The sequence below is a fragment of the Balaenoptera acutorostrata genome, chromosome 1, assembly GCF_949987535.1.
Source record: "Balaenoptera acutorostrata chromosome 1, mBalAcu1.1, whole genome shotgun sequence".
Taxonomy (NCBI): domain Eukaryota; kingdom Metazoa; phylum Chordata; class Mammalia; order Artiodactyla; family Balaenopteridae; genus Balaenoptera; species Balaenoptera acutorostrata.
This window is the reverse complement of record NC_080064.1, coordinates 97,334,188-97,406,276: the sequence shown is the minus strand read 5'-3', so window position 1 is coordinate 97,406,276 and position 72,089 is coordinate 97,334,188. Positions and strand designations below refer to the sequence as shown.

Below are 72,089 nucleotides of genomic sequence, written 5' to 3'. Positions count from 1 at the left end.
TCCCCTACTGTGATTGTGTTACTGTCGATTTCCCCTTTTATGGCTGCTAGCATTTGCCTTATGTATTGAGGTGCTCCTATGTTGGGTGCATAAATATTTACAATTGTTCTATCTTCTTCTTGGATTGATCCTTTGATCATTATGTAGTGTCCTTCTTTGTCTCTTGTATTAGTCTTTATTTTAAAGTCTATTTTTTCTGATATGAGAATTGCTACTCCAGCTTTCTTTTGATTGCCATTTGCATGGAATATCTTTTTCCATCCCCTTATTTTCAGTCTGTATGTGTCCCTAGGTCTGAAGTGGGTCTCTTGTAGACAGCATATATACAGGTCTTATTTTTGTATCCATTCAGCCAGTCTATGTCTTTTGGTGGGAGCATTTAATCCATTTACATTTAAGGTAGTTATCAATATGTATGTTCCTATTACCATTTTCTTAATTGTTTTGGGTTTGTTATTGTAGGTCTTTTCCTTCCCTTGTGTTTCCTGCCTAGAGAAGTTCCTTTAGCATTTGTTGTAAAGCTGGTTTGGTGGTGCTGAATTCTCTTAGCTTTTGCTTGTCTGTAAAGGTTTTAATTTCTCTGTCAAATCTGAATGAGATCTTTGCTGGGTAGAGTAATCTTGGTTGTAGATTTTTCCCTTTCATCACTAAATATGTCCTGCCACTCCCTTCTGGCTTGCAGAGTTTCTGCTGAAAGATCAGCTGTTAACCTTATGGGGATTCCCTTGTATGTTATTTGTTGTTTTTCCCTTGCTGCTTTTAATATTTTTTCTTTGTATTTAATTTTTGATTGTTTGATTAATGTGTGTCTTGGCGTGTTTCTCCTTGGATTTATCCTGTAGGGGACTCTCTGCACTTCCTGGAGTTGATTGACTATTTCCTTTCCCATATTAGGGAAGTTTTCAACTATAATCTCTTCAAATATTTTCTCAGTCCCTTTCTTTTTCTCTTCTTCTTCTGGGACCCCTATAATTCGAATGTTTGTGCATTTAATGTTGTCCCAGAGGTCTCTGAGACTGTCCTCAATTCTTTTCATTCTTTTTTCTTTATTCTACTCTGTGGTAGTTTTTTCCACTATTTTATCTTCCAGGTCACTTTGCATCCTTCTGCCTCAGTTATTCTGCTATTGATTCCTCTTAGAGAGTTTTAAATTTCATTTATTGTGTTGTTCATCATTGTTTGTTTGCTCTTTAGTTCTTCTAGGTCCTTGTTAAACGTTTCTTGTATTTTCTTCATTCTATTTCCAAGATTTTGGATCATCTTTACTATCATTACCCTGAATTCTTTTTTGGGTAGACTGCCTATTTCCTCTTCATTTGTTTCATCTGGCGGGTTTTTACCTTGCTCCTTCATCTGCTGTGTTTCTCTCTCTTTTCATTTTGCTAAATTTCTGTGTTTGGGGTCTCCTTTTCGCAGGCTGCACGTTCGTAGTTTCCATTGTTTTTGGTGTCTACCCCCAGTGGCTAAGGTTGGTTCAGTGGGTTGTGTAGGATTCCTGGTGGAGGGGACTGGTGCCTATGTTCTGGTAGATGAGCCTGGATCTTGTCTTTCTGGTGGGCAGAACCACGTCTGGTCGTGTGTTTTGGGGTGTCTGTGACCTTATTATGATTTTAGGCAGCCTCTCTGCTAATGGGTGGGGTTGTGTTCCTGTCTTGTTAGTTGTTTGGCATAGGGTGTCCAGTACTGTAGCTTTCTGGTTGTTGAGTGGAGCTGGGTTTTAGTGTTGAGATGGAGATCTCTGGGAGAGCTTTTGCCATTTGATATTACGTGGAGCCGGGAGGTCTCTGGTGGACCAATGTCCTGAACTTGGCTCTCCCACCTCAGAGGCACAGGCCTGACACCCAGTCAGAGCACCAAGACCCTGTCAGCCACACAGCTGTGAGAGCTGCCGTGGATTGGGGCAGCCGAAAAGCATAGAGCTGGAGCTGAAAGAGAAAAACAAATACCGTATGCTAAAGGTAAAAAAAAAAAAAAGGTTCTGAAGAACATAGGGGCAGGACAGGAATAAAGATGCAGACGTAGAGAATGGACTTGAGGACACGGGGAGGGGGAAGGGTAAGCTGGGACGAAGTGAGAGAGTGGCATGGACATATATACACTACCAAATGTAAAATAGATAGCTAGCGGGAAGCAGCCGCATAGCACAGGGAGATCAGCTCGGTGCTTTGTGACCACCTAGAGGGGTGGGATAGGGAGGGTGGGAGGGAGACGCAAGAGGGGTGAGATATGGGGATATATGTATATGTATAGCTGATTCACTCTGTTATAAAGCAGAAACTGACACTTCACAGAAACTGTGAAGCAATTATGCTCCAATAAAGATGTTAAAAAAAAAGTAACTTACATTCTCAGGTGGAATATCATTTAAGTAGAAATAAAATTATGAAGAAACTTAGGTCTAGTTAACTAATAATTTATTATACGTTGGTCAGAAAGAGTTATTCACTGACACGTAGTAGGTATTCAAAGTGGTTTATTAAAATGGAATTATAGTGGAGGAATGCACTGCATTTTTAATGGAAAAATGAAGTGAGTTTGGAGGCAGATGGTTTACAAAAAATATTTTGCCTATTTCAGAACTGAGAAGATAAGCTTTCTGCTATAATATTTATGACCTGGAATCATAGAACATCAATGTTAGAAGAGTCTGTGGAAGTCAGCCCCCTCAACATCCAGATAAGTAAACTGAAACCAAGGAGGTTAAAGGACACACTGGGCAATCCAGAAGTCTCTTCTGTTGAACATCCTGATTTTGGCTACTCAGTTTTTGCTTGACCATTTTTGGAATGAGAAGATTTCCACTTTAGAAGGCAATCCATTTTGGTGTTGAAAGCTGTAATGGGTTGAATAGTGTCCACCAAAAATTCATGTCTACTTGGAACCTCAGAATGTGACCTTATTTGGAATGAGGATCTTTGCAAATACAATCAAGATGAGGTCATATGGATTAGGGCAAGCCCTAAGTCCAATGACTGAAGTCTGTCTAAGAAGAGGAGAGGACACACAGAGCCTCTGACACACACAAGAAAGAAGGCCATTTGAAGAGGGAGCAGAGATTGGAGTGATGCAGGTACAAGCCAGGAACCCCAAAGATTACTGAGATATACCAGAAACTACCGAGATGCAAGGAAGGATTCTTCCCTAAAGCCTTCATTCAGAAGGAGCGCAGCCCTGCCAATACCTTGATTTTGGACTTCTAGGCTCCAGAACTGAGAAAGAATAAATATCTGTTGTTTTAAGCCACCCAGCTGGTGGTACTTTGTTACAGCAGCCCTAGGAGACTAATACAAATGGCTTCGAATGTTTTAAATGTATTTGTTCACTACTGCAATCAGCAGATGTTTAAGGAGCACTCTTTATGTGCCAGGCACTTGGCTAGGTATATCAAAGATAAATAAGACATGCTTCCTGCCTCCATTCCTAGAATGTGTCCATCAGGAAAGACAGCTATGTAAATACATGATTGCAATACTTGATTAGGATTGTGTATGAAGTTCAGTGGTGGCACAGTGGAGCTGGGAGAACCAGGGACGGTTTTACAAGAGACCTTTATGCTTTGTTTGAAAGAAAGAGCTGAAATCAACCTCTGTGGGAATTCTGCTTGATTCTGCCGCCACTAGTGCTATCACCCCTAACTAGTTCAAGGTATGTAGCAACCTGTTACTAGAATTCTTTCACCACAGATCAGTCAAAGTAATTTGTATTTTTATTTTCTTATTTTGGCTGTGCCGCACAGCTTGCGGGACCTCAGTTCCCTGACCAGGGATTCCACCTGGGCCTCTGCAGTGAAAGCACCGAATCCTAACCACTAGACGATCAGGGAACTCCCCGAAGTAATTTTTAAAACGCAACCAGATCATGCTACTCTGCTGAAAACATCAATGGGTTCTTATCACAATGAAAATAAAATCCAGACTCCTTTTCATCATACAGCCCCATAAAATCTGATCCCTCCTAACTTCAGTCTCATCTCCTTATACAGTGGTCTTGCTGTCTGTGAACACGGTCAGGTTTGTTCCCATCTTTGACTTTGCACTTGCTCTGCCCTCAGACCCAAGATCTTCCGTGGCTCCTCTTCCTTCAAGTCTCAGCTCACCTTTTGTAGGGAGCCTTCCCTGACCACCCTATTTAAAAAGCACCCTTCCCCCATCTATCTTATTACCTTTTATTATTTACGGCACATACCACTAATCGGATTTGTCTATTTCTGCCTGGCTTCCACCCCCACCTTACCCTCCATCCCTGACACCATAGAATGTGTGGTCAGGAATCAGGGATCTTGTTTATACTGTTTGCTGCTTATACTGTTCACTGCTGTGTCCCTAGTGTACAACACATAGGAAGTGTTCAGTACAGAAGAATGAAGAAAAACTTACTCTTTTAGTCTCATGCTTATCATGTCAGATCATATGTCACCATGACTCTCTTTGGGATGAATCCCAAACTGTATTCTTATAATTTCATTTTATAGTCCCAGCCTATTCTCTCCCTGCAAAATTGCACCTTCATTTTTATACCCTTTCTGAGCTGCTCTCTGTGGTATTGGAGCTATCTTAATCTCTAAAATTGTGTCATCTTATTTAAGAATGCACTGAGATTTAGAAAAGTTGCCCAAAGTAACACAGCCGTAAATGGTGTTTCTAGGATTTGAACTTAGATCTCTCTCTGACTAGAGTGCCTTTCTGGTTGTGCTCCTATGGGGGTTTTTGGTGAGTGGGAGGTAAAAATCCAGAATTAAAATAGGAGCCCTGTCCATTTGGACTAGAAATAGCAAACACTTATTTGTTTCTATAAAAAGAGCTGGGTGATATTTGTTTAAAGGAATTCTGAAAAGTAACTTTAATTTTTTTGGGACTAAAGTTAATTTGCTTGTTATAAAGAAGAAAGTAAACATCATCCGTAGTCTACCACCCAGAGACAACTGCTGTTAACATAAAGAACATTTTTATCCAGTATTTTTCTGTGCAGAAAGAAAATTATGTCATGTCATTTTCCTACACAAATCTTTCTCTGAATTTTGAAATAATTTCCTAATGTAATTATTAGATCAAAGAATATTGCCAAATTCTTTTCCAGAAAGGTGACCCCAATCTTCATTTCCATGAGCAGCACGTGAGAGCTTTTTCATACCATGCCAATATTTTTGGTTTCCACTTCTTGGATTTTTCTTAATATTAAACTTGGAATATATGTTTATTAGTTACCTACTAACTATCTTCTATGACTTGTCTATATCCATTGCCTATTTTTCTATTGGCAACTTAGTATATTTTAAATCAGTTTTTGAATTTTTATATTGATAATGAAAATTTTGTCATATTTGTGGCAAACTTCCTCTTTTTTGACTTATTTTTATTTTTAATTTATTTATTTTATTTATTTATTTTTGGCTGTGTTGGGTCTTCCTTGCTGTGCGCAGGCTTTTTCTAGTTGTGGTGAGCAGGGGCTACTCTTCGTTGTGGTGCGCGGGCTTCTCACTGCAGTGGCTTCTCTTGTTGCGGAGCACGGGCTCTAGGCGCGCGGGCTTCACTAGTTATGGCACGTAGGCTCAGTAGTTGTGGCTCACAGACTCGAGAGCACAGGCTCAGTAGTTGTGGTGCAGGGGCTTAGCTGCTTCGCGGCTGTGGGATTTTCCTGGACCAGGGCTCAAATCTGTGTCCCCTGCATTGGCAGGCGGATTCCTAACCACTGTGGCAACAGGGAAGTCTCTTGACTTATTTTTAATAAAATGATGTTCTACCTGTACTGCTAAGCCTTTATCCTAGTAAGTCTTATCTCTTTAATGATGCAGTCATCAGAGTGAATTTTTGTTAATAAAAGTTTTCAGCATTTTAAACTCTTCCACACAAACTTTTTGTCTTCAGCATACTAATTTGATAAAGATCTTTCTCATTTTAATAAGTTGTATGGACTAATTGTCAATAACAAGTTATAGCTAATTATCTCTTTGTATTTTAAATATATTGTAAAAGGAAGGTGACATAAGTACTTTTCCAGAATAGAACCAAGAATGTGAAATTGGAGGAAAAATTTTATGCTTGGAAAATATATTGAAAATGAATGACTTGAGAACTTCTGAGTGTACTTTCTAAGCACTCTCACCATTAAAGCATTTGGCATGCAACCTATCCCCCTCCTGCAAACATCTTTAATTTTGTGATAATAACTCAAATTTTGTAGTAAGAAAAATGGAAAATAGGACCCATTTTACATGGCTTTTCCAAAATCTCTAAAATTTTAGAGAGAATTTATGTCTTACAAACACTTAAGAGGATTTTTAATGGCTTATAATATTAACATAAAAGAGGACAATTTGAAGATAAAAGCAAAAACATACATTACCTGAAATGTGTAGAACCAACATTTTCATTTTTCTTTCATCACAGTGAAAAATATTCCAAATTTATTTTCAGAGAAAAACTTTCCAGAAGTGACTTCAAGAATTTTTTGTGGTTGGCCTCAGTTCATTTCCATTTGAGGTGTAGTTTTAATAACTTTTTCAAGGCTTTCCACTTTTATTTCCCCATCAGTGGTGTTTTTTAATTTCCTTTTCGTCGTTTTTTTGTTTGTTTTTTTAGGCTCCCTTAGAGCAGGATTCAAGTGGGCTGTGTAAGAAAAGCCATTGAAGATGCAAAAATAAAATTTTAGAATGTTTATTTATGTTTATTTTTAACCTTATTGTTTCAGATCCTAATTTTATTTATGTTACATGGAGTACATAAAATTATAAGTATCTAATTCATAAATAAATGCATTCCAAGTTTGGAGTAAAAAAACAAAAAACAACAACAACACGGTAGTTTTTCCAGCTGGGCTCTGTAGAAGGAAACTGGCATATACTGTGTGTCTATAGGGTGTCAGGTACTGGGCAAGATGCTTCACATCCATCCACCCCTAAATGCATGATGGGAGGCAAAGTGAGCCTATTTCTGGCAATTTCCATCTTAGCTCTGGCCAAGATATTGCTAGTCACTGAAGTGCTCAATGTTAAAGACATGACCCCTGGAGCAGCTACGGGCCAGGTCTTAACCTCTAGTTGCAGTGCCACATGGAGTTCTCTTCATTAATGGCTATGAGAAGAGGAAAAGATTAATAATGTTTCAGTTAGTTAGTAAATTAATAAATAAGGCAAATAATATTAATCCTGTCTTCCAAAGGAAACAGCCTAACTCTGTCTCAGGTCAGATTAATTTATAATCTCCTAGCCTCTTACATACAGTATGGCTTGGTCAGAAGAGGATCCAAACATACATCAAAGGGCTGATTTGACATCTCACTTGGATGTCCATTAGCATTTCAAACTTAACATGTTACAAACAGAACTCTGGATTCTCCCTTTCTTGCCCCAAGCCTGCTGTTCTCCTGCTTTTCCTTATCTAAATCAATGGTATTACCAACCACCCATTTTTTCCTCAAGCCAAAACCAAGGAGGCATCTTTTTTTTTTTTAATTAATTAATTTATTTTTGGCTACGTTGCGTCTTCGTTGCTGCACGCAGGCTTTCTCTAGCTGCGGCCAGCAGGGGCTACTCTTCGTTGCAGTGCGTGCACTTCTCACAACGTTGCAGTTGTGGTCAGTGACTTCTTTTGTTGCCAAGCACGGGCTCTAGGCAAGTGGGCTTCAGTAGTTGTGGCACACAGGCTCAGTAGTTGTGGCATGCAGGCTCAGTAGTTGTGGCACACGGGCTCAGTAGTTGTGGTGCACAGGGTTAGTTGCTCCGCAGCATGTGGGATCTTCCCAGACCAGGGATTGAACCCGTGTCCCCTGCATTGGCAGGCAAATTCTTATCCACTGCACCACCAGGGAAGTCCCCAAGGAGACATCCTTAATTCCTCTCTTCTTCACCCCTCATATCTAGTCCACCCATGACTCTCCTACCAAAACATATCCTGGAGCTCCCTATTCATGATCGTTGTCATGCTAGCCTTCCTCACTTACCCTCCTGCTGCCCTATAACTGGTTATCCCTGAAGCCAGAGCTTATAGGGCCATGGACCAACTCGTGTCACTCACTTGCTCTCAATCTGCCATGGTTTCCCACCTCACTTAGATTTAAGTCCTAACTCTTTACCCTAACATGCAAAGCCCACATGGGGCCAACAGGGATCTGCCTTCTTCTCTGACCTCATCTCCTACCACTCTTCTCCTTTAGCCTCATGCCCTCCATCCTATCTCCCTAGCATGCCAAGCTTGCTACTACCTCACAACCTTTGCACCTGCTGGTTTTCTGAGGGTGACAGCAGGGGTGGGGGAAGGAGAAGCCTGGAATGTCTTTGTCCAGATAGTAATAATAACAGCATGCACACATATTTATGTGTGCTTACTGTATGGCAGGAACCATGCCAAGGACTTAAACTCATTGAATCCTCACAACAACCCTATAGGATGGACACTGGTATTTCTCCCATTTGGAGATGAAGAAACCAAGACACATAGAGTTAAAGTATTTGCTCCAGGTTACATAGTGTCTTGGGTCAGGGTCCCCAGAAAGCAGGCCCTCAGGCAGAGATCTGCAGTTCGGAGATGTTTTGGAGACCGTCCCTGTGCTCCTGGTAATAACACCTACCAGGAGGTAAAAGAAACAGGATTGGGTGGAGGGAGAAGTTGAACTGTGACACAGCTGTAACAGAGGTCTCAGTGTGACCTTCAGGGCACTCTAGAACTGAGATGATCCCTCAGAGTTGTCCCGCACTGGAGGCTAAGGGGCCAGGCTTTTATATACCTGCACGGACAGATCCATGGATGGCAGACTGTCCCTAGGGAAGGGGCATGCATATCTTTATACATGGTAGCTTTCTTTACCAAGGGCAATAACTGGAGAAGGACTTAGCTGCAAACTACCAGCATCCAGCTTTCCTGGCAGTAGAAGAATGAGAGCCCCAGCCCTGGATGGGGAATTTGAGCAGTGCATCACAGTATCCAGGATACATCATGCATTTGTTTCTAGTTTGTGGAGCAAATTACCCTAATACCTAGAGGATTAAAAAAACAAACATTTATCAGGACTTCCCTGGTGGTGCAGTGGTTAAGAACCCGCCTGCCAATGCAGGGGACACGGGTTTGAGCCCTGGTCCCGGAGGATCCCACATGCTGCGTAGCAACAGAGCCCATGCACCACAACTACTGAGACTGCGCTCTGAGAAGCCCACGCACCACACAAAGAGTAGCCGCTGCTCTCTACAACTAGAGAAAGCCCGCATGCAGCAATGAAAACCCAACACAGCCAATAAATAAATCAATAAATAATAAAAAAATAAAAACACTTGGAGCTTTCTTTTTTAATAAAAACCAAACATTTATTATGTCATAGTTTCTATGGGTCAAAAATCTGGGGATGGCTTAGCTGGGTGCCTCTAGCTCAAGGCTGTTAAAGAAAAAATTATTCTGACACTTGTTAAAATGGTAAGGAAGACTTTATTCAGGACAATTGTGATAGATGTCAATGCTATCGCAATAGGTGAAAGAGATTGGGTTCAACTCCAAATACGACAAAGACAGCTGGAAATTTGTAGCCAAAAAGTGGAATGAAGGGGTCAGTGGAGGAAAAATTACTTAAGAGGAGACATCAAGGGTAGGGGGATTCTTGCTAAGCTGACTTAATAGGATTCTTGCTGAAGGCAGGCCAGGATGATCAGATATCATGGGTAGGGGATGAGGAATATGATCAGATATCAAGGGTAAGGGGATTCTTGCTAAAGTGACTTAGCAGGATTCTTGCTACAACTAGGCTATGCAGGCCCAGCAAGGATGGGGGCCAAGGTCAAGGCCTAGACAAGAAGAAGGGTCAGAGAGCCTGACTAGAGTTTGGTTAAGTGGAGAGTCTTTGTCAAGGCCTCTCCTGAAGTTACAGTCAAGCTATTGGCCAAGGCTGTGGTCTTCTCTGGAGGCTTGACTTGGGAAGGGGAGAGATGGTGGAACATATTCAAATGATATTTAAGTGGTAAAATGGTAGGAATTGTGGGAGGGGATTCTGGGAAGATACAGTGGAGTAGGAAGACCCAGGAATCTGGCTCCCCACCTAGACAACATTTGCACTGGCAGAATGGTCTGATGTAATTATTTTGGAACTCTGGAGTCTGTTGAACGCTTACAACTTCCAAGGGAAAACTTGGAAGGTAAATTGTGGTGTATGCATGAGCGAAATATGGTACATACATACAATGGGATAGTATTCAGTCTTAAAAAGGAAGGAAATTCTGGGCTTCCCTGGTGGTGCAGTGGTTAAGAATCCACCTGCCAATGCAGGGGACATGGGTTCGAGCCCTGGTCTGGGAAGATCCCACATGCTGCGGAGCAACTAAGCCCGTGCGCTACAACTACTGAGCCTGTGCTCTAGAGTCCGCAAGCCACAACTACTGAGCCTGTGTGCCACAACTACTGAAGCCCGAGCGCCAGAGCCTGTGTTCTGCAACAAGAGAAGCCACTGCAATGAGAAGCCTGCGCACCGCAAAGAAGAGTAGCCCCCGCTCGCCGCAACTAGAGAAAGCCCGCGCGCAACAGCGAAGACCCAACGCAGCCCAAAATAAATAAATAAGATAAATAAATTTTTTTAAAAAAGGAAGGAAATTCTGATACATGTTACTACATGGATGAACCTTGAAGACATTATGATAAGTGAAATGAGCCAATCACAAAAAGGCAAATACGTATTATTACACTTATATGAGGTACTTAGAGCAGTCTAATTCTTAGAGACAGAAGTATAATGCTGGTTTCCAGGGACTGGGGAGAGGTGGGAATGGGGAGTTATTGTTTAATAGGTATAGAGTTTCAGTTTCACAAGATGAAGAGTTATGGGTATGAATGGTGGTGATGGTTCCACAACAGTGTGAATATATATATACCACTGAACTGTGCACTTAAAAATGGTTAAGGTGGTAAACTTTGTTATGTGTATTTTTCCACAGTGAAAAAGGAAGACTTCAATTAAAATATCAGTTGAGGGAAAAATGGTAGGGGTTGCAGCATCTTCATTTTCATCTGATTTTTTTAAGGTGCTTCTTTTATTTTTAATTTTTAAAATTTATTTATTTATTTGGCTGTGCCAGGTCTTAGTTGCAGCATGTGGGATCTTTTAGTTGTGGCATGTGGAATCTTTAGTTGCAGCATGTGAACTCTTACTTGCGGCATGTGGGATCTAGTTCCCTGACCAGGGATCAAACCCAGGTGTCCTGCATTGGGAACGTGGAGTCTTAGCTACTGGACCAGCAGGGAAGTCCCTGTTTCATTTGATTTTCTTTAAATTAATTATTTATTTTTGGCTGTGCTGGGTTTTCGTTTCTGTGTGAGGGCTTTCTCTAGTTGCGGCGAGCGGGGGCCTCTCTTCATCACGGTGCACGGGCCTCTCACTGTCGTGGCCTCTCTTGTTGCGGAGCACAGGCTCCAGACGCGCAGGCTCAGTAGTTGTGGCTCACGGGCCCAGTTGCTCCGTGGCATGTGGGATCTTCCCAGACCAGGGCTCGAACTCATGTCCCCTGCATTAGCAGGCAGATTCTCAACCACTGCGCCACCAGGGAAGCCCCTTTCATTTGATTTTGAGAGGAAAATTTGAAAAGAGCAAAGAGCTTGTTTGCTGGACGTTAGGAAACCCACAGCACAGATAGGAAAAAGCCGCAAGTGCTGGTTTGCTCCCCATTGTATGTGTGAGAGTTTTCTCCTTCTTATATCTTACCATTAGACTTGAGATAAATTAGTCTTTCCTTGAAAACAAGTTTACACAAACCAATCACCTCTGCTGACAAATTTGTGTAAAAGCAAGCAGTGAGAGCTAGTGCACCTCAGAGAAGGCTTTGCTCAGTTGACCTTCAGCTCCGTATTAGACTTCCACTGACTAAAAAACACTTCTAAATGGCCCTTGGGAAGTAATTTGCCCAGATAGAAATACAAAGGCAAGAGAATCATTGAAGAGAAGGGCATTTTGTTTGGTGTTTAAGAGCTGAAATAGAGGAATCAGTAATGAAATGTGTGGTAACTTTCGTGATTTAAAAACAACCAGAGCACAAGGGCCCAACTGCTCATCAGTGAATCTTTGGGGCCCCAAGAGTAGGTAACTCTGCCCCAATTTGGCTCTAGCTTCGAGAAGCAGAGGCTGGTGCACTAGGATGCAGCAGGTTCCTTAGGTGGTCGGGGCTTGCATTCAGGAAGTATTAGGAAAGTCATGGCACCTGCAGTTTGGGTCTTCATGCCCATGCTAAGTTTCTTCTGCTGAGATGTGAGTACCAGGGGATTACTGCCTGAAAGTACCCTTGGGGAGTCCTACGGTGACTCCAGAGAAGGGCCACAGGAAGCCAGAAAGACCAGGGTCAAATCCTAGCTCTACCTATCAACTGCACTGTGACTCTGGAGAGGTATTTGACTTCCTTATAGCCCTGAGAGTTTGTTTCAGTAGGTCTGAGACAGGATCTAGGAATCTCCATTTTCAACCAGCCCAGCATAGACTGATATTAGAATCCTGGTTTGGGGCTGTTTCCTGGAATTGGTAGTACCTAGAGTCAAGCATGAACCCTGGAGCCAGACTGCCTGGGTTAATTCCAGCTCCACCAATTTAGGAGTTGTATACTCTTGGGCAGGTTACTTCACCTCACCGTCTCAATTTCCCTATCCGTAAAATGGTGATAAAGGTCGTACCTATCCCATGGGGTTATTGTGAGGTGATCTCAAGTATGCTAATTGTGTAAAGCATTTAAAATGAAGCCACTTACACAGCAAACACTGTGTTATTCTTATTCTAGAGCTACAAACCTTTATCTACAACTCCAAAATTAAAAGAATACTAAAAATCAAAAAGTCTTCCCCTAAAGTTTGGCACAAATTAATTTGGCAGCAAAACCTGATCTGAACTGACGGGAAGCTATTGTTAGTCTGTATTTATCCCTTATTCTGTATTAATAAACTTAAGAAATATCAACATGTTTGATTATGGAATGCTGCTCCACAGCCCCAGAATAGGTGTAACATAATAAATTGTATATTTGTGTATTTCCTAAAAATCTGAAATATTTTCAATTTCAAAACACAGGAGTTTCAGAGGAGGGAGTGTGAACCTATATTTCATTATCCTTTGTTGGCCAGAGACCCTGTGTAACAATCATTGTGAGAAAACTCGACATCTGGTGGTTGCAGTGGAGAACAAACAAAAACAGAATAAAACAAATAAACAAAATGCCATTATTAAAAGTTCCAGTAGTGTAGAGCTTCCAATACTGTATATATACAAAAAATTGATTGTAACTTAAAATTGACTACTAAGTCTAAATTGATTACAGACTCTAAATTGGAATCATAAATTTTAAAATATTTTAAAATTGCTTTATCAGTTTGCTGAGGTTTCCTAACCCCAGAGTGACTCCTAGCCAGGATGCAGGTGGATTTAGCATGTGCTACTTAGACTAGAATACTCTTTGTTTGATAGTCTTTACTTTCCAATGCTTTCATTCTCAGTTTCTGCTCTGAGACTTTCTCTTCTTACCTAATAGAATGCAAATCAAATGCCTTTGGACACCTTTCCCTTTATACCTAACACAAACTTTATGCCTGGGGTCAGCAAACTTTTTCTGTTAAGGGCCAGTTTGGACTTTGTGGGCCATTTGGTTGCACCTACTCAACTCTGCCATTGTGGAATGAAAGCAGTCATAGACATTACATAAATAAATCAGGGTGGCTTGTGTACAAAACTTCATTTATGGACACTGAAATTTAAATTTCATATAATTTTCACAAGTCACAAATATTAGTCATGATTTTTAAAAACCATTTTAAAATGTAAAAAATATTTTTAGCTTGTGAGATGTGCAAACACAGGCAGTGGGCCAGATTTGGCTCATGGTGTAACAGGGAAGAGCCAATTCTGACTCCATGTTGGATCTGTTTCTTTTACTTTAAGCTTTGCTTTTCGTTGCTTTTGATATTGTAATCAAATTACAGTCTATAGCTGTAAGCATACATAATGGCCTGCCACAGGGAACCCTGCCCCTCTGCCTGTTAAACTAAAAGGCTTTTGTTCAGCTCACAGACATTCTGACCCTGCCCACCTGTGAATGGCTGCGGAAAAGAAGAAATTAACACATCCCCTCCTATTTTTTGTTTTTTTTAAAAAGATTTATTATTTATTTATTTATTTATTTATTTTTGGCTGTGTCAGGTCTTAGTTGCCGCACGTGGGCTCTTTGTTGCGGCACGCGGGCTTCTCTCTAGTTGTGGCACACAGGCTCCAGAGCGCGTGGGCTCTATAGTTTGTGGCACACAGGCTCTCTAGTTGAGGCGCGTGAGCTCAGTAGTTGTGGCGCACAGGCTTAGTTGCCCTGCAGCATGTGGGATCTTAGTTCCCTGAGCAGGGATCGAACTGGAGTCCCTTGCATTGTAAGGCGGATTCTTTACCACTGGACCACCAGGGAAGTCCCCATCCTCTCCTATTTTGCAAGATAAATGGTCTTTTTACTTTACTTCCTCACCTCCTCCCCCTGTTCTACAAAAGAAACTGGCATCGAGACGCCGATAAGATGGTTTTTTGGGGAACCCTAGTCCGCCATCTTCTTGGTCTGCTGGATTTCCAAATAAAGTCGCTATTCCTTGCCTCAACACCTTGTCTCTCGATTTACTGGTCTGTCGTGTGGCGAGTAGAGTGAGCTTGGACTTGGTAACAATGGGAGGGCTATAGTTTGCTGACGCCTGCTCTAACTCAGGGTTTCACAACCAGTTAAGCAGGGATGTCAATTCTTATTGTACATTCTTTTAAAATTCAGACTTCCCTGGAATTTCCCACATTCAGAAGTTATTTGGCAGGTAAGATTCTGTTCAGGGAGCACTTTGGAGTGGAGCCGCACCCCTTATCCCCACCTTCCTGTTGAACCATCCAGGTCTACGTATTACTTTCATTGAGCTTGTCAAGTGAAATACTTTGTTTTGTGCAGGCGTGTAAAATATTGTTTTTCTGTTGCTTTCTTTTCCTTTGCTAACCCAGAAGGCTTAATACCTTTATTATTACTATCTGGTCTAAGACGTTCCTAAATGGAGCAAACAGATTTTTAAAATTTTCTAAATCGATAAAGCCAGTCTGATTTTTTTTTTTTTTTTGGTTTTGGAACTATCATTAAAAAATTTTTAAAAAAAACTTTACAATAATCAAACTTACAAAAACGTAAGTAGTACATCACAGATAATCTTCTCCTGACCCATCTCAGAGTCGTTGACCTGATGACCCATCACCCCCTAATACTTCATCAGGAAATTAACACTGATGTTACTACCACATAGTCCTCAGACTCGTTTCAACAACTGTTCTAATAACGTTCTTGATAGCAAAATGATCCAGTTCAGTTCATTCAGTTAATGTATGTCTTCAGTTCTTTGGTTATTCTTTGACCTTGGTAGCCTTGGCACTTTTGAAGATTATAGGCCTGTTATTTTGTAAAATAACAATTTTCAATTTGCATTTATCTTATACTTCCTCATGATTACATTCAGGTTTTGCATCTTTGGCAGAAATATCACAGAAGGGATGCTGTGTTCTTCTCAATGCATCCTATCAAGTGGTGGAAGACTTAGATTTCTCCCATTTTGTTCACTTAAGGTGAACTCTGCCAGGCTTCTCAATTTTAAAACTCCTCTTTATCCCATTGTACTTAAAAAATATTTTATGGAGAGGTACTTTGAAATTACTTACATATCCCATTCTTCATTAAACTATTCATTCATTCATATCAGTATAGACTCATAGTTTTCTCTTTTACTCAGTGATTTATAAGCCATTATTTGGATGCTCAGATTGTTCCCGATTTGCCCAGTAAGTCCCTTAAGGCTGGTTTCTGTGCCCTTTTGACATGCAATTATTTTTTTTGAGTACTTCCTTGCTTTCTTGCTCATCTTGTACTTTTCCTGCCCAGCCATGGAATCAGCCATTTCTCCAAAGACTCCTGGCTCCTTTAAGTGGAGAATGTAGTGCCTGAATCTGGGTGCTAGGTGTATGCACTGCACTGGAGGAAGAGGGAAACTGCTGCCCCACGGCTCACTTAGTAGACAGTGCTCCCCTATATATATATATATTTTTTAAAACAACAGCTCCTGTTTATTTATTTATTTATTTTTTTAATTTTTATTTATTTTATTTATGGCTGTGTTGGGTCTTCGTTTCTGTGTGAGGGCTTTCTCTAGTTGTGGCAAGCGGGGGCCACTCTTCATCGTCATGCACGGGCCTCTCACTATCACGGCCTCTCTTGTTGCGGAGCACAGGCTCCAGATGCGCAGGCTCAGCAATTGCGGCTCACGGGCCTAGTTGCTCCGCGGCATGTGGGATCTTCCCAGACCAGGGCTCGAACCCGTGTCCCCTGCATTGGCAGGCAGATTCTCAACCACTGCGCCACCAGGGAAGCCCTCCCGTATATTTCTTTATGTTGAAATTCATGAGTTCACACCAAAACCCAATACCCCCTATATTCAAACCCAATACCAGAGTTTATTCTAGTCTTTTCCCTTTCTGATGTGTAACATCTCCTCTAAAAATGAGAAAGCTGGCTTCCATTATCCTTAATATTTCTGCTTATTTAATCAAGTTCCCTGTTCCTACCCAATCCACCATTGCCATCCCTCCCCTGCGTGGATGCCCTCCCCATCCCAAGTGTAGGATGACTTCCAGCACTAGGCCACACCCCCAGCTCCTACCCACACACACCAGGCTGGGAACCCATGGGGATGCCTGCCCCACCTAATGGTGGAATTGTGGGTAAAGGAAAAAGGGGGAGGGGAAGGCTGAGTCTTGTTGAGGTTTTATGTAAATTCCACAAAGGAAGAGATCTTGGTTTTCACTGATGTATCCCAAATACCTAAAACAGATCCTAGCACATGGTAGGCAATAAAAAACACCTTGAAAAATTTATAAAACTATAGGGTCAACAGTTCATTTAAATTCTTTATATTCAAATATTTAACTTCAAGATATTTCCCCATCATAATAGATTAACTTTTTATAACTATAAAGTTATTACATTCAGGAAACAGTTTAAAAAAAAAGGTTAAATCTCTGATTAGGCAATGTGAAGTTTATCTTAAATTTGGATTTATGTGCATGGATAAAATCTCACAGAATTGCACTGAAAACATCAACATTGTTTGGGACCAATTTAACAAAATAGAAAAGGTATTACTTCTGAACAATACTAACAGATACATTGTTAAATCAGAACACATGGAGACAACTTCAGAGATGGATGCAGGTATGGCGGGGCTGAAGCTCACATAACTTTGGAGGCATTTTTTAAGGAAAAGAATTAGGTACAGGGTCTTATAAGGGGACTGTGTAAGTGAGGAGTCCTGAATTTTAGGCAGCAAGTCTGCTCCTTGAAGGAAGTCAGAGTGAAAGTGTCCAGGCCCAATGCTCAGCACAGAGCAAGCATACAAAATTTTAAGATATTACTGAAGAACTCTGCATCCAGCCTGTTCTTCTACATATTAGGTCCTAAACAAATCTCTCTTAGATACTGCTAACTGACCCCTGACTTGTCCCTTCTTAGAAAACAGGTTCTAATGAAAGTTTTGCTGTTCAACCAGGAATGACACAGGATTCCAATAAGATCTTATCATTTTAATTGACTTTAATGATTATTGCTCATCTGCAAGGATTAATATTGCATTCATTAAAAATCATTCAATACAAAATAAACTTGTTCCTCCCAAGTTGCTCTCTACACGCTCCCTCTGATGCCAGACATTTTCCCACAGTGTCCTTTGTTACATGGCTTGACAGAGACGGAGCCCTTACCTAGTATTTCTATGGACACAGTAATAGATATGGGAGCAGGGGGCAGGCCAGAGGGCAGCAGGACCTGGGCCCCTTCCCTCCAGCAGAACTCACACGATGGATACCACTGTTGGCCAGGTTGGTATCCTTACCCTAAAGGATGTGCTGTTCTGATTGGCTGGTTAAACGCCTTGGGAAAAAGGGCTTGAACCATTAGCATCTACAGAGAAGAAAGCATGGTCACACTGGCAAGGAAGTGGGAAGGGGCTGGTTACGGAGAAACAGGAGAGGGAAAAAAGTTTTGGCAAGATCACTGACCCCTGCTAGGAAGTCACAGAGTGAAAGCTTTCCTTCTTATATTTCTATTTTAAATTAATGTCTGTCTTCTCTGATCAATGGCAATAGGGAAATGAAAATTTCTAGTATCTGGCACTAATGCCTGACCCAACTTTGAAGGATCACCAGCTAGAACAAGTTGAGAATTTAGAATCCTGGATAATTATACACTTAAAGCTCATGAGCATAAAGCTCACCTGACCATGCAGAAATGCTGGTAAGCAGGGTGCATGGCATGGGAATACATCTCTCTTATCTCTGAGGATTCTTTCAGAGTGTGAGCCAGGACATACTGATTATTTTCTCTATGCACAAACTGCCCTTTAAGGTCTCAGTTCATAAACTTTCTGTGACATGTGTCAATCAAAAGTGGTACTGCTTCTGTAAAACTAAAGTTACATGGGTCCTAAAGTCCCAGACAAGTTATACAGAGCTAATTCCCCTCACCCTGACCCAATTTATCCTTCCTCCTCCCATCCACATCTACCTCCCTTTAAGTATTTTAAATTGCAGAAGCACAGCTGATTAGAAATTTGCTCTTAAAGGATAAATCCTAAAGACAGAGCTCAGTGCTGTATACTGAGTAATGGCTCAAGAAATTTGCTTTCAGCACAAGCTGATGGGGCAGAGCTGATAAAATTTACTGTTACGGCCCCAGTTCATTGATGCTATAAACTATGGGCTAGAAACTGAGGGATCATCAGAGTTTGAGATCAGCATTTCTCTAGACTCAACTCTGCACTTTTAGCTCCAAAGGTTCAAAAGATAAACTGATAACAACTAACCACTCAAGCAGCTCCTCAGTATTAAGACTAAACATTTTTCTTACTTAAAAAAACAAAACAAAAAAACAAAAACCAAAAAACAAACAGAACAAAAACAAACAAAAAAAACCCAGAAATAAATGCTAGGGGACAAAATTCAACTTAATAGAGTACAGTCTGGATAAAAACCTGGAAAATGAGAGGGTCTGGTGGGAGTGGAGGAAGGGCTGTACTAAATCCAAGTGGGCCTACCAGATCTTAACAAGCGACACTCACTAGTACACATCTCTGAACCAAACATACCACCTTTACACAGGAAACAGGGCTTGGAACATCTAGGGGAAATTAACATGCACCACCTATATATAACCTACCTGCCTGGTAGGTACCATCCCTGCTCCTCTGAAGAAGTGAAAGAGCACTGATTTCAGCAGCTAAGAAATGGGCTCTTTTAAGGCAATTTAGACATTGCAGATTGTTCCACATAGAAGGTACCTTAGCATTTCCTGTTAATAAGGTACCCAATTAAGACTATAAAGTCCCCAGAAATGGTAAAGAAAGAATCACCTTTCTGGGCTGGGAGAGTAAAATCCTTCTTTAGTGACTAGGGTGAGAAACCTTGAATCTCAGTTTCATCTAAAGAGCCATGAAGCAAGTTCCTGTGTGGTCTGCAGAACTTGGATAATGAGATGAAAAAACAAGAAAGAAATTATAGGAAAAAAAATCAAGAGGAAAGGATTAAGAAGAAAATAAAAGTTTTCTTAAAAAATATTTCTTTTAGAGTTGTGTGGTTCATGTGGACTGGTCCTTGGTAATACGGTCCATTAGTATCTGTAAAGAAAGAGATTGACTGTTTAGTACGTGTGTCTTCCACATGAGAGTTCCAAGAAAAGAATCCAAAACAGAGAACACTCTCCAGGGTCCTTCCCCTGCCCAGGCCAGGGATTCCTGCAGTAATTCCCCAAGGATTATTCCTCCCTGTGCTTCCAAAGGACTTCCAACAATGCCATCTCTAGCTGTATCTCCTGCTCCCTAATACTATAAATCAGTGGTTTTCAACCCTGACAATACATTAGAATAATCTGAAGAAGTTTTACAAAATAAGCTGGGGTCCCATTCTAGACTAACTCTATTAGAATCTCTGGGGGTGAGGCTAAAGCTCCAAAATTCTAGAAAATGCTGACTTCTTTACATCTACTACTAGATATACAATTTCTCTGTTTACCTTGTTAGTGTGAGGCAGAGTTCTTGTACTCTTCAAAATTAGCTATAACACTATTTAAGAAAGCTGGCTAGCCTGCATGGCTTAATATTGGGGAGAAGAGCTTTTCATTTACTTTCTCCCAAGTTACCTGTAATAATTGGGTTTGAATGGCCCATTTTTGTTGAGTCCCAGATATTTTGCTTGGTCATCTGTCAGCTCTGTCAGGTGGGCATCAAATGATGGCAGGTGCAAGCTGGCAACGTACTCATCTAGGAAGAACAAAGCGGCAGGGGGGCAGACTCCATTTCAAATATGCCTCTCAGGGCATAACTTCCCCCTATTTTCATCTGAAGCCTCTTTGAGAGAGAGGACAAGGCTTGGAATAACTCTGAAAGAATCTAACTCGGAATATTTGCTTAATTTAAAAAAAACCCTCAAAGTTGCCTTTAAGGTATTTCTCTCAGTACATCCAGAGTGCATTTAGAAAGCCATTTGCCAGCGGGACAAAATGGGCCGACTTGTTCCTCCCCATTCTTCTCTGGCAAAGCTTTTGGGTTCACCTCAATGGCCAACATACCATGTACTATTCTCACTTTCCTGCAGCAACTTCCTTAGCTGGATTATAGTCAAATTATGAATCAAAGCGGACACCAGTAAGGTGAAAAGAGTTAAGTCATCAACATTTACTTACGATAAGATCCATAAAGGCCTCAAATCTTAGGATCATGGATTTCTAAGGCAGCTGGCACAAATGTATTAGTTCTCCATAGATAAGCTTCCTGGGCTTTTACCTTTATGAATATGAATTGAAAACCAAAAACCAAAACCCAAAGGTAAGCTGAGGTAAGCTGTTGAAGGGGACAACAGCCAGAAGTTTTTTAGCTTTAAGAGGACAGGGGTTTGGGCTGACCAATGAGAGGAGAGGTTAGCACCATATTCAGAAAGGTAAAGAACTAAAGATGATGCATTATGTCACGTGAACACAACACAGTTGACCCCTGGAATGACAGAAGACTGTTCGTATATCTCATAGAAGATGGACAATAAAAACTATATTTGTTTCTGTTGCTCTCATTTTGGTCCCAGGCTATAATCAGTGGTAGTAAGTTTACTAAACTTCATAAAGCTACTCAGGATAAGAGCATCTACCCTAAACCACTGTGCTAAAGCACCTTTACTCATTAGCTGTAATTCTTACTACAATTTTGCAATATATTTAGTATTATTCTCACTTTACTGATAAAGAAACTGAGGCTCATGGAGATTAGAACTTGTCCCGAGGTCCAAAAACCACTAAGTGCTAGAACAGGGATTAGAATCCTGACTCTAAATCCAATGCTTTTCATGATATTCATTTTACCAAACCATGCAACAGTCTGGGGATCAATATAGGTTTCTACTGCTTTCACTCACCCATTTTCTTAGGAAGCAAGTATACATCTTGTTTGTATCGTCCCTCAGGTGCATTATAGAGTTCTATCAGTGCCAAAGCCTAAGGCGGGAAAAGAGGGTCAAAAAACACAAAAACACTTCTTAGGGACATTAAAAAAACAAAAACAGAAGAAATAGATTTAACAGGGTCTTGGGGTAAATACTGAAGTGATCTACCACAGTGGCAGCACGCAGGACTTGGACTGTGGTAAACACCAGCACACATCACAGGAGGATTTACTGGTGTTTTTGTTTAGTTCCTAGTAAAAGAAGAGACTAAATACAACTGAGCTGAAACACTATATTCTAAATTAAAACAGCCAACCAAAGGGACACAAACACTGACTCTGCCTGACTATCTTCTACACTTGAGAAAGCCTAAATCTTGACAATTTGTAACCTGAAGAAAACAGGTTGATAAGAACACAGGAGGGCACACTCTCACTGGAACTCTGATCTAGGTCCAGATCCACTCATCTTAGCGCAGGCTAAGCCGGCCTTTTGTCACATACCTGTGTTGTAGCTGTGATGGACAGAACAAAGGTGGGAACTGTGGAGCAGCTCAGATTGAGCAGACGACCCTGAAACGTTGAAACGGAGCCCTGGTATGAGTTGTGTTATCCCTCTGTCATGTCATGCAAGTCACGCAAATGCAGGAAAGGACTTTATACTCCTCTAGACTCAGTTAGTAGAGGAAGAATTACAGTTCCAAATCAGGACTCTAGGTTTTATCTTATTTTCTGCAAGTCCATCTGAGTCTGACAAACTGAAGAATCAGCTGTGGTCAGGAAGTAGTATGTTACTTAGTAAAAAGTAGATATTTTTTGAGTGATTCTATTTTGGAGACCAGACTATTTGAGAAATATACCTCTATCCAAAGATAGAATTCAGGGAAACATAGGCCGAATATGTTTACCCTGCCGCCCCTCCCCGATGGCTCTAACCATATTGCTTGTGCTGTACTGCCCGAACCCTTGTGTGTGTGCACCTCTGCCAGAAGGACGACGCGTTTGCCATCTGGCCAGATGACATGATCCACCTGAGAACGTACTCGCTCCCATGTCAGCTCCGGAGTGCGGAGGCTGGTCTGAAAGGAAGAGAGTGCAGTTGACTGGCTATAATGGAAGGAAGCAAAAAAAGGCCTATCAACAAATCAATGAGAGAAGGCTTACCACATCAATTTCCGTGTTTGAGTGGCCCATATTGCATACGATACAACTGTTTTTCATGCGATCCAAATGCTCCCGTGTCACTACATTCTTATTTCCTAAAAGTAAAGGAGAGTGGCTGAGGAAACAGATCCTGGCGGGGAACGGTACTGACTGGCTTTCAGTTAAAACATGGGAGAGAGGTTTGCTGGCACTAAAGAGCGTGTATACACTGTGAGGAAAGAAGTGTGCGTTGCATAACAGCTCTTTAGGCTCAGTTATTTGGTTTTAAGATCAAGCAGGATAAAAAGCCATGAAGGAAAAAGGCTCTTTGTTCTGGAAAATATGTTAAGGTTCTGATAGCTTACTCTAGTTCTCAGACTTTTACACAGAACACAGGTCTTACTTACTTTATATAAAAGTCAATTAGATCATTTTCAAGATTTAACCTCAGAGTTAATACTCCTCCATGTACACCAAAGCACTGACACTTACCTGTGCAAGTTATTACGACATCAACTTGCCGGATGACTTCATTTAGCTTTACCACCCTGAACCCATCCATGCTGGAAGAAAAGGAAGGAACACTATGAGCAAAAGCAAGGAGGCAGTGGGACAGAAGCTGGTCACAAAATGAGACAATTAAATGTCTTTCTAAAGTTAAATCCAGGGCTACCTCACTGGAATGGTAGTAATAAGCTGTGCTAAACTATACACACTGGGCTCTTCAGACTCCCCAAGATTCCATCCAGGAAGGGAAAATACCAAGAAGCTCTACGAGTGCCCTATGATTACAATGCAGGGAACAGAGCAATCTTAGTCTTCTCCTTCTTCGAGAAATTTCTCCAAGGAATGGTTAATACAATAATCAAACTCTTAGAAACATAAAGTCCCTGGAGTGAACCTAATGGTATTACCGCTGTTCTTACCAGGCCTGCAGAGCACAGATGGGGTCAATTTCTGTGATATAGACAATTGCTCCGAGGGCCTTGAGAGCAGCACAGCAGCCCTTTCCCACCTGCAGAACATAAGAAAGAAGTCAGGTCCATTCAGGCACGGATATTTAGTAGGCAGGTAGGCTCTCTGGGAGATGGGAATTAGCCTCCCTGAAACCATCAATCATCTAGCAAGTCTTTGCAAAGATGCTCCAATCCAAGCAGAGGAGAAACAGATCCGGATTATGTTGTGACCCTTAGAGGAGTGATTTAGCAGACATTTCAAGGGCTTTAGCAAGGGCTGGAGCTTGGGATAGTAAAAGAGATAAAGGAAATAAAAGTATCACCATCAAGGAAACAAGACCAAGGAAGAGCAACTGTAACCTCTAGTTTCTTGTTCCAGGAAAACCTGATAACTATCACTTGAGAAGCATCTCACTCAAGGACAGCCTAGCAGCTCAGAAACTTCTGTGGGTCATTGTTTATGACAATAAATAAAATCTCTTGTCATCTATTCTAGTTCAGAGATAATCAACTATATGTCACTTCAGATTTTACCCTTCACTCCAGTATAAGTCACCTGTGGGACCAAAATGCTACATATTTACTTGAATTAAGTCTCATAATGAAAAGGTTACTGTTATAACTGGGGGGAAATGATGCCAACATTCCATAGCATAAGACAAAGTGGTGAAATCTAAAAACTCTATTCGTTCTATATGTCTCTATTCATAAATCTGAATAAAGGACTTTTGCTACTATTTTGAGACACTTTATCTAAAAGCATATTTTAAACCCTGCATCAGTGACTCTACACTGACAGCACAAGTCTCCTTCACTCAAAATTTCTAACAAGTCTGTGAAAAGGCAGACAATGAGGCCCAGCTACTTACCTCACCATAGCCACACACCACCACTTGTTTCCCACCGAACATTACATCTGTGGTCCTCTTCAGGCTGTGGAAACAGACAAGCCTCAACTCAAACATTATTAGCTCAAATACAGACCCTCTGAAAATTAGAAGTGTGGGCAATGCCCCATAAGAACTTCAACTGGAAGTTGGTTGGGCTCAGTATGAGATAGAATGCCTCTAACAAACTTTTAAAGCCATAGGAAGACCAGGGGGCAAAACTGGAGGGATATCAGACTAACATTATAACCCAAGCCAAATTTACCCCCTATAAATTTGAATAATTATACATTTCAACCTACCCATCTAAAATGGATTCTCGGCAGCAGTATAAGTTATCAAATTTCTGTTTGGTAACAGAATCGTTGACGTTCATGGCTGGAACACAGAGTTTCCCAGCTTTGGAGAGCTGATACAGCCTAAAGGGAGAAGAAAGCCACAAAAACAAAAACAAAGTTAGCTGGTAAAACACAGTAGCTGGCAAAATCTGCCTAATTCTCTTCAAGCTCTATGCTGCCCTCCCCAGTCTTATTTATTGCCCAAGAATATTAGTAAACAAGGTAATTCCTTGTTATCCCTCCTAACTTCTTTTCATTTTCTCTTCCCCAACTCCCCCCCCCCCTTTTTTTGGAAGGAAAAAAACCTTTCAATTGAAGAAATTTACTTCTCTTTCATAAAAGGGGATACATTTCCTTAGACCAGCATTTTCTTAATCTTTAAAAAAAACCCATGCCTACTTCTGATAAAGATTATCAATGATTCTGATATGGTTCCGTGTGTGTGTGTGTGTGTGTTTAAGCATGTGTAACGTGCCCCCAAATGAGAAACACTTTCTCAGATATTTTTTAGGTATTCCATCAAGCAAATAATATTTTGCCCAGTATTATTTTTTGTAATGTGTATAACATATAGTTTTACAATAGATTTTTTTCGTATTTCAGATATAAAACTATAATCCAAAATTGAATACAGTTTTTCAAGATATATTCACTCCCTACCTCCCAGCAATGACTGAGAATCACAGTGGAATAAATGGGAGAGAAAATGTCTGAACTATAATCTGAAATAACTTCCTTTTAGGGTCTCCTTGATTTTTTTCAAAGGTAAATACTCAAAAGTTTTATCTAAGGAAGATACTCCCATTTAGTTACAAGCCTGAAACATAGCCCTAAAGCCTAAAAGAGACCAGAAGAATCTGCTGAGGCAAGGACACAAGGGGCAGCTACTCCAGAATCTGTTACCTGTGAACACCAGTCACGCTCTCTTCCACAATGCCTCGGATCTTCTTAAACACGTTTGGATACTTCTTATAAACCCAGTGGGTTAAGTCTCCCCCATCATCCAGGATCTATAGAACAGCCAGAAGACTTCTATGGGCATTCAGGCTGCTAGAGCTGGGGGGAACTTTGAACCCACTTTCTGCACTAGTAAGAGAGCCCTGTATGTTTTGGAGAGCACTCCTCAGAGCTCCTTAGAGCAGGTTTAGACAGTGGAAACACAGTCAAATTTGTTGGTGTAAGATGGTTAAAAGGATTCCTAAGTTTGTTCTAGGCTATGGTGAAGAGTAGTAGGCTAATCACAGACTCATTTTTTAGTCTAGAGCCCTGATATAAAGCCCCTTGGAACGTAAAAGGAGAGCAGGGGCAGGAAGGAAAGAAACCAGAATTTTACTCCAAAGAGGTACCATATCATTTTCTTCTATTTCATTCTGCTGTGTTTGAGCCACATGTGTTCAGTTGGTCTTACCCTTCCCCCGCCTTTCCATTCAGTACTCAGACCCATCCTGAATAGGTATCAAGCTAACCATTTTGGCAACAAAGTAAGTGCATAAGACCAAACATCCGAAACATATTTAGGGAACCATGCTTTGAGGGAAAAAAGGAAAGAAATCCATTGTCAAAAGTGTAGGATGAATATGCATTATTACCATGTTGGCTTGCCACCCATCCATGTTCACACAGCGGTCAATACACCACCAGAAGTCATCTTCTGACTCGCCCTTCCAAGCAAACACTGCAACTCCTGTAGAGATGGAAACAACTCAGCTCATTCCTCTTTGGGGGAGTGTCCTATACCAACATCACTCTCTGAGATCCAGGTGAAGAGAAAAAGGCTAAAGAAATTACGCTGGAAAGGAAACAACTTATGGAGGGCAAAAAGTCAAAAGAGCATCTTTAGTTCAGAAATTAGTTAAGAATTTAAGGGATTTTTGTTTTTGAAAGTATTTTAGAACCTTAAAATGTTATTCTCTTTGGTCAATTTTATACGAGGAACTTTATTCTAAGGAGATAAAATGAAGTGGGAATCAAAACAAAGCTGTTCACTACAACATTATTTATATTAGCAAATATCTTGAAACAACCTAATGTTCCACATTAGGAAAACACTGAAGTAAAATCACATGGCCATAAGACTTTTATAAATGATGCTGTCGAAGTTTTCAGTGACATGGAAACTACTTCTGAAAATGTTATATTTACGTTATAAAATTGTATATATACTGAGACTTTTTCATCTCTGTAAAAAGTGAATAGAAAAATGGAAAAATATGTCAAATATTATCTCTGTGTAGCAGGATTTTAGGGGAACCTCTTAAATTTTCTGCAATAAACATCAGAAAAGAGTAAACAAGAAAAACAAAAGTACTATACAGTTGCTTTCTGAGGATCATAGGAAGATGGGAGAACCTTAAAGAAACTTCAGAGTGATTTTCCTTTGAACATTTTAACAATAAAAATTGCTTTATGTTTAATTGAACTCATAAGTAGTTCATATATTTTCAATGCAATATTGAATACCAAATTATCTAATGAACTATCAAATAGATGGTACTTCTTACTTGTGTTCTCTCAAAAGTGAGGAGACTTTTGTGAAAGGAGACCAGCTGAGCTCATACTCACACAGCTCACATAGTTTAAAGTTCTTTCTCATTCATTTAACATTAGAATTGGGCATTTCCCCATATATTAGATTCTTTACAAAGATCATTTTAAATGACTATACAATATTCCACTATGCATACGGACCTTTATTATCCATTTCCTTCCTGTCGACACTTTTATTACCCTCCACATTTTATAGCCCCTAGACATACATGACACTGTAAAGATAATTCTGATATGTAAAAATTATGTTTAGATAATTATTTTGCAGCAAAGTCGGTGAAAAAAGCTGAGCTTACCAGCCTCAGCCAGTGCTGCAGCCACTTCATTCTGAGTGGAGTAGATGTTGCAGGCAGACCAGCGGCAATGAGCCCCCAGGGCACAGAGTGTCTCAATCAACACCTATATAGATGTATAGGAAGACAGAGTGAGAAGGAGGAGGGCCAGACTTGAGTGGTAATTAAGAGAACAATGCCCAGCAACTCAGCAGCAACAGGTGCTACACTGGGAAGTTACAAAAGGGTGTGTAATCCAATAGTTAGTACACTGGAATCTAACTTTACCCCCCACAAATGGTCCCACAAGTCTTAATAACATATTTATAACAATCATATTTTTGCAAATCGAGATCTCCCTAAGTCAGGTTGGTTAAAAGTAGGTTATATCTACACAATCAAAGTAGAAAACCCCATTATTGTGTAACTGGGAGGTTCCACTTATAGTTAGCCCTTGGAAGTTAGATAGGGAAGGAAAAGCAAGTAAAAAAAAAAAAAGAAAAAAGTGTCCCTCCCCACCCCCACTCCCACCAGAAGACCATCACTTTTCTCCCAACAAACTCACCGCTGTCTGGGCTGTGATATGTGTACAGCCCACTATTTTAGCACCAGCCAAGGGCTTCTCCCCCTGAGCACGTTTCCTGAGTGAAATCAGAGCAGACATGTCTGTGAAAGAACAGAGTATTTGAGCTAGGTCTGCACTAGCAATATCATTAATTCCTGCCCCAGCGACATCTAGGGCTGGTCTGGATCTGTTGAGATATGGTGAGGTAAGGAAGAACAACTCTAAGCACATTTTTTTTTTTTTTGGCCATGCCACGCGGCTTGTGGGATTTTAGTTCCCTGACCAGGGACTGAACCCGGGCCCTTGGCAGTGAGAGCATGGAGTCCTAACCACTGGACCGCCAGGGAATTCCCTCTAAGCATACATATTTGATGCCTGGCAGCTTCAACTGCAGAACAACAGCAGTGAGTTGTCATCTAATCACTTGGAATTTCTCTCTTCCTCTACTGTTTCAGCCTTATATGTAGAGGGCTTATATGTAGTCAAATTCTCAAAAGTGATCGAAATGGAAGGTGAGTGTCATCATTCATCTGGGAGAAGAGGGAAGTAGTTATGGCATTGGCTAATGGATTCCTATATACTACAATCATCAGACCAGGAAGAAAGACTTTACATCAGCAGAAGCCACTTGCTTCTGTTTTTCTACGCTGTCTAATCCTATTCTGTCAGTTTGTTTGAGTTCTGTACTCCTGCCCAGTATAGAACATGCCTCCAATGTGAAAGCAACAAGAGTAAAGAGACATTATTGGGAGTGGGGCTGGGTAGAGAAACCAAGATTTAACTGATTGTCAGTCATTTTTACTCTTGCTCCAGCAGAGGGTGCTCAGGATCAAAGACCAAAAGAGACCCTAGGTCACCACATCCTTAGCTGAAAATCCTCCCACATTTGCTGCTTCTGGGAAATCTGGGTCTCTGAGATTGGCAGCTATGGCAGGATCCCGCAGAACTAACCACCATGTACTGATCCAGGACTTGTTGACTCTGCAAGCAGATCTTTGAATATGGTATCATGCGGGAGGAAAAGAGAAACTACTCTGTGTAATTACCACACGCTGAGAACAGGAAGCAGTAGGGAGAACAAGAACAAGAATCCTGAAGCTCAAGCTCCATACAGATAGATTTGTTTATATAAAAGTCCAAGATACTGGAGTTTCCCAGGAGACTTTCAAGTTAGCTTTCAAGCCTTAAGTTGTTTGTGCATCCTGATGACTAGCAAGTGGGTTGCTTCTGGTCCCCTACCCACTCCCTTTCTTTACCTTGCTCTGCAATCTCAATCTCCCGGCGTCCAAATTCTGCCTGCTTGATGTTCTTCACACAGAAATTGCTGCTGCCCTTGGAGTTGGTTTGCTGCTTTTCTCGGGGGGAAACCTCATCATCAGAGCTATCTGTATAGGACGCAGCTAGAGCCAGGAAAGAAAGAAATGAGGAAAGAAAAACCTCAATGGCCCCAACTCCACAGAGTGCAGTCACCAAGGGACTCTCATTTAAGTTAAGCGAACACTCTTAATTGGAGCCACCTTTTACGTCTCTCTCCGTTCTACTCCTCCAGGGTCTAAGAAACGGTATGAATGAAACTGTTGTAGATCTTTCGGTATTGTGGCCCTTTTACCCCCCCGCCCCCGATGACTTTGCCATTAGTGCCTGTGATAAGGAGCTATTGATCCCCAACCTGCACCAGCTCAAGAGAACCCCTCAAAATAGGGGCACTTGGTCCCAACTGGGACTGGAACCAGACATGGCAAAAATGGAAGAATAATTTAGGGCATATAAGGAATGTTATTTCTATAGATCACTAGTTCTCAAACTTATCTAAAGCATCTGTCAGAATCACATGGAAGGTTTGTTGAAACACAGATGGCTAGGGCCCCACTGCCACAAACTCCCATTCAGTAGGTCTCAGATGGGACCCAAGAATTAGCATTTCTAACAAATTCCCAAGTGCTGCTGATATTGCTGTTGAGAGGATCATACTTTGAGAACCATTAATGTAAAAGAATAAAAACAGTAAGATAACCTTATCTTATAAAATCTTATAAAGAGATTTTACACTAGGTTGCACTAAGGAACACAGAAATGACACAAAAGATGAGCAGCACTGGTTCTACTGCCAGCCCTGAGATCACTCAAGATGTTCAACTTTAAAAAGCAGCTTCACAAAAAGCTAAAAATGTCCTTTCAGATAGATATGCAGGAGAATATAAAACAATCACTCCTTACCTCTCAAATCACTTCTTTTCTCTCATTGAATATTTTCCTGATCACCGTCTCTGCCAGTGTACCAGGTCTCTCGCTGACTTCTACATACACATCCTCCTCTGTCCAGCTAACACAAATACTACTAAAGGTTATCTATCCACTAGGACAATTTAACTCTATCACTAAACTTTTAAAAATGCTCTATTAGGTCCCCATAAAACATGGCCATCAAGATCTTTAAAGACTTCTTAAAGCTTCCATCACTCATCCCAACTTTTTCTCTTATAACTCAATCTTCCAAATTTTTTTCTCTTAGCTATAATTAGCCTGCTTGTCACCTATCACTTTTTGTATCTATCTCACTCCAAGACACCTTTTCACTTATGATAGCCATTATATTTTGGAACCTTTTCTTGCACACATGCTCATAGTGAGACTGCATATTCATTTATTTCCGTACTTAAACCCTGTATACCACCATTTGTACTTGTCTGCCTATCTTGTCCATAATGGGTTATCAGTGTCACAGGGCAGAGAATAAGTTTTTAAAAATTGTCTACCCGTTTCTTTTTTTTTAAAACAGTCCTTATACCTCAAGCCCAGTCCTGATGTTAGTAATACAATGCAAACAAGATTATGGCAAAAGAAAATAAATGGCTTTTGGTACAAATTCCTTTGCTGACATTCATAGCAATCTATGACCTTGAGCAAGCCTTTTAATCTTTTAACAATGTTTCCTCAGTTGAACAATGAGGGGGTTGGATTAGATGCCCCATTTCCTCCAGTACTCAAACTAAGATTCTATATACTCTTCCATGTTAGTTTTCTAATACCCGCCTCTAAAGCTGAGAAGGGCACAGTTCAAAGCAGAAAGAAAGACTGCTTCTATAGGGTGAGATAGGAGAGGAGAGCTGAAAAGAAACAGCTGGAGCCACATTAGCTGGACTCTTTCCCACTCCAGAGGTTAACAGGGGAAGATATTTCAACATAAAGGGTAACCTAGTAAATAAAAAGAGCTAAATACCAATTTTTATTGTTGACAATTCAAGCAGTCTTAAAGGCAAGAAAGAAAAATAGGTGGCAGGGTATATCTTTCACAAAGAAATCAGAAATTATGCTTCCAAAGTACACCTCTTCTTCTTCAAGGCCAGTTCCGGCAGCCAAAATACCATTGATTTTCTCCCTTCTCAATGTGGGTGAATAAACGTGGGAATGGGAACCGGCCCAGTACTACCAACCAGGCACTGGCCACAGACCACACACAGAGACCATCCGGGAGGAAAGTCTCAAGATGACAAAAGCTTCTCCAGCTACAACCCTGGCTGGGAACATTCCCATTGCCCAACCACTAGTTATCAGCTTTCAGCACAAAGACAGGCAGTCCTGACATGAGGCATTTTCAGATCCTAGATAAGTGAAGAGAACTGGGTAGAGCACTAGCTCAAGACTCTGGAAGAGGGAGGAGAGATCAGAGAGAACAGGAAGTTCACACCTACCTGAACTGTAGCTGTCAGTGGAGGACTGAGAAATAGAGCGAGACAAAGATCGTCGACCAGTCTTGGTGGGGAATTTGGTGAACTCCTGCATGTCATCAGCAAACTGGATTTGCTATAAGAGGAAGACAAGAAGTTGAAACTTACAACAAGTGTTCTATGAAATGTTTCATTTTTAAAGGCCATACATTGTCTCCCCTAAAAGCTAATATTATCATGTGGCTCCTACTAAGCCAGCAATTCTTCCACCAGAAATGAGGGCGGAGGAGGCTATTCTCTGACTCCTCCCAAAATGCCAATTACTATCTCTTCCCGATGGTTTCAGCAGAATTTTGTGGGGAGAGGGGGAGGAGAGAGAGCTTAAGATCCAACTTCGTTTAGCATTTGTCTAATTTTACAGGTCTTCCTTCCCACGTTCCATAAAGTTTTCTTTTCTCTTATAATCCTGAGACATTAAAGTAAACTCTTTACCCTTGCTCTCAACTCTATCAAAAAGCAGGCATAATCTCTTAGGGCTTCTGCTTGTTTTTTATTTCAGAATATTCTCTTGTAGCACATTCTTATCCTGAAGTTAGCAATGGTCTTGTTTTTTGAAAGAATTATGAAGACATGCCTTAAATGGTGATGGACATTGGGGTGCTAATAGTCAGAGTCCGATCATGTACCTATCCTTCACAAAGCCAATGGAATATTGCCAGAACCTTCTATACACAGTATAGAAGAAAATACCAGAATATTCTAATAAAAATTTAAAAACACACATACCATAGTAAATTCCAACTAATTAGGACTAATTTGAAGGAAGGAGAAAATAATGACTTGGTAAACTCTGTATTAAAAACTTTCTTAACCATAATTCAAAAAGAGTCATGTACCACAATGTTCACTGCAGCACTATTTACAATAGCCAGGACATGGAAGCAACCTAAGTGTCCACTGACAGATGAATGGATAAAGAAGATGTGGCACATATATACAATGGAATATTACTCAGCACTAAAAAGAAACGAAATTGAGTTATTTGTAGTGAGGTGGATGGACCTAGAGTCTGTCATACAGTGAAGGAAGTCAGAAAGAGAAAAACAAATACCATATTCTAACACATATACATGGAATCTAAAAAAAAAAATGGTTCTCATGAACCTAGGGGCAGTACAGGAATAAAGACACAGACGTAGAGAATGGACTTGAGGACACGGGGAGGGGGAAGGGTAAGCTGGGACGAAGTAAGAGTAGCATTGACATATATACACTACCAAATGTAAAATAGCTAGTGGGAAGCAGCTGCATAGCACAGGGAGATCAGCTCGGTGCTTTGCGACCACCTAGAGGGGTGGGATAAGGAGGGTGGGAGGGAGACGCAAGAGGGAGGGGATATGGAGATATACGTATGCATATAGCGGATTCACTTTGTTATATAGCAGAAACTAACACAACACTGTAAAGCAATTATACTCCAATAAAAATGTTAAAAAAAAACAGCTTTCTTAAATGAAATAAGGCAGAAACAGATAACTTTTGAAGGATACTTGGAAGACTGGCTTTAATAAATAGCAAATAGCTTACAATTAACATTATTTATAGTTAAATTAATTAGTGTTTCTGAAGTGTAGGAAAACACTTCTATTAACTGGTTTAAACCTTCCTCCTAAACTCCTGTTTAAACTCTGATAAACCCTTTCTTTGAAATATAAAATAAACCTCGACCTCCTCTGAAAAACAGAATGGTTTGAGAATCTGAATCAAGCTTCTCCTCACAAGCTGATTAAATCTGAAAAGGTTCCCATGGAGAATTCATTAAGCTAAGTTTTCAGCAAATAATATCTGGAAATGTAACCTATTACAGATTAAAATCTTCTCTCCATAATGCTAGCAACCTGGTTATAGGCATATTGAAGCCAGGAATAGTAAAACGCCCATTAGTTACAGCTGCTAAACATTCCCCTCCTCTGTCATATGTACCCTCCAGCTAGGGTAACATCTGGTGGCAGTGTAAGAATCAGGCATAACTGTGCAGCCTAGGCACAGGCAGCTAATATGAGCAAGGCGATTACTGAATTAGTAGGATTCTACAGGTAATGAAGCAGTAATCAAGAGAACACAGACTTGTGTTTTTACACCAAGAATCAAAACAGAGAATACTGATGTCATAGATAATACTACTGGGCAGCAGTCCTGAAAGAAAAACTTCAGTGTACTTTCATTTTAAACCTACCTTGGCTTAACATCCAACTGGGCAGTTTTTCTTTAGGTTACTTTGTGAAATACAGAGGAGGCAGAGTCCACAGACTGTATTTTTAAGTCTAAGGATAGATCCTAAAGGAATGGAAGGGAAAGAGAGCTACATATCCTGGCATCTAGACCAGGGTCTTGCACATAGGAAGCATTCAATAATTATTTGTAGAATGAGTGAACCTTTCAAATTTCTTTCTTCTGTAAGATCAAATCAATCGAATTTCAAAAATAAATAAGTAAATAATAAAGATTCAAGCTAAACCACAAACACTACACCTGAACTTGATTAACAAGTATCTTCGTACACCTGAAGAAGCAGCTTTTTTAGTTTAGGTGCTAAAACTTTAATTAGCTTAAATGTCAAAAAGACAACTGCCTTTCAAACCCAAACCAAACCAAAACCATTTATTGAAGTGGCCACAAGTCAGCATCTGCCCTTCTAGATAGGATTTCCCACTGTATGTTCACATGACTTCTGCAGTCAGCAAAGCTAGATTTACTGAAGAGATTAATCCAGGACCAAGGTAATGACTTTCAATGCAATATGCAGTTATTTTGGTGGCAGAAAAAAAGTCAAGAGACCATCAACACCGTTTAACACTCTCCAGAGGCAGCTCTTCCTCCATCAGCTTCCTTGCTCCTGGCCTAGGCAGCCTATTTGGAAGTTGCTCTCCTCTAATAACTGTTACGATTCCCTCCCTGTTCATCTTTTTTTTTTCCCCAAACGTTCTGGGTATATTCCCAGACACCACCTACCTGGGGGTAGGAAGGGTGGGGGAGGGAAATGCAATAACATTTGCAGTTTTTTTAAATAAAAAATATAGACAGCCTGCTGTGTCAAGACAGAAATGTATTTCTTTAGCAACCTAAGAACTAATAGTCATAATCCCACCCTGTAGAATGGGATTAGGCTTCAGTAGTCTAAAGCTTAGCAAAATCTTTCCCATCTAAAAATATGAGACTGTTGCAAGACTGCAGCAGCTTACTAATCACTGCAGCGCCTCATCTCTCAGATAATGAATATGGTCCATATTTGAAGTGGGCAGAGAGTTAACTCAGGCCATGACATAAATGGGCCGCTGTCTATTCTTGCAGCATTTTGATAATCTCAATGCTTATAAATAAAATGATTCAGCTACACAAAGATACATGATAACCTTGTCTTCTCTCCCACCCCAAACTACTTGCAGAAGAGAACCTATGTCAATAACTGCTGCTGTGAAATGCAGCTTCTCCGCTAGTTTCCATCAGGCCTGCTAGCTCCACTGGCTGTCTTCATAGCTAGTAGCTCTGTCTTCTCCTTGGTGAAGTACCTCCTGGAGTGTTGTTCACCTTCACATTGTAAATAGACAGTGTTGCCAAAAGCAATTTACAGATATCACAAGTTTTCTCTCTAGTGAAGCCAGATCTCAATAATAGCCTTCTAACTGGGTTGGACTCGCTGTACTTAAGCAAAACACGGTCAGTTAGTTGAAAACAAAATACAAAAAACGACTACAAAGTCGTTCTGTTTACATTACTTCCTATTTATCATGATTTCTTCCAATCATTATTAAGTCTTAATTGGTATGCTTTCATGTTTCTTCAAATCTAGACCTGTAAGGAATGCCAGGTCTAATATGATGTAGGATGGGGATGAGGAGGAGGGAAAAGAAGATAGTTGAAGTCCAAAAAGGATCTGAAAATCAAAAAGTCCTATGTTAAAGAACTATTCTGTGTTTCAATACTCACCACCCCATATAAACAGCCTTACCCACAACAAACACACCAGTGTTCTATTTTTTTGGCCGAGCCGCATGGCTTGCAGGATCTTAGTTCCTCCACCAGGGATTGAACCCGGGCCCACGGCAGTGAAAGCACTGAGTCCTAACCACTGGACCGCCAGGGAATTTCCACCAGTGTTCTATTCTTGAACTAATATCAATCATATATGAGAAAGGTTAGAATATCAGATTGACCCATTCTGCAAATAGCACATCCAAATACAGAAGTGTACTTGCTGTGCCTCAGCGACTCAATTAAATGTCAGGCCAATTTTATGTGCTATTTTAGAGCACCTTTTAAAATAGCTTGGTGGGTACAATGGTTGACTCTTCTATGTGATACTGAGAATGGTACGAAAAGCTCTACTGAAGAAACAATTTGGCCTATGGTACATCTACCACCTAGTTCTAAGTCTAGTGACAGAGTGAGCTAAAAGAATTGCTCTACAGAACTTAGCAAGAAGAAGGAATCATAGGCAATCGATAACAGCTATAAGACTCTAGAGAAGAAAAACAGTCGTATACTACTTGTTTAGTTGATCTTAATTGATATTTTTTACCATCAGAAGCTGAGAAGTTTACTTCCACAAACACATGGTCTATCTACTCAGATTAAGTAGCTTAATTACACTTCCTTCCGAGGTCCCACCCAATTTTGGCTTCTAGGTCCTAAATCAGAGAATTAACAGCCACCAGAATTCCGCTATGACACTATGGCCAGTGGAGGGTGATCAGGATAATATTCAGAGTATTATTTCCTTTAGTCAATACATCTAGTAGGCACCAACTAAGTACTCAGTGCTATTTCAGGAAAGATCTATGGAAGATCTATGGAAAGATCTATGGACTCCTTCCAGGACTCCTACCACATCTTTTCTAATCCCCTTTTCACACATCTTCTGGCTAATTTATTCTTTCTTCCACAGATTCTACTCTCACCTGCTCTTTTTTCAGAGGAAATGAAGAGAGTATGGCTGTCAGCATAAAAAAAGTCCAAGACCTTTTTTTGATACTTACCACTGATCAGTCTGATTCCCATTTCAGATGAATCCAAAGAAGCAGTTATCAATAAACACCAACTTCTTGGTACAAGAACTATTTCAGACTTTCAATCAGGCAAAAGAAATTTCCCAAAGATGAAAGGCATCCCTTTCTCAACTCGTGGCCCGCAGGTACACCAACAGAAAACAGCTTATCTCAAGGGAATCAATCTCAGGCCACAGAGTCGAATCCAGAGCCACCTCCAGTCACTTCTTCCATTCCCTGGTGCAGAAACCAGTCTTCTGAGACTCGGCAGGTTTTGGCTGCTCACTGTCCTCCTTCCCTGTCTCAAATTTCTTAAGTTCTCAGTTTCCCCAGATGGGGCCTGAGTTTCTAGAGGGAGGGGGTAGGCAATCTAATCACAGCACACATCTCCCTCCCTCACTCCACCGGGCTGTGTCTCAACAGTAACAGGATATAACACACAAACACACACACACTGCTAGAATCCAATTCCACTGTCAGAAGAAACACTCCTTTCAAAATGGGACTCAACTTGATCTTTCTTCAATGTTGGTGGAAGCAAGGGGTGTGGCAAAACCAGGGCCCACACTGCTGAGTCACTTAAGTGGTGAGGAAGGAACATAAAGCTTGAAAAACTCTGCCAAAGAGTGGTTTTACCCTTATCAGCTGCCCCCCCTCTCTTCGTATCAGAGAGCACACTTCATTGGTTTTCTATTATCTCCTAAAGTGCTCTAGTGAAAATGAGTGATCTAGGCCTCCAACTGCCAACTAGAGGTAAAATTAAGAGGTTTAAAAAAATGGCAACAAGTAGGAGGAAAGCCTTCCTAATCTTTTGAAAACCACAAATTACAACAGAACATAACACGCAACCGGACTATGTTTCAATGCCTATTTAGCTATCTACCTGTCCAATTGCCTGGCCAGTCCCAACGTTCCTCGTCCTCAATCCGTCTACCAATATTATATGAAAACATTCCAGTCATTCTTCTTTTTCTCCTGACACTGAATTATCATTAACTCTAGGGTTGTTTTTTTTTTTTTTCGTTGCTGTTTTTTGTACAGGTGACTGAAGAAATCTAGGTTCTTAGAACATACCCATGACTTTACTGATACACCAAACTTCCCCCCGCCGCACCCCGCAGCACCAGTTGCACTTTCTATTTATTTTTCCAACTTTATTATGATGATTTTCAACATAAAAAAAATTAAAATAATATAATGAACATTTGTATACCCTCCACCTAGATTGAAGCTTTCCATTTTCCATATTAGGTTTCTTTCTCTCTATATATACATATATACACATGCATACTTTCAAACAGTCCTGCAAAAAAAAATTTCCAAATATAAAAATTCATAGTAAATTCTTCAGAGTGCATCTTCTAACAAAGATATTCTTCTACAGAACCACTATAACATTATAATACTTAAGAACATTAACAACAGTTCTGTATCATCAAATATCCAGTCTGTATTCAAATTTACTTAATTTTTCTCAAGTATATCCTTCATAGTTGTAAACCCGACTCTTCCAACCCAGGATGGAATCAAGGTTCACTAAATGCATTTGGTTGTTATGTTCTTCTAGTCTCTGCTAATCTAGAAGAGTTCTCCTGCTTCCCACCTGCCCCCGTCCCTGCCCCACCCCGCTCTGTGATACTGACTTTTCCTCCCAGAGTCCAAGCCAGTTGCCTTATAGAATCTCCCATATTTTGAATTTTTCAGACTGTTTCCTTCCTGTGAACTGGATGTTCAGTTTTGGGGGTTGGTTAGAAAGAGGTTAAAATTTGGCAAGAATATTTCATAGTTGGTGTTGTATACTTTACTTCGCAGCATATCAGGAGGCACATAAAGTCAGGTTGTTCCACTACTGGGGACACTAACCTGAAACCCTTGGTTAAAGTGACGAACATCAGTCTTTGAAAGGAATATTTTCTCCTTTGCAAGTAAAGGTTAATTTGTGGGGTGATCCTTGTCAGCCTGTGAATGTCCTGTTCCCTAGTGACTTTACCATCTGTTCATAATCCTTGCCTGAGCCAATTATACTGGGGAGGAGGGGGGTTTATAGAATCATGATTCCTATCATTCTTTCCACATATATTAGGCTGGCATGTAAAGAAAAGCTTTTCTTCTCTTTCACTTTTTTTTTTTTTACATGTCATTCATATTTTATTTATCCAATATGTTACACTCAATTATACGAGTGCACTGAATGCTCCAATTGTCCCAAACTGGGCCACTGGGAGCCTCCTTTAAGCTGACTCTTCTGTTCTTTTGACATGATCCCATTTAAATGATTCCTTTCTTTCCGACATAAGAAGATATACCAGGCTCATCTTGTTCTTCCTCTGCTTCAGACCTAGAATCAGTCATTTCTCCAGGGAGCCCTGATTTCTTTCAGCGGGGAAAGGTATTTAGAAACTAAAATCTGGATATAATGTCTGCCTATTGCTATGAGAGGTGTCAGTGCTTCTAAGTTCTTTCAGTAGAGAGAGAAATTAATCTTTTTTGTTTTACTCATGAGTTCATATTGATACTTCTATTTCAAATTTAACTACCATTTCTTAAACTTTTAATTTTCCTATTTGTATCTTTTTTTTTATGGTGACAATCTTGGTCTCTAATAGCAATACAATATTTACTTATTTGCTTTAGTCTATACTACACATAAAATAATTTCAAAATTACAAGACTAATATTATTATTAACAATAATCTATGCAGTGAAGTGTCAATATTTCATTGAAGTTCTTTTTCTCCTTAGAATATATTTCACAAAGAGTATGCAGAGTCAAAGTACTTTTTTCTGGGTGATTGTGTAATCTTCCTGATACGTAGTTAGGTTCATTTGTTTCTGTTTATATGCAATTTTAAGATTTCCTTTTTCTTCTCTTAATTTTATTTTTTGACATATAAAACACATCTCAAAAATTTTAAAGGTATACTCAGAGAAGTCTCATTTCCATTCCTATCCCCCCAACTCTGTTCCACTCTCCCTAGTTTTCATTAGTTTCTGGTTTAGCCCTCTTATGTTCATTTTTTGAGGTAGGAAAAGCAAATATGTATTTATATTCTTATTTTCCCTCTCTTACTCAAAAGGTAGCATGCTAAAATATTCTGCACCTTGTTTTTTTTTTTTTTCACTTGGAAATCACTTTGTATTGGTTCAGAGAGTACAAGAATCAACAATTCTTGAATGTCGGGAAAGACCAAGCCTGGTTACACATATATACAAACCTTACATGTTTGTAATAAAAAGTCATTAGCCTTAATTCGCAGTCCTCTTTAAAGCCAATACTGATTTTAAGTGAAGCTCACAAGATGTTAAACTTGCAAACCTTACTGCAAAGTATGCTGGGATATTCTTTAAGATGAAAACTTGTCAACTGCTTACAAATTAGGCAAATCTGTATTCTTCAAACAAATTGCTATGAGAAGAAAAGTTAACACTGAAAGCAAGTAATCAGTGGATAGCTCTAGAAGGAAGATGGAGTCTGGCATTTTGGAAGGTGGCCACATAGACTGAGTAAATGCCATCTGTGTAATTTCTTAGCCTATCAAGTTCGAACAAGGTTGGAGATGTTATAAGAACAATTCTTCCTTCCTTGATCTGGAAGTCTAGCTTAAATAAACTTGAAAGCCAATTACATCTTTGAAATTTAAACCCTCTTTACATATTCACTTGAGTGCGTGAATCCCACCTGTGACATGGCAGAAGAAATACAAGTAGCTCCCAATAAGTAGCAGCTGAGTCCACGAGGGTCAGCATTCAGAACCTAGACTAATACTCAACAAAGGTTAATGAGACATTTTTTTTAGTCACCATCCACTGCTTCCCATCAAGTACAGGCTCAAGGGAGGAAAAAGCCATCAAAACTCAATATTAAATAACATTATCTGACTTTAAAGACCTAATGTTAAATACTATGTAGTAACAGGTATTGCTTCCAAAGATGAGTGGGCCAATGGGACTCTTCAGAATCCATTCTGTAGTTAGACTGGATATTTTCAAGTTCAAAGGACAAGGTGAAACCACTTTAAAGACCAGCTGCAGCAAGCTTTAGTTTCCACAGCTCTTAAAAACAAAACACAAAATATTAAGCTTCTAATACATGGACAAGACTCTATCAAAGATAATCAGTCACATCAAAAACATGATTGTAGGGACTTCCCTGGTGGTGCAGTGGTTAAGAATCCACCTGCCAGTGCAGGGGACATGGGTTCGAGCCCTGGTCCGGGAAGATCCCACATGCCATGGAGCAACTAAGCCTGTGCGCCACAACTACTGAAGCCCGCGTGCCTAGAGCCCGTGCTCAGCAACAAAAGAAGCTACCACAATGAGAAGCACGCGCACCACAACAAAGAGTAGCTCCCATTTGCCACAACTAGCGAAAGCCCGCGCGCAGCAACTAAGACCCAACACAGCCAAAAATAAATAAATAAATAAATAAATAAATAAATAAAACGTAATTGTATTTTTCATTCTAGAGAGGCAGTATTTGCCATCCTTCTTGACGTTCTAACTTGAGGTGTTTACGTTCAATTTTAGATAAGTCTCAGTATAAAATAATGACCTTAGATAGCCTATAAGAAACAAGCTGGTTGAAAGAAATTGTAGGCTGAAACTTCTTCGGAGCTATTGAAAAATAAGAGCTACCTGCTGTTCCAGAATGAATACAGTACAATCCCCCTATTCTCTCTGCCTCCCAGACCTGAAGACAAAAGTTTGGGTTTTCCTGATCTATGACTTTCTGATTAGCCATATTCTAATGAGTAAAGTGGACAGATGAGCAAGGATAAAGGTCTCTTGCTTTTGGCTGTATGGTAAACCAAAAGCCAAAATCAACTCTTGTATAGGAAAAGTTATTCAGCAATTTTACCAGTAACACTGCTAGAATATCACTGATCTAAATGTTTTTCAAACCATTTTTGTTTAAATCTTGGCATACAAAGAACAAGTAAAACCACCGGAGAGCACTCAATTAGGACTTTTTTTTTTTTAACTAATAATTGTCAGTGTTATCTTTGTCATTCTTTTTTTTTTTTTTAGAAATTCACGTTCTTTTATTTATTTATTTATGACTGTGTTGAGTCTTCGTTTCTGTGCGAGGGCTTTCTCCAGTTGCGGCGAGTGGGGACCACCCTTCATCGCGGTGCGCGGGCCTCTCACTGTCGCGGCCTCTCTTGTTGCGGAGCACAGGCTCCAGACGCGCAGGCTCAGCAATTGTGGCTCACGGGCCCAGTTGCTCCGTGGCATGTGGGATCTTCCCAGACCGGGGCTCGAACTCGTGTCCCCTGCATTGGCAGGCAGATTCTCAACCACTGCACCACCAGGGAAGCCCCAGGACTTTTTACTTAAAGCTGATTAGCAGTTTGAAATGCACACTTGCTAGCACGGTGAAAACCAAGGTCCTGAATGCCTAGATTTCTATGACTTTCTAGTTTAAGCACCTGCTTCAACATTAGTGGCCGTGGCTAAGATTTTCTTATAGAGGATTTGTATTTTCAAAACATTCTGGAATCCTTTGACTGCTGGATCTACCCTTCACAGATGACAAAACAGAACAGGGGTGGGAGTTAAGTAACTTGCTCAAGGCAATTTGCTACCAACATTAAGATTAACAACAACAACAACAAACCCAGTAAGCAAAAAACAAAACAAAAACAAAAAACCCCCCTACAAAAACAGTACTATTATCCTTCTTTTGTAACAGGCTGGGGGAAACAGCAGCATTCCCCTTTATTTTCAAGGGGTTAGTTTACAGAACAGTCTACTATTGCACTAAAGCTTTCTGACTTACAGTATCAGTTGAACATGGTGAGCTTTGGGGAGGGAAAAGAACTCTCAGTTCCAAAATCCAGACTGGTTTTGGGAGAAGTGAAATGATGCAAAGAAAAGTAATATTAAGTTGCCAATGAATTGCCATTGAGAGATACTGCTCCTTAGACTTGGAAAGGGTGAAGAGAGAATAGGAGAGCCCAAACACTGTGGAAGCAAAAAGCTCCACTCTGGCATATGCTGCAACTGTCTTTTGGGGATGGACTAGGGAGGAGGAGAATGTACAAGGAATCTAATCCTGACACTTTACTACAATGAAAGAAATAACCCCAGAGCTTCCCATTGGAATCAAAAGCAATTTAAAAACTCCACCTGGTATGTAAACCAATTCAAATGATTGTGCTAATTTATTTCCCCTAGTTGAACTACCTATAAAGTAGAATTACATATTTGTAACTATATAAGCCTAAAATTTTAGACATGAAATTTATTTTTATTTTTTTAGCTGTATCAAAGCAAGAAAATACCTTATGACATAGATTTCTCCCAACAGTGAGTATTTACTTCCTTTTAGGAAAATGCCCCTTCTGTTGATATTTTATATTTGGGTTTTAATGTAATTTGGATTGGATATAGAGTTTATCCTTTACCCCTCTACCCTTTTTTTTTTGGCCGCACCTCACGGCATACAGGATCTTAGTTCCCCAACCAGGAACCGAACCCGCACCCCCTGCAGTGGAAGCTCGGAGTCTTAAACGCTGGACCGCCAGAGAAATCCCTACTGCTCATATTTTAAATAATTTCTGCTTTCTTTTAAATGAGAAATATCTGATCTTTTAAAAAATATGTAAGTAGGACAGTTAAATGTAATTTATTTAGTACCTTTCATGTAAGGAGGAAAAGTTCATGTGAAAGATTTAATATTTAAATTTTAGATACTCTTAAACCTTCCAATCCTTAGTGTCCCTAGTCTTTCAGAGCCTCTTAAAAAAATATAGTAAGTCCCCTACATACAAACCTTCAAGTTGCCAACTTTCAAAGATGTGAACGTGTTTGCTTGTCCAATCACGCAAGTTAGTTCACGTGTCTGGCAAACGTTGTGCATCCCCTACCAGTGGTTGTGCTTTTGTGTACTTTACTGTATAGTACTGTATAAAGTACAGTAGTACAGTATCTTTATTTCAAGCCCTGGATGTCCAGAAGCAAGTGTAAAAGTAGCAGTGATGTAGCTGGTACTGCTAAGAAGAGCCAAGCAATAACGATGGAAACAAAAGTGAAAATAATTGAGAGAGTGGAGCGACAAGAGGAAGAAGTAACTGAAGAACCAAAGAGATTCACAACCCAGGAAATGGCAAGGGAACTTCCTTTATTTGACGAGGCACTGTTAGTTTTTGAGGCACAGGACCCGAACATAGAATGGTACACAAAGGTTGCAGCAGCCTTCAGAATGTTCAGAATGCAATCCAGTGCTACCGTGTTACCTATGATGAGAAAAAAAAGAGCTACTACCCAGACATCACTGGATTGTTTTTTCAAGAGGGTAGATAGAATTGTATCTAGCAAGGAACCAGAACCTGTGCCATCAACGTCAGGCATTTGAGTGAAATTGCAGTTTGCCCTCTGTCTCCTGTTGCTGACGATCCTTCAGCTCTCCCATCTCCCACCTCCTCTCCCTCCTCCAGTCGGTAACTGTTCTTGCCTGTTCACTCAATGCCAGCCCCTGTATGCCAGCTGCTGTACTGTACTACTGTACTTTTCAAGGTACTGTACTGTAAGATTAAAAATGTTTTCTTAAAAAAAAAAACTCCACCTGTATTTACTTATACACAGAGGTTTTCAATTTGGTATGGTTAAAACTGACCAATGATTTTTTTTTTCTGGTTATCTTGGAAACCTGCTGGCTATTTTCATAAGATTTGACAATGCTTTAAAACATGCAGCAAAGAATATATTTTAAGTGTGCTTTTTATCAGCGTTTATTTATCCTGTGCAGAATAGTGATGGGGGAACTTTTCTTTCACACACTAACACTTAGTATAATTAGAGAACATGCCCTTAAATTGAGAACATTCTACTAGGTTCCTTTCTCAACTGTGGTGTACCACTCCAACACTACCCACTTCAAGTCATTTACTTGCACTTTATAACATGTCTGAAAGATCTAGTGAGGTTGGATTTTTCCAATTCAAAATGAGCTATAAGTAAATTTGGGAACCTCCCAGTAAAATTTTTAGATAAAGACACATTTTGTCATTGATGCTTTCCCACTTTCTGGTACCACTTCTCTAACTGACTCTGCTACAACTAAAAAAAAAGTTCTTGTAAGGTTATTAATTTTATTGAAGTATTCTGGACTTAACTGACATAATATGTGATTATTATGAATCACATTATTATGTGATTATAAACTGAATCTTGGTTTCATATCCATGGTAGACGTTATATAAAGTACTCATTTAATGAACAAAGAAAAAAATCCTGGCTATATGGTTTTTAAGAACAGTAGAATTTTCCCAAAAACTCAATAGTAGGTTTTAACTATATAGCTTCATAAGCCGAACAGAACCTCAAAATAAATCTAAACAGACCCAGGAAGTGAGGTCTGAAATTCCTTTGATCATTTTAAAGGGCTTCTTTAAAAATAGAAAATAAAGATAATTGGTCGTATGATTATGTTCTACTAGATTAGGTAGCTTTGACTTTAATGCATCATTGAGCAAACAATGAGATGTCTTTTATATTAAATAGCAGGTTGTAAGGTTTCACAGCAAAATAGTTTTTCCATATGCTGGAGAGCAGTTACAACTGGAACCATCTAGAGCCTCCTGACCCCTCTGGGGAGGACTGGGAGCACTGTTCTCTAATGGGCTCTGAATTCATAGAAGTTTGGCCTGGAAGGCCTTGAGTACAGCACTTATTCAGCAACCCCTCAATGTGGGTCTAGAAAGTTCTCCTTAGACTTAGGCAGAGAAACAAGAATATCCCTGTAAAGACCACCTCAAGAGGTCCTGGCCTGTGGTTATACTAAAGGCCAGATTTCAGGGAGGTAAAGGTAGAACTGGCATAGAACTCTGCAAGCTCGTTGTGCTCCAATCTCTAAATCTGGCTGTGTCTTTTCTACATAATTCTTTCTCCTGTTGCCCCAAATGAAATTTCATTCATATTTCTGTAGTACATGTTACACACTGTACTAACTCTGAGGAATGGTTCTGCCATTCATTCAAGTCAAACACCAACTTTTCTAGGGACAGAGACATACTAATATTGGTATACATAAAGCAAAGCCTTATCTGCCCTCCCCTTTTTACCCTAACGTCTATTTGATAATAAAGCAATAGTGACAGACCCCTTCAGGACTAAAAAGGAATCTTTTGTCTGGGTCTCAAATCTATTCACGTTGGCTTAAGGAGGAAACTGCTCTCCTGGCTACCTGGCTTACCAGCTTAGTTAACTGTCTCTCTGAGCTCTGCCCGATTTTTCCTATCATCTCTCTCTGATCTTTACTCTTTGGCTATTTCCTCAGTCCCTCAATCAACTCCTTCTGTGATTTTCTATGTTTTGAAGCCAGAATTTCACTAAAAAGTCCTCTCATGATCTTTATAATTTTACTATCTTAACCCAGGAATTCACAATATAAATTATCATGTTAAGGAAATTCTCATATTCTGACCTGATTTTTAATCTATTGAGTCCAAGAAGCTCAGCCAACCAGAAACTAGAGATGGGGACAGAGAGTCAAAATCATTCTTGACATTTCAAAGAGAACACAGACTAAAGAAATGCTATTGGTTTAGTGGAGGTCTAGCCATTCCTTATACTTTTTCTAGAGACACCCTTGAGTTCTTGGCAAATTGCCTTGGCTACACAGATGAAGAAACCACAACCCAGTCCTGCTAGGAGATAAAATGCCCATACACCCGAACTCATGACCTTGCTTTATCCCAATCACGACATTAATCAATTCTAGGCAAGCAAACTGTCTAGGTTTTTAGCCTGGGATCCATGGATGGGCTTCAGGCTGCCAACTCCCCCTTATATGCAAATTGTTACATATATGTAATTTTTCTGGAAGATAAGCACAGCTCTGATGGGGCTCTAAACTCCAAATAGTCGGGACCACTACACCAGACTCACATGACCCAAATAATAACCTCATAAGAATGTAAATGCCACAGGATAGATATGGACCTTTGTCTTGTTCACTGATGTATCCTAAGTGGCCAGCACAGGTCCAGGGACACAGTAGATGCTCAACCTTGAGTTGACAGGGATGCATGATTTCTGGTTATGGCTTACTCTGTATACCTTGGAAAAGAAGAATAAGTATAGGCTATTTTCAGGACCTCTTTTATGGGGCACAAGATTTCCCTCATGGCCAAAGTCATCCGAGATAGGTGGTGGCTGCATTACCATCCAAATAGCAGATTTCACAACAATTTTGGCTAGCCTTGCTAGATAATCTAAAAGAGTGGTTCTAAATCTGGGCTCTCTCAAGTTTAGCTGAGAAAGCTTTTCCAAAATGCAGATACCATCCCATTTTCCACCTGCCCCTTACTCTCAACCCCTCCCCATTCTGATTAAGTAGGTCTAGGTTAGGGACCCGGTTACGAATATTTTGAAAAAGCTCCCTAGGTGACTCCCTAGCTAGCTCCCCAGCTTTTATTCCTTCCCACTCCATGAGGAGGACTGATCTGAGACAATCTAAGCAGGATCTGAAAAAGCAAACACAAGCACATGGAGTTTACCAGGCTCTTGATAAAGTGACTCAAGGAACACAGGGAACAAATGAGTTAGATAGTCTTGTACAGAAATAAAACAAATAAGGCCAAGGAAGTAGAAAATCTGCTTTTAATACCAACTCCATCTGTCAGCTACAGACAATCATTCAGATGGATCCACAAGGGTTTAGGAGAGCATGACAAAGAGCCTGTCTGAGGAAGAGAGACTGTACTTTTACAATGGGTTTGTCCAAATTGGCAAGGTGCTCTCATTCCAAACATGCCCAGTGCTCAGCTAATCCCCTCCCTGTGAAGTCAGAAAAGAATGTGCAGAATTCTGAACCCTCTACTCCCCAAATAGGAGGGGTTCCTTCTCCTGAATGCAAGGGTTGAAACTAATCCCATCAACTCTCCACTCCTAATTACAAACTAGAGAAATGAGGTGCCTCTCAACATAGGTTCTCTCCTTTTTAAATTTATTTTTGAGTTTTATTTTTTATACGGCAGGGTTCCTATTATCTATTTTATACATATTAGTGTATATATGTCAATCCTAATCTCCCAATTCATCCCCCCTACCCCCCCCCCCCGCCCCCGTGCGCTCCTTCTTTTTTTTTTTTTTTTAATTTTATTTTTATTTATTTATTTATTTATTTTTGGCTGTGCTGGGTCTTTGGTTCGTGCGAGGGCTTTCTCCAGTTGCGGCAAGTGGGGGCCACTCTTCATCGCGGTGCGGGGACCGCTCTTCATCGCGGTGCGCGGGCCTTTCACTATCGCGGCCCCTCCCGTCGCGGGGCACAGGCTCCAGAAGCGCAGGCTCAGCAGCCGTGGCTCACGGGCCCAGCCGCTCCGCGGCATGTGGGATCCTCCCAGACCAGGGCTCGAACCCGTGTCTCCTGCATTAGCAGGCAGATTCTCAACCACTGCGCCACCAGGGAAGCCCCCGTGCGCTCCTTCTTAACCTTCCTGATTTGTAAACATTCTTTACTCCACCCAATTAAAAACCAAGCCTTTTCCAACCTCAATTAATTCTCAACTGGCAAATAAGAACAGAAACCACCACCAGAGTAATGCTTCCCTCTGGGAAGTCCCGGGGAAGGGGTGCCATAGGGTCAGTCCATCCAGTGTGCGTTTTCCTTGGACTGACACTGAGAACACCATGTTCTCCACCAGCTTGGTCTCTTCTCTGTTACAAACCTGAAGTAAACAGATTCTACAGCAGCTACAAGCCTGTTACCAAGGCCACTGTATTGATCAGTATAATTAACATTCACAATTCATCTAGTCCAGCATGACAAGCCAGCTGGGCTATTCTCTATAAGAGCTGAAAACTGGGAATCTTCATGTCTTGCTTGCAAAGAAGTCTGGTGCTCTGGACACTAAAAACTCAAGTACTGAATTAGAGGCTGGATGCCACCTGGCCACCCACAGGAAACTGAATTAGTTACCGGAACAACTGAACACATTTGCCATTTCTACAAAGCACAGACTTCTACTTCCAAAGCAGCAAAATTCTGGAGGTCCCCCATTCCCCTGAATCCTGCCTAGGTTACATACTGTGGGGAAACAACCTACACAGAATTCTCAGTGCCAACCAGAGCCCAAGCTCCTGATTAGGGCAAGCACTGGCCCAGTTCCCTGAAGACTGTGACTCTGAAGAAGGTGTGTTTCAAAGACAAGGGCACATATAGCTTTTGAGCACTGAGCTCAGCCTTTGGTGCAGAAGAGGCAGCCAGGGTTGCAGAATGAGAAGAATCAGAAGTTTGCTCAGCACTGCCAGGCAGAGCTGTTGTTTATTACTTTTAGGATTCCAACACAGATTCCAAAATGAAACTGTTCAACTCATCACTGGCCCCCAAATCTCAAACACCCTAAGAGTAAGCTTAAATCAAGAGTAAACCAGGATACCAGTTTCAACTGTGGGCAGTGTCCCTAATGCTAAGGGTTTAAAACTTGGTGGGAAATTCAAATTACCCTTCCCATTATGTCATAAGGACACCTTTAAGCTTCTGGCCTACTGCCTTGTGGTTCTCATGCTACTGGGCTAAGATTCTCAAATCTTAGCCCAAAGATTCTCTTACCTATTTCTGGCATTATAAAGGGATCTACAAAGCTGTTAGAAATTCTCATCAATTTCTCACCTGCAGTTCTTGGTACTCCGTTATCACTCACGTGGGAGGGGGTCTAAGTTAGAAAAACAACACTGGCCAGCTGAAGGGGAAAGTGAGCCAAAGTCACCATGTGAGTCCAACTCACTTCCTCCTAGGGACAAGCATCTCAAAATACTTTACTCAGTAAACAATTATTGTATTATGTACCAGGCCCTACATACTAAACATATGTATGGGATATGATCCTTGTCCTTAATACTGTTGGTCTAGAGAAATCAAATGAAAAGTAAGATTCAGATATCACCGTCAGTCTTGAAAACAGTCTGAGAAGTACTACATTGAAATCAAACCTATTTCTGAGAGACACAGAGGAGCAAATTATTTTGTTTAGTTTTGATACTCAGTCTAGTGAGTCCCCTATTCTAAACACTGCTATGGAATCAACTCTGGAGATTTAGGGGTACCAACAGTTCCTATGAGAGCAATGGGGCTGAGATAGTACAAAAACTCCCAAAAGTTGCTGAAACGCTGGTTTCAGTGTGCATAAGCTCCTCAGCTGAACCCTCAAGGCATTGATAATGAGTCTCCTGGGAAGCTGAGGAGCATCCCAAAGAGGGGGGTGAAAAGAACATCAACAGCCTCAGCTTTGTTCCAAGGACAAGCTGCAAGCTGGCAAGTTCATCTCAGCTGTTTCTTGATCTGTAAGGGAGAGAGATACTATGGCTTAGAGGCCTGGCCTTCTAAATCAGGGCTTTTAAAGCCAGGATCCAGAGATGAGTTTCAGGGAGTCCCACAAATCCTCTGAAAGTATAAGTTTTTGTGCTCCTGAATTTTGCCGAGGAAAGAACAGTGATTTTTATAAGATTTTTAAAAAGGGATCTGTGACTCAAAAGATTAGGAACCACTGTTCTGGAGTCTCTAATCCAGTGACTATCTCAGGAGCATTCCCTCACACTGGCAAAAGAGAAACCTATTTATCTACCTTTCACACAGATTTGTCTACTTATTGACCTCCCTTCTGAAGTTAGCAACAGAGGCGGGGTGGGGGGTGAACTTTGAGAATTCAAAGAGAATAGCTCTTTTCTACATCTCCAAAATAAAGCTAACTGTCATGAGAGCCCAAAAAGGTTTTCCTTAAAGCCTTTGAGTAAGGATACAATGTGGGGTGGTCAAAGAGGGCAGAGCAGAATCTGTCCTACTGACTTTCCTGACAGGTCTCCTTTTTGATTTCAGGATCCTAAAACCATAATTGGAATAGGTCATAGCCCAGAAACTTTGACTTGCAGTCAAGCCAGTCCTGGGGTAAAGGGAAAAAGTAATTCCCATTATAATACCCATGGAAATCTGTCCTTCAAAGGTTCACCTTAATACAATTAATAAGTACTAGAAGAGTAGGAGCCATTTATTAAAAACAGAACTTCCAAACTCCTGACATTGCTCAAAACACAGTGGTATGAACAGCTTCATTCAGGAGGCCAAAATGAATGGAACAGGGTTACACTCATCTGCTCCAGGCCTTCAGCCCCTTCATTCTGCTACTCACCAGTTCACCATCCAGCTCACAGAGCTGCGCACACTGCAGATCAGCACATTAGCATTTTCCTTGGCACCTTGAGCACATAGGCGCAGTGGGATTCCACTGATGCCACTGTACACACACAGGCTCAGGAAAAGAGACAAAAATACATAAACAACAGGGCTTGCTCTAGCTGGGCAGCTCTTCAGATTGTAAAGAACTAAACCTGAGGCAGGTCCAAGATGAACACCATGGAACAGTGGGCAGTCCCAAACCCCTCCCGTTTAAGCCTCACTGCTAGCACACAACTAAGTACAGGGTGTCCATTTTAAAAGAACTGAACTGGTTTGGGCTGGTAAAGGAGAACACTTTAAGCCCATTAAGCCCTAGAAGTTAAGTACAGAGGCACATTAGCTGAGGCACTGGGGCTTTCAAGACAAGAAAGCAGGAACATGCTTTGCTGTCCTAGATTTGTGGTTCTGTCAAAGTGCTTTCCCAATCTCTCCCCAGCATTCCAAATAATACCTTTCACCAGTAGTTCATTACACTGTTTTATTCTGTGTCCTGTTTGGGTAGTAAATGATTAAGCCCCACTGTATATTGCTAAGCAGTACCAATCATTATATACATTCTGAGATTAAGGCACCTGCCTGTATCCTTTAGAAAAACTGAACAGAGACAGGAACAAAAATGAAACCAGTATGAGTGTTAACAAAGGCAAAGGGTGCTCCACCCTAGATCTGTAATTGCTATGGAGCAAAGGCCACACATTTCTGCAAGAGAAAATCAGTTCCACGTAATTAAGAGCAGGCTGTTTAGAGCAGAGAGAAACAGTACCTGAGTGGGTGTGAGGGAGTTGGAGTACACAGGGCTGGGATCTGAAGGTGACTATATACAAACATAAGGTCACAGCTCAGATGAGCCTTTGGAATTGTTTCATGTGATTCAAAGATTCTAGTTTGGAAAGACTCCCAAACTATTGCAGGTTGAGGAAATAAACTCCTGGACTCAGGCCAATGTCCGACAAACGCCCACATTCTATGGGTACACTGTGCATTATGGGGAATGAGGTGGGGGAGTGGTCAGGTAGAACATATCTCATTTCTATCATAAGCTCTAAACTCTCCCACTGTCTATGTACTTCCTGGAAATCAACAAGTAGTCTAGTGTTCAACAGGAGTAAGCTCTACATAAAATAACATTTTTGTCAGGGAAATTTCCTGTTGAAAAGATATTCCAATAGAAACATCTTTGTTTTGGCTCTTTGAGAATATTTTGAAATTCCATATAAAGCAGGGTACTTTTCAGAGTGTAAGAAGGCACTCATTGACTAGCATGCTGGGATAACAGGCATAAACCTGAATTGTACCAGGTAAACCAGGACATATGGTCACTCTAGTTATAAAGGAGTAAGTACACTAATTAGTATTTACTAAATGCTAGTCTCTTCAACAATCTTGTAGGACTATCATTATTCCTCATTTCACAGGTAAAAAAATGGAGGCTCAAACAGGTTAAGTCACCCAGCTTGTCCAAAGGTCACACAACTTTGAGATGGTAGAGGCTGAAGGTAAACCTCACTCCACAAATCAAGTGCTTAACTTACATCATACTACTACTCCTCCTCACAGTTTTAAGAATAAAAAAGGGGAAGTTAAAGAGGTCTCAGGTAACAGCCAAACAACAGTGGGATAGCAAGAGAACTACGTGAATGAGTCAAAGGGAAATACAGAATCAGAATAGAATTCACAATTCGATGTGAATTTTTAACTACTTACCACATGCAAGACACCGATAGTGCTGACAAGAACTGGAAGGAAAATTTGTGGTAAGAATCTGTCTTTAACTTTGGATTCTCGGATTTCAGGAAAAACTCTGGTCTATGCAAATGTACTGTTCTTCATACATGAGGGGGATGCGTCTGAGCCACCACAAGGGGATGTATTCTGAATTACTACACCCAGTATAAGGTTGGCCCTTCTTTATAAAATTTTAATATTCAAATTTCCAAACTTGAGAAACAGATAGGTATAAATGATTCTCCTTTATTGGCCAGTTCCTTTAAATAACAGCCCCAAGAGAGCATTAAGGTGCTTATTTACGGATTATAACTACTTGAGGTGACAGAGTAGACTTTTAGGAGTCACAGGCAACTAAAGATCTACATGATTCTATGTATCAAAATATCTTTTATAAACTACTTTACAAGAATATTATATTGGGTAACACACACTGGATCCAAATGATACCCTCCTGATGAAACAAAAGGTACACATTTATAATCTTGCCAGCAAGGTATCTAGACAATGAACAGATTTCTGTTACAAGTTAAAAATCTAAAGGAATTTACAACAAAGTAATATGGAAACTGTGCCTAATGAACTAAACAGAATCAAATAAGAAAAAGAGAGGTAATCAATATCTGGGGAGAAATCTAAAAGAGATAGGATCTTCTTACACCTCTGACTCCTGTTCAAAGACTGGCACTAAAACAGCAGTCATTCTAAAGAGAAGTAAGAGATACTAATGATGTGGAGAAGATAGGAAATGTCAACCTATCAAATCACTTCTCAGTGAATCTAAGAAGTACAGGTGTAAATTCTATAAAACTGCACCAAGAATTAGCCATAACATAATCCTGATAAGAAGAGGACCATCCTAAACATCTAAGCATTACCACTAGGTCTCTACCTGGTATGCTTCCTAAGTCTCAGCTGACCCTTCTGATGAATTACTGCTATAATATGCTTTATTCAAATATATCCTACAAAGAATATCCTACAACCAAAATTGTTCTGTTGTGTTCTTTTTCTCCTTTCCCCTATTGTGCTGGTGGTAAAGGTCTGACTGTACAGATCCTAGGTCAAATGCCTAATGTATCACTCTAGAAAGTCACCCCAAATGTTCAAAAGTACAGATGCTCTGACAGACCTTCCAGAGAAACATGCCCATCTTACGAGGTTTCATCAACAAGCTTGGGTTTACTCTATGAAAAAAAAAAACTTGACACAATGTCAATTTCCAAAAGCCCAAGGACAAATATCACAGCTGTAACACAAAGTAGCAGAAAAAGAGGGATAAATACCCAGTTATGATGGGGAACTAGCTGACTTGTTTGGTTTGACTGATAACTGCCAACATTAAACAAGGATTGTCTTCAGTTGTGGTACAATGTACACCGCCCTTACAACTCAAGGACTCCTTTTCTCTCCCAAATCTTCCTGGCAATTCCATCTGAAAGTGATTGATTCCAATCACCAGTGACAGTCATGAACAAGCCTTAACAGGAGAATCAATACTATAGCTATTAATACTGTCCTGTGAAAATTTCCTTTAGAACTTACTATCAGCAGAAGTTGTCTCCCTGAGGAATTGGTGTGTATTATTTCCCATGTCTGCTAATGAGACTATAATTCTGATTCCTTTTATCCTCTGGCTCCTAGGAAGCTTAGAGTTGCATGTGATGATCAGCCTTGTCCACTGTCTTAGCCCTCAGGGTTAACAATGTTTTTTTCCTTTTTTCTATAGTTTGGACTTCCAACCTATATTGTGTGTGTCCTGTGTTATAAGCCATCTCAAATGCTCATTAAAGACAGGGAGTGTAAGTATGCTAATGGACTTCTTTTTAAAAACCACTTTTGCTATCTTAGCTCCCAACACACACCTATCTGCACTTGTTCCAAACAAAAAGCACTTATTTGGCAGATAAGGAAACTGAGGCACAGAAGCTCACTTGCTCAAGGTGGTACCATTTAGTTGGCTTTTTGACACTCAGATCAAGCTCTGAATCAAACCAAAACAAGTCCTATTATTACACAGTACTGTGGTAGATCCCAGGGCATACAAAAAGGAGTAAGTTGTGATCATAGTTGAAGAATCTTGCTATCTATGCTTTTAATTGAACGACATCTAGTATATCCCAAAATGAATAAAACTTCACTAGTTACAATGGAATCTGATCTGACTGAAGACCATCAAGGTCACCCTGAAGTAACCTATAGCCTCCGACTGGCACCAGAAATGTCCTCATTTCCTGAGGGGCCTCAGGGCTTGGAATGATCCAAGGATTACTTGGTCTAGATCCACGCTGGAATCCTCACAGGCAAAGGACAGCACTATTTGAAGAGGCCTTTTCTCACACCATTCAATACATGCCAAGATAAAATTTTTTCCTCTTACTTTGCTCATGCTTTCTCACATTATCAACACATGGCAGAAGTACAAAAGTGACTTAAGTCATTATGTCCGATTCAGCTGAAGTTATGAAAAAACAGATTACTTAGGACTTGCAATGTGACCTTGACTAGTCCTTGATCAACTCATTAACTAGATAAATGCCTTTCATCATCACTAGGGGAAGGGTAATTAGTCATCATAAAGCACTTTAATACAAAGTGCTGTGTAAATACTAAACAACAAAGCTCAGAAAGAGCAAGATTAATATGAAACACAGGGGTACATTTACCAGCAAATGGAAACTTACAACAGGGTCTTCCCACATTCCTGGCAGAGACCACTCCTTTCAGCTAATGGAATATGAGTCTCTAAAATCATTAGCCCTTGGCCTGACAATAGTTCACATTAGCAACATTTCTCCTTGTAAGAAAAGAAGAAAATTTATTCCTGGTAGGCAGCCATAAAGACATCTCAATTACTAGTTAGCCAGATGGACAATTACTATTTGAGTACCTACTATATGCTAGGTACAGAGCTAGGCACGACGGATACAATGGTGAACACAAGTCTCTGCCTTTATGGAGTCTACAATCTACAACACAAACTTTGTCTTATTAATAGTGGCACCTGCAGAAACAAAGCCTTACTAAAATAAAGGCAAGTAAGAAAAAAGATGCCTAATCCCTGAAAAACTAGACAAACGATAGGCTAATGGGGAGAGGAAGAGTTCAGGGAATTAGGTTACCAGGGATTTCCCATTCTTTCCCCTAACTCATCACAGGTACTATCCATATTTCATTAGCTTATAAAGACTGTGACTTTGTCTCCACATAGTGCAGATTACAAAGGTTTACTGCTCCAACAAAGCAGTCAGCTGAACTGAGAGCACTAAAAATAAGGTCAGACTTCTTAGAATCAAGGGATCTTCTACAAAGTTTTTTTAGGCATTCTATTGGTAAGACCTAAATTTTGTGGGAAGACAGAGCTAAAGCACACAATGGTGACCTGTCTTTTCAACCCTGCATTTGATTTCTGGACTGGTAGGTTAATTTCCTTAAAAGAAAAAAAAAAAGCATCTCTCCCACTTACGACAGCTTACCTAGTTCAGCCTGAAGAACTGTAACTATTCCTGCAAACCTTGCTTTGTGCAGTTTATACAAGCAGTGCATCCCATCAAACACTGCAGGAAGAGATACCCTTGAAACTCTCTTTATATAGGAGGGAAATATTTATCCAGGTTCTTAACTGGTTTCAGAAAGGTCACCTCTCTGCAAAGGTTCTCTGGTCTACTGTTAACTGGGTACCAGTTATGTAGAAAATCAAGATGTGTTTGGCAGCAAATGCTCAGAAAGCACTAGAGATCCCAATTCCACCACTCAGAGAGCTGGTGAGATTAAAACCTCCAAAGGCTGCCACTTAATCTTCCATAATAAGAGAATTAGAAGGATGTCCTTTGAGCTCAACCCACAGCACAACAGACTAAACCTGTTCTGCCTCAATAAGTGCAGTAAAGAATGAGCAATCGTTCCTTACCACCCACCCCTCCAACCCACCCAAGCTCCTTTCTCAAGGGATGCCTAAGTGATCTATTCACATGACTCTACGATCAACCTGTATCCATGACAGTATCTGCTGTCACCAACCTCCAAAGGTTAATTTCTTAAATATGTCGAAACTAGACGACCACAAAAGATAAAAATCACAGTTTTCTTTTCAATTTCATGCTGCCCTCATCGTTTTCACCTGCATAAAAGAGCTAGCTCCACGCATTTTTTTCATCTTGCCTCCAAGATCGCACGCAGTTGTTGGATAAGCCGGCCACTGCTCCCAAAGAAGCACTATCAGATTTTCACACTCACCTGAGAGGAGATTTCCCGTACACCCTCATCCCGAGACTGGTCACTGGGGTCACTTCGTTCACCCCCTCCCACTCCCGTCTTCGAGGCCCTTCATCCAGGAAAAGTCAGCCACAAATTTAAGGCCCGGCCCTGTCGGGTTTCGAAAAGATCCCGGAGGACTTGGGCCGAGGGACAAAGGAAAGTGAGGTCAGGGTCTGCCTTTCCAGCTCGGGATAGGCCTGGGGCCGCTCACCCTCCACCCCTCACACCACCTCCGTCGTCCCGGGTCCCTCAAACCTCGCCCCTGAAGTCCCGAACTAGCTGGACCCGGGCCCGGGGCTCGCTCGCGCCCCTTCCGCGAGGCCCCGGCCCGGACCCCCGCCGCCACCCAGAGCCCCCCGCACCTTCTTGGGCGCCTTGGTGACGGTGGCCATGAAGGAGTACTTCTCGGCGTCCTCAATCTCCTTGGCCTGCTTCAGCTCCTCCCCGACACCGGGCAGCGGCATCGCGTCAGGCATCGACATCCCCTGGCCGGCCTGGCCCGCGGCTGACCCGCCGCCCCCGCCTCTTTCCCTTACGGGCGCCCGCCCGCCTACCCGCGCGGCACCCTCCGACTCGCGCTCGCCCACCCTCCCGCCGGGGCCCCGCGCCGAGCCGCGTCCGGTGCTGAGGTGCTGGGGCCGGCGCCTCGTCCGCTCGGCGGTCCAAGACAGCCGGACAGCGACGGCAGCGACAGGAGCACCCGAAGCAAGCAACGCGGAGCTCCGACCGGCCCGCGCCACCACCTCCGCCGCACGCAAACACGCACGCAAAGTAAGGGTAGAGGGCGGTGACGCCACGTCGAGTACTGGCAGCTCCCGGCGGGCAGGGGAGAGGCGGGGAGAAACGGCGCTCTGTCATGACGTCACCACTCTGGACTGGGCCGCCGAAGCCACCCCTTTTTCCTAGCTCGCTCGTGAAGAAGCTCCAGGGGTGAGCCGGGCCCTTTGTACCGCCAGGTGGCGCCATTAGCCTTGTGAGCGGCGCGTGGTTCCTGCAAGGTTGCCGCGGAACTGGAGGGCCTTTGGCCTGCGGGGTTCCAGGGACGGCCTCAGAAGGGCGTAGGGATGCTTGTGAGCAGACCAAAGCCCCACACGACACAGCCTACAGCCAGTCCTAGGAAGCTTCCGGGGCCCAAGATAGCCCACTCACTCACTGCCCCCTCCCCAGACCCTTTGAAACAGAAGCCCCTTCCCAAGAGGCAGCGTTTGCCTCTTTGACACCGTAAGGGTGGGCAGAACAGACCCAGAGCAGTGTGGTTTCTGCACAACTCTTAGTGACCTCCTCCACCACCGTCTCCGCTGGGCCTTGCTTGTTTACAGGACCTTCGTGCCGCAGAGCTGATGGGATAGGGCTAATGATGGGTCAGAGGGTGGAGAAGGAGGGGTGGGGGAGGGGAAGAGAAGTCGTCTTGTCCCCCCCACCACCTCCCTCTCCGGATCAAGCATTATACTCTGACAGCTTCCAGGGCCGCACCAGGGTATTCATGGACTATTCACGTGCTATTACTGGGCCCTACTATGTGCTACCCCTGTGCTAAGGCCCTGGGTAGTACAGATGTGTGTAATACATTTTATGTTTCGTTAAGCTTTAGTCCAGCTGGCAAGGCAATGTCAGCTAAGGTTGCTTGTCATTTGACGTTCAAATGACATTGGCTCAAATTCCCACGTCCTGTGGAAAGTCCAATGCTCCCCCCCTTCCCTGATTTCTGTGAATTACCGGGGAGACTTAGATCTTTCAAGGTTACCTCTGGCTCTAGTTTTCTGCCTCATCTGAAGCTTTAGTCACTCTTCTGGTCTTGTGGCTGTTTCTTTAGTTCCTGCTGTCAATTCAAATATGGAAAACAGTCCCTTCTCCTTTCAACCCGCACCCCTATTCCAAAACAACCACAAAAATAATGCCGTAACATGTAGCAGAACTTCTAATGAAGGTTTGTGGGCCACAGGGGAGAGGTTACATCACACCACAAACAATTTGAAGTCACATTTCTGAAATGTTCTGAAAAGTTATTTTGGCTATCTCGTCACCCGGGACTTCTCATTAGCCACACCGCCCCACAAAGCTCCCTGGCCCATGGTCGTTTCATCTCCCTTCCTCCTGTTCCTCGCTTCCCATCCCTCCACCTCACCTTCCCCTCCTTGATTGACGTTGGGAAGCCAGATTCCTCTCTACTCTGCTGAGTGTTCCAGTCTTCCCAGGGCCCTTTTCTTAAATTCCTCCCATCCCACCTTCTTATATCCAGAAACCCAGCAGGTCTCTGGCAGGGTCAGCTCTTTCGAGAAAGAAGTGATTTGAAGAAACGTTTTCCCCACTGGTTTACATTCAAGGTTAGGAAGAGTGTGAAATACTTGCTTCTGGGGTCCCAGAACTCTTAGAGACTCCCACGTTCCAACCACCCAGCCCCATGAGGCTGTCTGTTTGAAGTAGGCTGTGGAGGTGCCTGGAAGGATGCACTTCTGCAGATCTTCATCTTTAACTGTTAGGATTCTCTCTTCTGCCCATTCTTTCAAGCCCCTTGACTTCCCTCTCAGAAGTATTCCTGTAGCAGAAGGGACAAAGAGATGGGGGAGCAGAATACCAGATTGATCCATGAGGGTGCCAGACTGGCACTTTTCTTCTTATTTCCCAGCTGGGGCCAGGAGCTATGCCTGCCTGCCCAGGACTCTTTGGACATATGGCCTAAATAGCCTTCATCCTGTGGGTTTGCCCAAACTGTTGTCAGAGTCCAGGGATCAGAGCTGCCTGCTTAGAGAACAGAGGCAGGGCCAGCTGGAACAGAGGTGAAAACTCCACATCCCTTGAATAGGAAAACATGTGACTTAGGTTAGCTTATTTGAAAAAAAGAAAAAAATAGGTGTTTTTGTCTTTTGGGTTTGATTTTTAAAACTCCCGTTGTCTGAGAGCTTTGTGTGTCAGCCCCCCAGCTCTGCCGTGCATGTTAGCATTCAGACTGCAAGACGGCTGGGGACTGGAGTTCAGCCTCTCTTTTATGCCCCCTGCACCAAAGTAACAGGTTTTCCCTCACACTAGGCTCACAGAATTGCCTGCTGCTGCTGCTGCTGACGATGGTGACGACAGGGCCAGGTCTACAGGAAGCAGTACCTTTGCAGTCTGAGGCAAAAGGAGATCAGCAGGTGTGACTCCACTTACATGAGTGCCTGGCCCAAGTAGAGGCCGGGGAGGCTGACCTAGAGGAGTCAAGGTGCTTACATTGAAAGCGGGAGGACCAGCACTCCCTGTCCTGGTGGAAAGGCAGCCGGCCTAGGTGGTTCATGTCAGGCTAGAGCCAAGGGCATTCCTGGAAACCAGCACGCTGTGGAGGACATGGATGGTCGCCATCCCCTCCCCCCCGCCATGTGTGGGCTGGAGATCAAAGGCTCACCCAGTTGGAGAGTGTGACGACATAACATCGGTGAGAACCACCGCATGCTCCCCCCGCCCCCACCAGATGACCCCACATGGCCCAGCTACGTGCATGACTGCTCATGGATGGAAGAAATGACCTTCCCACCCAACCTGGCCCCAGGTCTAGCTACCAGCCCACTCACCCGCCTATCTGAGCGGAGCCTCCGCGCTAGGTCAGGTGGGTGAGTCAGAGCTCACTCCCCTGAACGGCACCATCCAGATGACAGATGTGGCTACCAGGAGCCAAGGTTTGAGAAGAGCAGGGACCCAAGGACAGGTACACCTGTTGTGTGTGGTGGAGGGAAGTCTCCAAAGGGTCTAGAGCCCAGAGGGACCCTGCTCTAGAAAGGAGTAGCCTGAGGAGAGAGGTGAACTGGGAGATGCTGTTACCAGAAATATGGTAGCAGGAGGTACCGTATGAGGGCTGGGGCTGGTTAATCAAATTCACTCTTCTGTCCACCCCCAAATTTACCCTCCACATGCATTCATTTCTATTTAATTCATAAGATATACCCTGAATGCTGAAGATGTGCTGCGAGCAGCACTAGATGTTGGGACGACAGAGACAAGTGAAGTGCCGAGCCCTACCTGGGAGTGCTGGTGGGGTGGGGGGATGGGAGGGTGAGCAGGAAAGGCTTTGCAGAGAAGATGCTGCCCCAGCTGATTCTTGACATATAAGCAGCTGGACAAGGCAGGAAAGGGATTCCAGGCTGAAGGAATAGCCTGAGAAAAGGCAGGGCAGTGAAACAGCCTGGCATATTACGGGAACTATAAAGATTTCAGTGTGGGTGGGGCATAGGGTGCAAAGCAGGGTGGAGTGAGAGCTGCAGCCGGAGCCAGATCCCACGGAACCTGGTGAGCTGTGGGTGGCTGGTGGTGACGTCCCCCGGGATGGTGAACACAAGGAGGAGGAGAAGCAGGTCAGGTGGAGGGGCTGCTAAGATCAGGAGTGAGCTTGAGACATGATGAGTTTGATATGTGTGTGGCGTGCACTGTCCCAGAGGCCCAGGGGAGCCTGTGGTGGCTGCTCCCTGCTGGCCTGGTGTGCTCTCCCTGGAGCCCATTCAGCTCCTGGGGTCTGAGCTCCACTCTAGCCATTTTCCTTTCTGTTCCGGAGCCCCCTTGTTGCACAACCCTGGGAGGCACAGTAGACACAGTAATTGATGTGAAGGGTGCCCCGAAACATGACTCCAGATTGGTAATCTGCCCTGCTGGCCCTGAGGGGATGCCCAGGGGCAAGATTCCCAGCTGCACCTCTGTGGCTCTGGACGCTGGCTCCCCAGGCGTGCCAGGCTCCTCCTTCCCACAGCTCCTGGTTCCCTACTTCCAGCCTCCTTCCCTCCCCTCTCTGCAATCCCAGCCCTGTTGGGAAGAGGCTCCCGAGGGCCAAAGGCTGAGAAAGACTCCTCCTTCTCTGCCTCCTCCTCTGCTTGTTATGATCATATGTATTATTTATTTCACTATTTATTATTACTTTGAACATAATCTTTAGAGGAAAGAAAAACCTGTGAAGATAAAAATCTCTTTAGGTCTCAAGTTCACTTCTTGTTCTTCTCAGTTTGCAGAAGCTCACTTTCGCGTACCTGTGATTGGTAGGTACATGTCATTTTGCGTTCTGCTTTGGTCAAATTACAGTATTTCAAAAACACGTTACCACATACAGAGATTGTTTACATACTTGTCATTGTCAGTGCTTCCCAAGGGTGTCATCATATTGCCTTAGGAGCTTGCTTAATTGTTTTCTTATTGTTGTTTGAGTCGTTTCCAACTCAGTGAAATATAAACAGAGTGTGCGTCGGGGTAGGAGTCAGAGTGGGAATGGCTTTCAAGCAAAACGGACAAGCTAGGGTTGCAGCATCAGATCCTGACGGAGAGAAGGAGCAAAAATGTTAAGCACTGGGGTCGATTGTCCTAGCTGTAAACAGGGCCTGGGGGAAGGCACATTTTCGCCGTCAGGGCAGGTGAGGTCCATTGCCTGGACCTCACGATGGCTGACTCATGGGGAGGCTGCATGGTATGGAGGGAGGCTGGGCAGATGGAGGTGTGGCCTCAAGTCTTGACTCTACTACTAACTTGGCCACTGGAATCCTGAGTTTTTCTGGGCCTCTGTTTCCTCATGCAAAACAGGGTGATAGCTCTCCATCTGAGGCTTGTGATGATCCAGTCCAACAAAATAATAAATATAAAAGAGCTTTGAACAACTTGCAAGTATTGTGCAAATGTAAGTTATTAAGATGTGGATCCAGGCTAAAAATCTGGAGGGGAAAGGAGTTATTGTCGAGAATTTGGAACTCTCCCTGTGCCTTGCTTCCCAGCATGACAAGAATAAGCAGAAACCTGATTGCTGCAGAAAAGGATTGTCATTGCTGGTCCCGAGTACTTGTTTACACTGGGATTGTACTTCCTTGAAAAGGTAGGCTGGACCTGCCCCAACCATGAGCAGATGTTACTTCACTGGCCCAACCTGGCCCCGGGGTATGGCTACTGTGTGTCTAGCAGCCCCTCGAAACTTCCTCAGATGCTTTCTTTGGGGGGTTGGACCAGAGAGCCTGATGTATCTTTCTTTAGTTTCCAAAGCTGCAGCCCATAAAAGTTAAGGCTGAGAAGGCATCCAGTAATTGTAAACAATGTTCAAGGAATCTGTTCTGATGATTCTTTGTGCTACTTTGTGTACTTTTCAGAGTGTGTGTGTGTGTGTGTGTGTGTGTGTGCGCGCGCGCATGTGTATGTGTTTGTGGTGAGGAGCTTACCAAAAAAGGACTCCAGAAATTGTGAAACTGACCTTGGCTTTCAGCCTCTGCCCATGTGTCTGCCAGTCAGTTATTTATTGAGCACCGGCTCTGCTAGGTGCCAGGGAGCCCAAAGTCAACAAGACAGACACAGTTCCTGTCCTCATTGGGCTTAGAGTCAATAGCAGGCCTTTGTCACAAAATCTGGGTCCCCCAATACCTTCTCAGAGAGGAGCCCTCCTCCTCACTCTCTCCATGTGCCCTACCCTGCAGAGTCCTTCCTAGAAGTGAAAGTCATCCTCTCCCTGCCCCTGAGACGGTGCCAGGCCCCAGGTTGGGGAGAAGGACAGCAGTCCATCCCCAGAGTTCAGATAGACTTACCAACCCTTGGAGTTGCCCTGAGTCTTTAAGAAGCTTCTGGAATACTGTCTCCCTGGCAGATATCCTTTCCCAAGACAAGGGAGAGTGGGCTGGCAAGGTGGAGGTGCCGGTTTGCCGAGATCAGGCGCTGCAGGGCCTATCTGTGCCTCTCACAGGTACCGCCTCTCCACCCCCTGCCTGCCACTTGCTCCTTGCCGGGCCATTAGGTACCCTGTTGGGGGCTAGTAGAGGCGTTTGCCTCAATTGGAAAGGCGCTGGGACTGGATGGAGTGGGGCAGGCGGAAGCGGCAACTTCCCAAATCTCAGGTGGCCAGGGTCTTGCCCCCTTCACCCCAAAGGCCCTGCCCCGTGGCTGGTTTGTTGGAGCTGGAGGAGAGAGAGTGGTCAGCTGTTGGTTGTGTGGAGGCCTGCTGCTGGGTGGGAACCTGCCTTCCTCACCCTTTCTGGTGCGCAGGGCGGGCCCTATTGCATCACCCTTGGAGCCTCTGCTCCGGCTTTGCAGCCAGCTGGGCCCCTGGAGGAGGGACTCTCCCTGTTTTTCAAAAAACCGTTAACCATTTCATCCTCCTAGGCCTCCCTATAGCAGATCTGGATTCCCCAGGCTGCCCCTCATGCCTGTCTGTCCAGGCCTTAAAAACCCCCCTTCTACTTCACGATGCACAGGTGTTCTGCCTGGGCAGCCTTTTGAGGATTGAAGTTTCCACCTTACCCAGTGCACGCCTGGCCTCTTCCCCAGGAAAGGAGTTAACCTCCCTCATCCCCACCCTAAGCATTTGTCCCATTCTGCAGCAGTGAGGAATGATTCGTCAGCCTCTGTCATGAGCTCATGCCACTTCCACACTCCAAACAGCGCCGGACAAAGGGTCAACACAATGTTTTAGACCAAGAGGAAGAGTGGCGCAAAAGACAGCATCTAGGAGCTTGGACATTGGCCTTGGTCCACAGCACCTCTAGCCATTTCCTACAGACCTGCTCGGGCCTTTACCCTCTTTACAGGGACCAGGGAATGTGTGGGTGGAGCGACGGTCCTAAGGGGCCCAAGGGTCTGATGGAGGAGAGTCCCAAGTACACAGTGTTTCCCTGCTCCTGTAGGGGCTGGGAGAGGAGGCATGGGGGGTGGAGTGGGGACAGGAGGAGTGCAGAGAGGCCCTTCCAGTCAGTAAGGCCCAGGCTACATTCCTGCTCAGGACTTTCATCTCCCAGCCCCAGCATTCCCCTCACTACCCCACCCGTTCCAGGGCCTGAAATAGCCTGAAACTTCATCCAAGCCTAGGCCTAGGTCCCAATTTTAGTTCCACAAACATTTGGCTGCACCATAACTTGCAGAATCCTGGGCTGGGTCCTGTAGGGGATGTAGAGATGAATGAGGCCCAGCCTCTGCCTTCAGGGAGCTTGTAAAACATACCCTGTGACTGCAGTCAAAGGCATGAGATGTCTGCGGGAGAAGAAAGAAAGATGGCTTTCTGTGGAAGGAATGGGAGCAGACTTGTGAAGGAGAGTTGTTTTTGTTGAATCTCAAAGAATGAGTAGGATTTCAACAGGCAGAAATAAGGGGCACTGATTCTGGATGGAAGGAACAGCAAGAGCAAACCTATGGAGGTGTGAAACTTACAGTATGTTCTGGAACATGGCCCGAAGTCTGGTTTGACTGGAATGCAAGGGGAAATATTGAGCAGTTTACAGTTTCCATGCATGTGTCATTTAATTTACCAGTGAGTTTGTCTAGCCTTCTTGCAGGCTGAAGGCTCCCAAGGGGCAAAGACCTATTGGCTCCTAGAACTGTGCAGGCCAGAAAATGGAGGCCCAGAGAGGTTGATGAAACTTGCTTGGAGCTATACAGCACATTAGTGATAGAGTGAGGACTAGGACCAGGTTCCCCCACCCTTCTCTGTCTTGGCTCAGTTCAGGTCCCTTAGTCCAAGGAGCTTAATCCGTGAGCTGACTGACCCCTTAGGAGGTCAAGAAGACGTTTGAAATGAACAGCCATGCATCAAGGATGAACACAAAGGTTTAGCCACATGTGTGTTCCTCATGGTGTCGCATATAAGCGTGGAATGAATAGCCCCACGACACTCGATGGGAAAGAAAGGCCAATATTCTTTATTTTTCCTAGTTTATTTAATCTGGTCCCAAGCCATCACAGTTGGTGAGAATTTTAGGATCACTATCAGGGCTTCATCCCTTGGCTCATCGGGTTTTACAAAAAACAAAAAACAAAATTCCCCAGACAAGCAAACAAGGAGCCTGGTCTTGTAGAGTTGGGGCAGCTGGTCCTTGTTCAGTGGAGATGGCCACAGTGTCGCTGCTCCTTGTGCCCCGTGTTGAATGCTGGTCCTTTCTGTCTGTGGGCACTGCTTCTCCAGGCAGGCTGCTAAGCCACCCACTCACAGCGGCCTCTCCCAACAGCTGGCCACTTAGTGGTCTTTCTTCCTGCCTCCTCTTCACGGCCATCTTCATACCAGTTTTTGCCATCCTGAGAGGTGGGAGACTGTATGTGTTCCAGGTGGCTCTCAACTCCTCCCACCTGTGGACGCTCATGATCCCCCACCCTCTGCTCAGGTACTAGAAATCACTGCCCCACAGGTAAGCCTACTCCCGTTCCTCAGTTGGAAAACCAGCCCCAATCCTCTGTGACCTCCAGGGCTGGAAGTCCCAACTGCCCTCCTGGGAGGATGTGGGGAAAATACTTCGCATTCTTTTTGGAAGAGTCCGCAGCCAAGAAAATCAGATACGACTGATTTCTCAATCAGGTTACGCTGCCACATTAAATGTTCAATTAATCACCCTGTCCCACCACCAATAGTTCAGCAGTAGGCGACCAAAAATATGGTAAAGGTCATACTGTACAACATGGGGACTGTTGAATAACATGGAAAGATGTTCACCATAGAATTGACGGCTGAAAAAAGCAGGTTTTAAAATAGTATTACAGTGTGAACCAATTTTTTGATAAACATAAAATTATGTGTTTATACAAAGGAAAAAGAACTGAAAAGGTAAACACCAAAATGCTTATGTCCTCTGTGTTGTGAGATTACAGGTCATTTTTATTTTCTCATTTTAGCTTGTTTTTATTTTCTAAAAATTCTACAATGAGTGTGTATTGCCTTTTTTGGGTGAGTAATTTGAAGAAAACATTAATTTTAAATGATAAAAGTAATGCATACTTATAAAAAAATCTAAAGAAACAGATGTATGTGGGACACAAGTGCAAGTCCTCTTGCCTGTACACTTCCACACTCCAGGCTTAGAGTGAGGAACTTCACTCCATGTGCTATTTTTTGTATTTTCGTACAGGCATTAAGAAAATTGCACAAATAGGACTATCCATATTACTCTACAACAGTTTCCTAGTAAAACTGACATAACAATGTTACCTATCTTATTGGGGGTTTTATCACAATTGAGTTAATATATGTAAAGCGCTTAGAGCAGAACCTGGCATATAAAAAGCACTACATGAATTTTAAGAATTTTAGTGTATTTATTATTTAATTTCCCGTTCTACTTCATAGACGTCCCTTTATATTAGGACTATATCAATTTAATACTTAGGAAAAATTAAAAATTATTTTTTTGAAAATTGAAACAAATAAATAGCTGACTTCTCATCTGTTCCTCCCATCCCTTGGAGATTGGCTGCCTGGTGGAAAGTTCCCCCTTTGTTGCTTTCACATTGATGACCTGGGCTGGCATTTACCTGAATGACCATAGGCCTCAGATGGGCAATCTATTCAGCCAAATGCCATGTTTACCTAGAGGCCTAGGCTTATCTGAACTATTTACACCTTTCTGGAGGAGAAGGAAGCCGAAATGCCCTAAGCCCCCTGGAAATCTACATAGTCGTGAACTGCACAACGACCTTGGCTCACCTGGTTGGTAGATTTTGTCCAGGTGTGGCTGCAAAACAGAGGAAGAAAAAAAGAGATCAGGTTGACAGTGCAGCTGTAGGAAAATGTAAACATTTGTTGCACATTAAACATTTGTAAACATTTGTTTTCATCAATCACTGAAAACACGTCAGCAAGGAAGACCAGTTTTAATAATTGGCAATAAGATAGTGAGATTACAAAAGTCAGTTATCACTGCAGCCAGCATGACTACCATCTGCATTTTGGATTCAGGAGCAAAACATAGGAGAAATTATATCCAATTCACAGGCCAGCAAATATGACTGTCTCAGAACCCAGAAAGTATCTTTTATGGGATGTTTACCAAATCTTTGTCATTTCTTAGGTGCTATCCTTTTTAAAATAAAGAACTGGCTCATTAATAGGATATCATTATACACAAGCCAGAAAAAGACATCACAAGGAAAAAAATTACAAATATCTCTCATGAACATAGACACAAAAATCCTCCACAGAATATTAGAAACTAAAATACAACAATATAATAAAAAAGAATAATATACCAGCCCATGTGAGGTTTATCCAGAGAGTGAAGGGCTTGTTTAATATCTGAAAATCAATCAGTGTAATTTCCATATTTACCATTTAAAGAAAAAAACAATATGATTATAGCAATTGATGCATACAAAGCATTTGACAGAATTCAACATCCGTTTATGATTTTAGAAAAGATATAAAAGGAATATGGATTACAAAGGAAGAAATATTACTGTCCCTATTCACAGAGAAGACCAAAGAATTCTCATACACACACACAAAAATCACCTAGAACTAATAAGTGAGTTTAGCAAGATTGTAGAATGTAAGATCAATACATAAAAATCAGTCATATTTCTATACACTAGCAATAAAAATTGGAAATAAAAAATGTTAAAACTAATACCATTTACAATAGCTAAAAAATGAAATATTTAAATATAAATCTCCTAAAGCATATACAGGATCTATGTGCTGAAAACAATAAAACACTGATGAAAGAAATCAAAGAAGACCTAAATAGTGGAGAGACATACCATATTCAGGGATTAGAAGACTCAATATAAAGTATAGATTTAATTCTCTCCAAACTGATAAGTAGATTTAACTCAATTCTAATCAAAACTTCAGTGGATTTTTGGTAGATAGATACACAAGCTGATTCTAAAATTTATACAGAAAGGTAAAGGAACCAGAATAGCTAAAACAGTTTTGAAAGAACAACAAATTCGGAGGAATCACACTGCCTGATTTTAAGACTTACTTCACAGATAAAGTAATCAGAAGAGTGTGGTGTTGGCAACAGCAGAGACACATAGATCAGTGAAACAGCATAGAGACTCTAGGAAGTAAACACACAAATATGGTCAATTGATATTTTACAAAGGTGCAGAGGCAATTCATTGCAGAAAGGATAGGTTTTTTTTCCAACAAATTGTGTTGTAGCAGTTGGACATCCATATGAGGAAAAGCAAACCTCATACCTTATATAAAAATTAACTCAGAATGGATCATGAGTTTAAATGTAAACATAAAACTACAAAACTTTTAGAAAAAAAAAATAGGAGAAAATCTTCATGACCTGAGGTTAGGCAAAGAGCTCTAAGGCTTAACAAGAAAAGCATGATCCAAAAAGAAAAATATGCATACATTGGACTTCATCAAAGTTAAAAACTTTTGCTGTAAAAGAAACAATTAAGAAAAATGAAGAGACATGTTACAGACTGGGAGAAAATATTTGCAAATCATATGTCCAACAAAAGATGTGTAGAGTATCTAAAGAACTCTCAAAAGTTTCTTACTTGACAGTAAGAAGGCAAATAATCCAATAAAAATTAGTAAAAGACTTAAACATTTTATTAAAGAAGATAAACAAAGCAAATAAGCACATGAGATGATGTTCAGCATCATTAATCATTAGGAAAATACATATTAAAACCTCAGTGAGTTAACACAACACATGTTAGAATGGCTAAAATAAAAATACTGACAATACCAAGTGCTGATGAGGGTGCTCTCATATAATGGAACATTGTTCCAATACATTGTTGGTAGGAATGCAAAATGGTGTAGCCATACTGGAAGACAATTGGACAAATTCTTATAAAATGAAAGACAAATAACCATATGACCCAGCAATTGCATTCATATGTGGTTACCCTAGAGAACTGAAAACTTATTTTCCTATGAAAACCTGTACAGGAATATTTATAGCATCTCTATTTGTAATTGCCAAAAATTGAAACAATCCAAATGTCCTTCAATAAGTAAATGGATTTTAAAAACTGTGGTTTGTCCATACAATGGACTAAAAAGGAAGAAACTATTGATATATGAAACAATCCGGATGAATCTCTGAGGCATTATGCTGAGTGAAAGAAGTCCCTCCTGATCTCTTCTGATTATTGTTAGCATGGTATATTTTTCCCCATCCCTTTAGTTTTAATCATATTTATATTTATATAGAATCTATATTATGTTTAAAGTGGGTTTCTTGTAGACAACATGTAACATGTAGATCATTGACATTTAAAGTGATTATTGATATAGTTGGACTAATATCTACCATATTTGTTACTATTTTCTATTCATTATCCTTGTTTTTTGTTCTTATTTTTGTCTTTTACTCTTTTTCTGGCTTTCGTAGTTTTGAGTATTTTTTATAATTCCATTTTTCTCTCTTTTCTTAGCATACCAATTATACTTCTTTTTAAACTTTTTTTTAGTGTGCCCTAGGGTTTGCAATATACATATACAGCTAATCAAAGTCCATTTTCAAATAACACTATACCACTGCAGGAATAGTGCTGTATCTTCTAATAACAAAGTATTCCTAATTTCTCCCTCTGAACAAACTGTTATCTATTAGATCAATTAAGAATAGCAAAAATAAAAATTTTAATTTTACCTCCATTTATTTCTTCTTTTTTTATGTATATCTGAGTTTCTGACCTATGTAATTTTACTTCTCTCTGAAGAACTTAACATTTTTTGCAAGTCAGATCTACCAGCAACAAATTTCCTCCATTTTTGTTTGTCTGAGAAAGCCTTTATTTTCCCTTCATTTTTGAAGGATAATTTCACAAGGTACAGAATTCTAGGTTGATGGTTTTTTCCACTCAACACTTTAAATATTTCACTCTGCTGTCTTCTTGCTTGCATGGTTTCTGAAAAGTCAAATTAATTCTTATCTTTGTTCCCCTATAGGTACAGTGGTTTTTTCCTCTGGCTTCTTTCAAGATTTTTTCCTTCATTTTTGATGTTATGCAGTTTGAATAAATTTAGATGTAGTTTTTATTGGTATTTATCCTGTTCTGTGTTCTTTGAGCGTCCTGGATCTGTGGTTTGGTGTCTGTCATTAATTTGGGGCAAGTTCTCAGCCATGATTGCTTCAAATATTTCATCTGTTCTTTTCTCTTTTTCTTCTAGTATTCCCATTGTACAAATGTTACTCCTTTTGTACTTGTCTCACAGTTCTTAGATACTCTGTTCCATTTTTTTTCAGTATTTTTTCTCTTTGTTTTTCAGTTTGGGAGTTGCTATTGGCATATCCTCAGACTCAGAGATTTTTTTCCTTAGCCATATCCAGTCTACTAACAAATCCATCAAAGCCATTCTTTATTTCTGTTATTGTATGTTTTATCTCTAACATTTCTTTTTGATTCTTTCTTAGACTTTCCATCTCTCTGCTTGCATTATCCATCTGTTATTGCATGCTGTCTACTTTTCCCATTAGAGCACTTTTCCATTGAGCATATCAATCATAGTTGTTTTAAATTTCCAGTCTGATAATTCCAGCTTTCCTGCCATATCTGAATCTGGTTTTGATGCTTGCTTTGTCTCTTCATACTGTGTTTTTTGCCTTTCAGTATGCCTTGCAACTTTTAAAAATTTTGGTTGAAAGCCTGACATGATGTACTGGATAAAAGAAACTGGTAAATAGGCTCTTAGTATTGTGGTGTAAGGTGTGGGGGGAGGGTAAGCATTCTGTAGTCCTATGATTAGGCCTTGGTCTTTTCGTGAGTCTGTGCCCCTGGGCTATGAATTTCATATGTGAGTCTCAGTTTTCTCTCCCTTTAGGTGGAATAGAATGTCTAGAGTGGTCTGGAGTTGGGTATTTCCCTTCCCCCAGGTTGATTAAGCTCTGATAAAACCCCAATAAGTTAGGCTCTGGTAAAATAGTTTCTCTTGAGAGCAGGCCTTGTTAAGAAGAACAGAAAGAATTTGCTGGCATATTTCAAAATGGTCACTTTTCCTCTTCCCCTGACGGAATCATGAGGGGATTTTTCTCTGACATTCTCTATGAGAACCTGGTAGAGCTCCTATAGCTAAAACTCACAAAAGGGTGGGGATCACCCCTGACTGGTCCCCCTGGAGTCTTAAACTCTCAGGCTTGTCTATACTGAGCCTCTAGCAATTCGTTAGTTATAGTGTAGGTTGTCCTACCCCAATACTGGTTTTCACGGAAGTTCCTGCTCTGGTAGGTAGTGATGCTCTGTATCTGCCTGTCTGTCTCTCTGATTTGGGAAACAGCAGTTTGCCCTGTGACCTTGCTTCTCTGAAGGATCTAAGAAGAGTTGTTGATTTTCCAGTTTGTCCATCTTTTTACTTGGTGTCAGGATGGAGTGATGACTTCCA

At 41.7% G+C, this 72,089-nt stretch overlaps 1 protein-coding gene across 3 annotated transcripts; it reads right to left on the bottom strand.

Annotated features, from left to right (window-relative positions):
* Positions 1-17,563: 17,563 nt before the first annotated feature.
* AHCYL1 (adenosylhomocysteinase like 1) lies at positions 17,564-57,829 on the bottom strand. Of its 3 annotated transcripts, none has more exons than XM_007169446.3 (17): positions 57,415-57,828; positions 31,874-31,985; positions 29,438-29,581; positions 28,182-28,282; positions 27,641-27,743; positions 26,387-26,481; positions 25,701-25,807; positions 24,762-24,878; positions 24,442-24,505; positions 23,543-23,631; positions 23,109-23,179; positions 22,638-22,732; positions 22,454-22,552; positions 21,978-22,046; positions 21,448-21,526; positions 20,183-20,303; positions 17,564-19,661 (listed from the first exon to the last, which is right to left on the bottom strand). In XM_007169446.3, exons 1-17 carry the CDS (start codon positions 57,532-57,534, stop codon positions 19,655-19,657), a joined length of 1,593 nt encoding a protein of 530 aa, XP_007169508.2. In that variant the 5' UTR covers positions 57,535-57,828; the 3' UTR covers positions 17,564-19,654. The 3 variants fall into 3 exon arrangements, with proteins under 3 accessions (XP_007169508.2, XP_007169510.2, XP_057403164.1); XM_007169448.3 differs by lacking the exon at positions 57,415-57,828 and adding an exon at positions 36,886-37,160; XM_057547181.1 differs by lacking the exon at positions 17,564-19,661 and having other exon boundaries at positions 20,179-20,303; positions 57,415-57,829.
* Positions 57,830-72,089: the final 14,260 nt, after the last annotated feature.

Coding starts and splice junctions, on each gene's coding strand:
- AHCYL1 (XM_007169446.3), bottom strand. CDS start 57,534: ATGTCGATGCCTGACGCGATGCCGCTGCCCGGTGTCGGGGAGGAGCTG. Junction 28,283..29,437: donor GATTGAGATTGCAGAGCAAG/GTAAAGAAAGGG, acceptor GTTCTTTCACAG/ACATGTCTGCTCTGATTTCA. Junction 26,482..27,640: donor TGCAGCACTGGCTGAGGCTG/GTAAGCTCAGCT, acceptor CCATCTCTACAG/GAGTTGCAGTGTTTGCTTGG.